Source organism: Papaver somniferum, unplaced genomic scaffold (assembly GCF_003573695.1).
Source record: "Papaver somniferum cultivar HN1 unplaced genomic scaffold, ASM357369v1 unplaced-scaffold_10, whole genome shotgun sequence".
Taxonomy (NCBI): domain Eukaryota; kingdom Viridiplantae; phylum Streptophyta; class Magnoliopsida; order Ranunculales; family Papaveraceae; genus Papaver; species Papaver somniferum.
The window spans coordinates 10,803,904-10,875,992 of record NW_020618825.1 but is presented as its reverse complement, the minus strand read 5'-3'; the positions used below and the strand labels follow the sequence as shown (position 1 = coordinate 10,875,992).

The following is a 72,089-nucleotide window of genomic DNA, read 5'->3' as shown; positions in this document are numbered from 1 at the left end:
AAATTCACCATACACTAACAATCTAAAGAGTTGAGGATCAACCCAAAAGACAAAGTGTAGAGGTTTCAACAGCTTCACACAATAATAATATGATAGGCATGCAAGTGAAGCTGTGAAACAAAATGAGCTACCCCCAAACCTGGATTTTTCAACAGATAAAATTTTGGATACAAAATCTCGCAGTTTTTGGGGTTCATCATGCACAAGGTCTAATTCGAAATGAACTTTGCTAGGGACGGGTACACATGCTAATTCCAACTGTGGTTCCTCAAAGATATTATACTTAGATGCAAAATAGTCCAAAAGGACTTGGGAAGCACACAGTTCCAAACCTAGATTAGGGACTCTCAGAAAAATTGGTTTGACAATATGGGTACAAACCAACTCTAGGTTGGGTGGAAGGCTATCAGATTGTGACTTAGGCAAGAAAGTGACATCTAAGCGTCTCACATGCATGAGATCAAGAGTATCAATATTATCAGTCACATCAGCATTATCTAAGTCACACTCAAGATGTGTAGCATGCTCATCATCACAAAAAATTTGCACAAGTCCTAATTCAGAATCATGGTTATCCGATATATTCAAATTATCATCAACAGAAGCAATATATTGTGGCTAAAGTATGGAATCAGACACATCAACTATGTTTTCATGCATAGGATCATTAGTGTCAACAGAAGATTTACCTAAGTCATGCTCTTCACAGGATAATTGCACAATATCTAAATCAGTATCAACATCACATGCATATGGAATACTAGAAGAAATATCATTCATGAAGGTCGGGGCAGAAAAGCCTAATGTATTTGAAACCAAAGGTTCCACAACATTTTCAGCATAGACATGTTCTTCTAACATAACATTATCATCATCATCATCATAGTAATATGCATACTTGTCCCTATTAGCAGTTGTGGTGTCATTAGTCAACTCATGTTCCTCTAGATTAGGTTCATATTCAATATCATACACATGGGAAGGACTAAACATTCTATTTTCAAAGTTCAATTCATTATCACCTATATCATGTGACAGTGTCTCAGTTTCCCTAATGGATTCCCATTGACGGGTTTTCTCTGTAATCTCAGCTAAAAATTTCTATGCATCGTCCACAGTTTTATCAAGAAATTCACCATTACACATACACTCAACCATGACTCGAGATTTAAATTCTAGTCCCTCATAGAGGATAGCGACAAGTCTCCACTTCTCAAATCCATGGTGTGGACATTCGCTCAACAAATCATTAAAACGTTCAAAATAGTCAAAAACAGTTTCCTCATCCAATTGGACAAAACAATTGATACTTTGACGAATAGCGATGGTCCTATGATGTGGAAAGAATTTTTTGAAAAATAGATCTGTGAGTTGGTCCCAAGTGTTGATTGATTGTGGTCTCAAACCGTAAAACCATGTTTTGGCCTTTTCCTTTAAAGAAAAAGTAAACAAACGCAATTTCAGAGAGTCTTCGGACATATGATCAGGTTGCATAGTCTGACAAATTTGTTCAAACTCTCTTACATGAGTATAGGGGTTCTCAGAATCGAACCCTCGAAATATAGGAAGTATTTGTATCATGCTTGCATTTATTTTAAAAGGGTTATTGGTTTGAGGTAATACAATACATGATAATGGAATTTTTATTGTCGGATACATGTATTCATGGAGAGCACGAGGTTGGCCCATATTGAAAAGACACAAAGCCCACTATTTGGTTTTAATGGGTTTGGATTTTTGGGAAAAATTTGGTTTTGATGGGAATGAAAAACATTTGGTTTTTGATGGGAGACATTTGGTTTTTATGGGTTTTGAAAACTTTGGTTTTTATGGGATTAAAAATTTGGTTCTTATTGGGATAAGCCCACTGTTTTGGTTGTGCTTTGGTGAGGCAATGGGTTTTGGGAACTGTTGTGAAACAGAGCCCAACTTTCGGCCTAGAGTTTGGGTACACGGCCCACTAACGACTTCAGCAAGCCCAGAAACTAACGAAGCCCAGCTGAGTTGGTAGGTTCAGTTAAACTTGTTTAGGTTGTTTGTTGGGTTTTTGAAACCCAAAATTTTGATAGGGACAATCCCACAGTTAAGCTCAAATACAAACCCAAAAGTTAACTTAAATTACAAGCCCAACAAAAAAATGGAAAAAATTATTACAAGCCCACAAATTAAAAATGGAAGCCCACAGGTTGGGTTCTCTTAATGGGTTTAGGCTTACTTGCTTAAGCACAGCCCAGCTGCTCTGTTTTTAGTTGCACAGCCCAGTTGGGCTTTGGATCATCCTTAGCTCTTGTTGAAGCCCAGTTGGGTCACAACTTCTACTCCAACAGCACCAACCCAGCCCAGCTCAACAGATCAGCAAGGCAGGTTCAGGCTTCAGCAACAGGCCCAGCAGGCTTCAAGCAGCAGTTCTGGCACCAGCAGTGTTTTGTTTAACTCAAGCCCACAGAACTGACTGTGTAGCAACTTCAACAGCTGCAGTCTTTGGTTCTCAGTGCTGCTAGCAACAGCTTCTCAAGTACCCCTTGATTGCATTTGCACAAACCAGTTGCTTTTTGCCTTTGCAGCTCCTCTCCTCTCCTTTGCAACACCACAATGGCTTCACAAGGACAATTTTCAGCTCTTTTCTCTTTGCACCAGCTACCAGAACACTCAAATTATGAGTTCAGTTCTAGTTCAGTAAGCAGGTTAAGTGGCAGGGGAAATGGTAGAACAAAAGTGCTGGTTACAGCTACAGATGTGCAGTGCAGTTGGCAATCAAAGTGAGAAGGCAGTTGCAGTTTCAGGTTAATATGCAGAATGAAAAGAAGCTAAGAAAGCAGATGACTATTGAACAATGCAGAATTGCAGAGTGCAGAATGCAGCTAAACTAAGATGCAGACTAAACTACAGAATGCAAATATGAACAGATGCAATATGTCAAGAAAAAAAATTGGTTGGTATGCAGTTTATGCCAATGCAAAGACCAAATGCAAGATGTAACTAATATTTACAAGGTTACAATGATGCAAACTAAGCTAAGATGAAGATGCGAACAGCAAGAATGCAATGTAAACAACAAATGATGCAAGGAAAGAAAAACAACATATGCGCCGTCACCGAGTCCCCGACAGCGGCGCCAAAAACTTGGTAGCTGGGCAAAGAGTACCTAAAACTACAACCTATGTTTTACCTACAAGTATACAGGGTCTTGATGAAGCTAGTGTGCAAGTAGGGGAAAGTCCACAGGGACAAGGAGGGTGATATGTTGTTTTCTAAGTGATTTCCTAAAGAATTCTAAATGGCAGTGATATGGGAGGGACTAGGATCTTGAATCCACCCTTTTCCTAAACTAAGTCCTCCTAGTTCTAAGAGAGTCTTGTTCCTTGTATAGATATTAGTGAAGTTCTAGCCTCATCTAACTATCTAGATGGCAGTTGAGGTTCTATGCCTGCTGCTTATCAAAGGATGGTCTTAGGAGAATGGTTCAGTGTCTCTAAGATGATCCTAATCCTAGTTCTAGATGCCTTCTCACAAAGCAACTAACTATGGATTAACCTCTTAGATAGCTAAACAATCCTGAAGGATATTCTAATCGCAACTAAGGTGTTCCTACAAAGTACTAACTGTTTGATTAAAGTACAATTAGTCAAAGATATGAACAACAATCTTTTAAGCATGAGTTGCAACACATTCAACATAGAAATAACCTGACTACAATGGATACAAGGCAACATTGTGAAAGTAAAATGCTAACATGTTTAGATTATATTTATCCACAACATTATATCACAACAAGAACACTGTCTAGAATATGAACAACTTAACATCAGAATTGGTGTTTCATCTAAACCCTAGACATGAAATCAGAACATAACAAACATTGTGAAAAACAATTGAAAATAACACAGTTGAGGCACTGGCTAGTCCAGTCCTCTTGGGTGAAGCTCTGGCTAGCCCAGGCATAGTTACAACACACACCCACAACCCATATTTATACCCAAATTAATCAATTAGGGTTTACACAGAAAATCCCCAAATCCTCAAATTAAACAGTTCAAATTAGGGTTTTTACAAAAAGCAAAATTGACATACCTAACTCTCTGAAATCACTCAATCTTCTTCGACCCATGCCTTTATTCCTTCTCATGCGTCTACCCATGCTCTAATTACAACTCTATTTCAACCTATTCTACGAATTTCACATCTAGGGTTCATGAGATTGGTGAGGCGTGAAATTGGTGGAATAGAAGTCTATAGAGTTGGTGAAAGTGGTAGTGATGATGGGTTTTAGGGTTGGTGTGTTATGATGAAGGATGGTGGTGGTTGAGAGGCTGCAGACGGAGTTGGTGGTGTTGGCAGCGACGGCATGGGAGGGAATGGGTGAAGAAGATGGAAGAAGAAAGTTTGGATCGATAGTTTTAGGGTTAAGGCATGTTTGGCTGATGGGTATAGAATTGGGTATTAGGGTGTTGAGCGGTTTCATCAAGTCTCGATGATTCGCGAAGCTGAGCCGTGGGATGCGGAAATGATAGATTGATCTAACGGCTACAAGTGAAGAGACTGGTATCGACCGTCGGATTTCTAATACAACGAAACTGATGGCTCAAGATGGAGTTAGGTGATGTAGTGTTAGACAGGAGCTTCAGACTTTGATGTACTGACGATGCTGCGACCATAGGATGCTGAGATGATCCAATCTGACGGCTAGAAAGGGAAACGGGTATGGATATAGGAAATGGATTTGGGTGAGGGTTTTGGGCCTTGGGTATGCCAAGCCCATATCTTCTTTAAGAACAATTCTTCCTCTTCAAGCCCAGTTCTAGCCTTCTGGTCTTGCGCACAACATTCTTCGCGGCTTCCTTGTGTGATTCCTCTTGGCTTCCACCACTTTTCTGCTCTTTTCCGCTCCGCAATTCATCCAAACTTTATTTGGTACCTAAAAATGCAAAATTAATTAAGAAAAGTATTTATTCTTGAAAACAATGAAAATACAGAATATGGGTTAAAATGGAGAATTAGAACACAAAAGATGAGTTAATTGCCAAGAAAAATATATAAAAATATGCACTTTTTAGCACTCATCAGCAACCAATCAGACACTTAACCTTAATCCATAGGTAATCAACCAATCCAGACTTTTAAAACAAAAAAAAAAAGATGCACATGTAATTGTTTGAGAAGAAAATTTAGTTACCATAATCTTTCATTCTTTCATCTTGTTCAAATTTCTCTCTCCGAATACATGCATCTCTTATAATTTGATTTAGTGTTTCACTCATGGTTGTCTCTTTTTGGATGATTAGAATTGAACCCTAATTTTCTCATTCATCATGAGAGTCCAAGAGCAAAAAGTATTCTCTTTAATCATGAGGTTTAGCAATTGAAAACTAAATTCCTTTGAGCAATTTCATCAATCAGTTAACATGCATGTTAAGTTTCACAAAATCTCATATATTTGGGAACTAGGATTTGATTTCATAGTACAAAGATCAAAAGCATGAAAGTGGGTTGATGATTCAGACTAGTCCTCTTTCCTTTCTAAAATCAAACACGCAGTGTATGAAATTAGAAAATAGATCAGAGTTACTGGTACATCGAAAAAAATCAAAATTACCTGTTTTAATTCCTCTTTAGATGGAGATGCAGGTAAAAAGGGTATCGATAAAAATCCAGTTGAATGAGCTTTCCACTTCTTCTGCTAGATTTGGTGATTTGGTCTGAGTTTGATGTGGGAAGTCTTGGTCTTAGGAGAAGAAGAAGAAGGAAGAGAAAAAACAGGTTCACTTTTTACCCCTGATATCTTCAGAGACGCGTGTTGAGAATATGAGATAGAGGTCGGATATTTTGCCGACAATCTTGTGACACGATTTCTTTTCTTCACCAGGTGGGGTATTTTGATGTACGGGTGGTAGTGTGAATTTATTTATTTTTTTTCCTTGTTTTCGTGGGATATTTTAATAACTATATTTAGGCGAATTTTTTTACCTCCAAACAAAAAACTTCCCTCCCATTTGTTTGGATAAATCCTATTTCGTTCCTTTTCCGGTATTACTTGATATTTTACCTTGGTCGTCTACTTTGTATCCTTATATTCTTTAGAATATTCAGAAACTTAATTTCTTTGATATGTTGCGATTGCATCAAATTGAATGATTAAAATCAAAATTTGGTACTTCCTAGCAATAATTTTGAAAGCAATATAGAAATTTGCAAAAAAAAATCAACTGAATTTGATGAAATTAAAAAAAATAAAATTGGATGTTGGTCATGGAATACTTTTTAGTCGACATACAAGATGATAGCACTTTCACAGTGATGGATAGAAGAAGAACCCAAGATGTGGTCAAGTAAATGTAGTTATATGGTGCATTGGATGTATTTATGGCGAAACAGACTATCAATGCAAGGGATAAACTAAGAACCCTAATTGGACAAATCAATAGTATGCAGTGAGATTGGACGTTTATGGTGAAATTGCTGGATAAGAAAAAATGATATCACATTTTAACGAGTTTGAGTAAAAATTAAAGAAATTAGAAATTCAGTCCTTTTAAGTTGTTGTGATTGCATCAAATTGAATAACTGCAACTAGAATTTGATACTTAAATAAGAATAAGTTGAAAGCAGCTTTAATTTTAAAGAGAAATAAATCGAGTGTGATTAAATAGACAAACAAATGCTTTAAAGGCGTTAGTACATGGATTTTAGTAATAGTAATCGTATTAGATTACCGCTTTCGAGGTGGGTGACAGACGAAGAACCTAGATTGGAGAAATCAATGTCGTTATGTAGTGAGATTGGACGTCTACTGTGAAATTGTATGATTAAGAATACCTGATATCAAATTTGAACAAATTCGAGTAAAAAAAAGAAAAAACCGAGTAAAACTGAAGAAATTGGAAGTTAACTTTGAATATGCAAGTGTCTACCCGATAAATTTGTAACTAGTTTTGCCTTGTTTTCTTTAATTAGTATATTTTTTCTTCGAAAAAAAAAAAGACTCAACCCATCTCACTGTCCCTCATTTTTCAAATTGATTTTTGTTTATTAAAAATGAAACATATGTGTTTGATTACAATCACTTAATTTGATGCAATCGCCTTAACTCACTCATTTGTGCTTGTCTTTGAAGCTTGACATATAATAATAGGACAAAAACCCTAGTAAAGGAAGTCATTGTTCCTGGGGCACTGGCTCTCCTATGAACATTGTTATCTTTTAAAAGACTTTTTAGAAAACATTTTCTTCTGTTCTACCTAACCAAATACCTGGGGGCAGTTGCCCTAACATAATTTTGGATATAGATAGATGATTAATATTAGTACACTTATGAATTGACTAAAATATCTTATCTAACAAAATTACATCTACAACAGACAGAACGAAGCGAAAGTCACAAACAAAGTCGTAAGCAAATAACGGACACACGGACAGACGAACACATTTATTACCCGACTAAAACACCTTACCTAACAAAATTACATCAATAACAGACATAATGACACGAAAGCTCAGAATGTTACGGAACGGAAACATGGAAGGACGAACACGAATAGGGTTGAGTGGGGTATGGTTCTGCAAATAAAGTGACACCGAAGCCACAGACATGAGTGGCATTCGCACACTATACGCAAATCAAAATCATGGAGACATAGACGGACAAATACATATAGCATTGAGCGGAGTCTGGGTCTGACTCTGATAGTGATAGAAATCCACGGACCTAACTAACCTCAAAAACCGACCTACAAACATAAAATTGTCTGAGGTTTATTAACCATCCAAGCTAAGCTATATTGGCCAAGTCACTGTGGGATGATTGAACAAGAGGCAGGTGCCCTTACGTAATTTTAGATGCAACCACAAGGTATGCATTAAGTTTAGGGTTGTCAATGGATGCTAACGTAACGGAAATAGGCTCTGTCGCTGCCGTTGCCATTAAAAGTTAGCGGATATCTGTTATCCGTTCAGGTGAAGAAAAATGGCTACATCGAAATATGTTGCTGGGGCCAAATCTGAACAACTCTTGTTTACAAGTATATTTGGGACTTACCGGATAACGGAACTAAATCTAACAGAAATACACGGTTCCACTACCGTTACGTTAATAATGGATTATCCGTTAGCTTATCGGTATCGGATATTCGTTTACCACTAACGGATGCAATCAAGATCGCATGTCGGATATTCGTTTACCATTGAAAGACAAATCAAGATCGCATTGTGAGCGCATATTTTTTCAGGTCTCTTTACGATTTAAGTTTCCCTGTAGTTTCTTTCTTGTCGAACAGAGCTAAGTATCTGTCATAGTGGAGATCTATACCGGCTTTGCAGTTAACCGTACTTTCTTCCCATATGGACAAGGGGCACAGATTTTTGTACACCTGAGTGTGGATTTGTTCAGGATCGACAGATTTTTCAGAGAGTTTGGCATTTCTATTGGACCTTTCCAGTAATGTTCTTCCTCTTCTTCTGGTGCTTCCTTGGTTGTGTAATATCATGTTACTAATAGTGCTCCATTTGATTCCAGACTACAGGACATAACTGGATATGGAATTGGAATTGCGACTGTTAAAGTGTTAGCCTCTGCCTTCGGAGATTGAATGCTCAAAGAGTCCATTAAATGATATTGTAATGAAGTACGAGAGAAATGATACAGAGGAAAATCATGTATTTTTTTTTAATCTGAAGATTTTGACAATTACTCGGTGTTACCTTTCTATTATGCCCTAGCTTCTATAACCAATGCCTGTGATGCTTATTCGGCTTCGTACAAAGATTTTGATGTTTCAGGTAAACTAAATGGTAAAGGGAAGCAGGCAAAACCCCGATCCAACCGTACTTCCAATCATTGAGAAGTCTAGAAAGCTTGCTAATATTGTACCTGGTGGAAAGGTTTTACTCATTGTCTTAGTCATTCTTAACTTAATATCTTCTTCACTTGCATATATCAATATAAATTCATGCCTAGGTTGAATAATCAGCTCACTCATGCTGGGAAAATTCCAATTGTGCGAAAAATCAGAACCATGATAATGTTTCCTGTAGTGATATGGAATTTTTGTTCCATATATTTGGGAGTTCATCTACTAAACAGTTAAAATAATTGCTAGAGATATTGAATTTTGATGGATTATCTGCACAAACAGGTAATGACACTGATTGCTTATGTGATGGAGTTCGAAGGAAACTATGGATCACATCTCATTACTGTATCTAATGTTGTTTCGGTTAATTGTTGGATTCCCCCCACCCAAGACCCAAGATGTCTAAAAGGTCAGGTACTTGTTTTCATATTCTGAAAATTATTATGTTGATTTTTTTTTTCCCCAAAAGTGCTAATTAGTAAAGATGAGATGAATTTTTTAAGTCAAAGATGAGCCCTCATACTGCACTTTGTTAGATATGCACTAAATATTTAGCTATATTTAGATTGCGTTTAATGATTTTATTTTTACTTACTAAATATTGGGCATAAAATCTTTTAATTGTGGAAGAAGTCTTTTACTAGTCCGGCAAAGAAAAAAGACCCGCCAATATTTTCATGATATTTCAAAAAGTCCGCCATAATTTTAATTTAGTCAAGATTGTGGCCATAATCTTCGGATAACTGATCACGTTTCTCCTTTATACTCTGAAACAAAACCTCTTTTCATGTACAGCAAAAAAAACTCAAGTACAAAACCCTAAATCTGAACTTGAAAGAGGTAACCGTCTTAATCTTTGATTTTGATCTTCAATTATTTCTCTTCATCTTAATTATTGCAAGTGCAAATCAGTGTCTCTAATCTCTCATCCTAACTATCAGTATTCCTAGTCTCTCCTACCAAAACAGAGATCTGTTTTGGGTTTGTGATCAGTGACTCATAACTGGTATTGGGGGGAGTTTTTTGTGCTGAAAACTTGAGAAAAAAATCTTGTGGTGATTTATCAAAGTTTCTCTTTAAACTTATTTCTTCAATTTTTTATTTTTAGTCTCTGGTTTTCTTTTTTGTTATTTTTGGTTCTTTTATTAATTTGGTTTTTGAGTGTCTACTGTTCCTTCTTGTTAACCTTGATGCTTTTGGTTTATTTTCCTTACAGTTTCTTGATCATCTACTTTTGGTGTTTCATTATCAGGAGTACTACCAATTTTAATCAAGGGATAATGGCACCAGGTGGAGTTAGACCCCCTCGCACATCACACGCAGCCTCTCAATTGTCACGCACTGGTAATTGAGTTAATCGCATACCTACAAATTATTTTCTCGGAATTAGTATGTTTATTTTCGGCAAACACAGTATTATCTAACTCCCATATCTCTTGAAAAATAGATCTGGCAAAGATTAACAAAGGAGGCAGAGGAGATGCTCTTAATGCAAAGCTTAATGATCACATAAGGAAAAAGAACGAAAAGCCTACAATAACTATCAAACCAGGTAAAAATATTCCAACTGGGGATTGGGCCACTGAGTTCCAAACTGAAATAGGAATCATAGTGTGAAAGTTTGCACCGTGGTCGACTCGCCCCAAATGGAAGTCAATTGGAAAATCAGATCTGAAGAAATTTTATGATCTCATAATGGTAATTATACACTTATTTTTGTATCATTTTAGTGTCCTTACTACTCTGTTCTTCTAATGTCCCTACTGTTATGTTCTTCTTGCACAGACTATGGTAGAACTCTCTTTGCGTAGTTTCTTTGTTGCTGGTGCTAACAGAAATTTGTTTGGTGATTGTGAACTTAGGAAAAATTCACTATTGATCTACATGTAGTACGCATTCAGAAGGCGGTCAACACAATGCTAGCAAATGAGTACAGACAGTTTAGATGCACACTTCACAAACACTACCTGCAGTACAAACAAGATGGAACAGAACGGGAAAACCCGCATCATCAGGTTAAGGAGGAGGATTGGGAGAAACTATGCACTTGGTTTGAGTCTGATGAGTTTCAGGTGATATTGGTGTTCGATCCTTGTTGTATTTATAAGATTTATTTGTGGTAGTCATATTGGTGGTATTCAGACTTCAGTACTAGTCATATTTATGATATCTATGTAGTATTTATCTGCATTGAATCGTCTTCTTTGGATTTGAATGCAGACAAGTAGCACTCAAGGTAAAAAAAGTCGAGAAGCGAATACAACCATTCATTGTACGGGGTCAAAACCTTTTGCCCGCTATAGAGAGGAAATGGTAATTGTGTTGTCTCTGTTATATAAATTTATGGTTAATACTGTATCTAATTTTTTTTTGTGGGGAAACCTGCAGTGTGATCCAGAAACAGGTGCAGTTGTTGGACAAATTGAATTCTACAAGTTAACCCACTGCAAAAATGATGTTTGGACCTGGCATACGGCGGAGGAAAACTATGTAATACAAGGATTTTCGTTGTGATTTTCTTTTTAATTTTTTGTCTGAGACTTGCTATTTAGTTTTAGCATATGTTCTACTATTTATTTTTAATTATTGTGTAGGGTAAAATGCTAGAACTCCGAGCTGCGCCTACACCTGAAGGTTCAACACCCTTGACCGATGCTCAAATATGTGAGGAAGTGCTAGGTGTCAGATCCGGTTATGTCAAGGGTCTTGGTCATGGGTATGAAAAACCTAGCTCGTCTAGCATCGAATATAACGCGGAGTTAGGCGAAGCTCTTAGGAGGGCAGATGAAGCAGAGAAGAGAAATAAGGAACTTGAAGAAAGAGTTGATGAGCAAAATCGCACAATACAGGGGCTGGTAACTGACACAATGGATATAAGAAGAATGTTGCTTGAAATGCAGGGAAACCGTCAAAGCACTCCTGAGAACCATCAAAGCACCTATTGAGATGATCGTTGAGGGACCAACAGTTGAGATGTGCATCTCTGTTTCTTTTTTTAGGTGTATGTTTCAACAAGTGGTATCGTTTTTTTCTTCAGTTTAGAATTAGCTTTATGTTTCACTTTTGAAATTTGTAGTGGTATCGTTTCTTTTCTTCAGTTTAGAATGTTAAGTTTCTTAATTAGTGGTGTCATTTAATGAACAATGTAGATCTTTTCTATTAATGATTTGCTTCGACAAAATTTAGTAGTCTAACTTTGATGAATCACAATTTCTAAGTAAATATGAAAAATATGAAACCTACTTTTATAAATTTGTAATACGACGGATAATTCCTTTCCACTGTAACATCACCAAAAGCATTGCAAATGAGACCCTTACATGACAGAAAAAACTACAAATGAGACTCTTATTACATGACAGAAAAAAATTGAAGCCCATATTATATTTGTATTTATAAAAATTACACGTGGCAAATATAATTCTTTATATGACATAATAATACGTAGCGTATAATTATTATTCACGATATTATTATGTGTTGAAAATAATACATATTAATGACGGGTGTATCCGCAGTTTATGCGTTAATTTTATAACGCATTAATGCGTTGAGAATAAGGATTGTTTGTGACATCTTTAACCGTTATATATAAGATTTATTACCGACGGGTGTATCTGCTGCGTATGCGACAATTTTATAACGTATTAATACGTTGAAAATAAGGATTGTTTGTGACATCTTCAACCGTTATACATAAGATTTATTACCGACGGGTGTATTCGCTGCGTATGTGCCAATTTTATAACGCATTAATGCGTTGAAAATAAGGATTGTTTGTGGCATCTTCAATCGTTATAAATACAAATTTTTTGTTACATAAACGAATGTCACATAAAGGATTTTTCAGTATAAATGAAAAAACAGTATTTGTGACGCATAAGCTATTTGTGACGAAGAAACATATTTGTTACACAAAAAACTACTGAAAAGAACCTTCGGCATAAGTGACGCTTTTAGCGTCGGTTGGATTATTTGCAACACCTGTTTTTATAACGCACTTCCCGACAGCAAAAAAACATCAGAAAAATATATTTGTGACATAAAATCAAATATTTGTGACGATATTTTTCATTGAAAAAACCATGTTTTGTTGTAGTAGATAAAATATCTAAGCATCAATTTTTAGAAGCTGAGACAAGCCGCTATACATACATAACTGAAGGATCATAACATGATCAACAAAATATAAACAGATATATCCAGGGTATAAGAGTCCATCGCCACTAACTTAGATTTAGAACTACAACTGACATCTTTTTCAACTATACACATCCAAAAAACAGGGACCAACATGCTGGCCAGGAATTATACTACAAGATCATATGATTACAGGTTACTATTCACCACTTGTGCCATTCACCTCTATAAATTGTTTCTTGAATAGCTGCACCGCAAGTTCGCATCGATAACGAGTAGCGAAAGCAGGTTCGACTTCACAAACAGGAATCTTCCTGACCATATGCTCGATAAACTTGAAAGCAAACACCCCACAAGAGTTACTGCATAAATAGTATATGGATCAATTCTCCAAATATAAGGTTAAAAATTCAAGGTTAAAAATAGATTTCAAGTAAGACTCACGTATCATTTTTCTTAGGGGTTTTTAAGTCATATCTACACCACCATGGACCGCGGTTGTATGCTTTCTCCAAATAATCACGAATTTGACCGACTTCCGGGTGAATTTTGCTTGAGCGATTATTACGATTCGGTCTAAGAGAATCATAAATTATAATTTTCTTGTCCTTTATTTGAATGGAGACTGCGACCCAGTGAATATTTTCAATACAAACTACACCATATACGACATCAACCTTATCCCAAGAGGGTAAATGCTCACTAGGTGGTGAACCACGGCGTCCTGCTAACCCTAGTCTGAATGTGTCAACTTGGAAAAATCACCATTCGCTGCTGTTTCACGAGCAAGGCAGCTCAGTCACAATGTATTCATGCAATAATATAAATAAGTAGAAAATATCCAATCTATTCTGCACAAAAACTTATCGGAAAGTGACTTTCAAAGTATGACCAGGTACCAGTGGATTTGTTAGAAGGATAAGACTTGTGCAAAAGCACCAATGCACTGTCAATAATCTGCAGGAAGACCAATAAACATAAAACTTCTGACAACCCAAATGATGTTCTCATTATTAGATTTAATCGTCAATATCAAATGATGCAATATGACTCACATTACCGCATAACCAACCAGTTGAACGTAGTAGTAGTTTATACTCAGAGCAAGACAATAATGATGTACCATCACCATTATAGTTATCGTCATGTTCCTTGATACTGTGGTAAATTAAGATCCATTATAAGGCAACACCATGATTGTTAGTTTTCACATATACAACAACACAGAGAAACAAAAAGGTATACTAGGGAGGAGAAACAACAAGACACAGAAACAAAAGGGTATATTAGGGATGAGGCTAACCCGAGGGTTATGAATCTGTTCACATCATCTATATCCTGCTTCGTTATTTGCTGATCCAATGTGTCTTCTTCAAAATAATTCATAATAACAGGCTCTTTGCTTGTCGGAACCTTTTTTGCGTTCTTTTTCGCCACTTTCCCTGTAGGAGTATACGGGGGCAACAAGGAAGGTGCAGGGTTTATTTTCCTCCTAGCCCTTCCCTGACCTTTTGTAACATCATCAGAAAGAACGATAATGGATGCAGAAGGGCCAGTGCAGGGTTTATTTTTCTGACGCTTTCTTTTTTTCCCCGTTGAGCTGTTACAAATGTTTTTTACCTGCATATCCGACACAGTCAAAAAGTCATACCACGATAGTTTTGTGAAAAAAGTATAAAATATATACGTGCTAATGTAGCAACAAAACTAGAGATGCAACAAATACTTACAAAATCTCGACTCACATCAACTTCCTTATTTGGAGGATTGTACGGATATGGTGGATTTAATTCAATACTGTTGGATCCATTGCCAGGAGTCACATCTGGCTTCTGCATTGCCGCATCATCAAAATCTCCTTCTTCGTTATGTCCTCCAGGTGGAGTCCCCTGTTCAAAAAACATAAATATCAGTTCAATAAAACTTTAATATCAGAATAGATGTGACATTCTATCTATCTTAATACAATGAAATTTCCAATTAACTCACCGTTTTTGTCTTTGACAATGCATTGTACGTCTTGGTTCCACCAATCTTATCCTTTATTGATTTGATCTCGGCAGTTAAACACTCCACATGATTCGACATTGTTTTATGGCTATTACTTACCTGGACACTTAACTCCTCCAACTGACCCTTCACTGCATTTTTAAATACCTCCATTTCACCAATCACCGTCATTTTCAAATCCTCCGTATGACCAATCATTGCATTTTTCACAAAAGACTCGAAAGAAGCAATGACTGAAGTTGATGTCCTAGAACAAAGAACATCAAGTTGGGAGCGAGGATGTGCCACACGTGCTTCTTCCTCATCCTTCTCAAACAGATCTTTTTCCTCCACCACATTTTCATTCCCTAACAGATCTTCTTCGTCCTCTTCATCATCCATGCTGCTCTCCTCTGGAACCTGTTCATCCACAAAAACATTTTCAGACTCTAACATATTTTCTTCCTCACCCTCTCAAAGATCTTCGTTCTCCACCACATTTTCATTCTTTAACGAAACTTCTTCTTCGTCATCTACCAAGGGACCTTCACATAACCCCAACATTACCAAACGCTTTGCATCTTCTTTATGCCACATAATGTCATCACACACTTCACCCTGTAATTTTATAAAGTCACTCGACCAAATTAACAATGTAGCAAACAAAAAAATAAAGTAACTAAGGTAGTTATTACTTCATACCTTTGACTCCTCCAAAATCGTAAGTAGAGGCTCATGGTGTATTACTAAATCGCATGTAACACTATGCATATGGGGGCGCCAATTTGCAAAAATAGTCTTGCTTCCAAACTTATCAAGCACTTTCGGCAACACTTCCAGACCCCAAACCTTGGTGAAAAAAGGAAAACCTTTAAAACAACAATCACAAAAAATTAGACAACTAGAAAATATCAACCCAACTGATTCTTACCACCAGGACATGGGCCATTCCTTGACTCTTGTAAGTCACCTCACTTCCAACAGGCTTGTTAGCGTTAATCTGATAATCTAAGGCAGAATTGCTATTATCAATAGTTCTGCTGAACGCTATTTCAGCCCAAGGATAAGAGTTGAAGTCGACGAGGTTATCCACCAGGTACCAGTGATCATGCTCAACTACTTTGTCATCTCCCTTTCCCAGGACATACCTGTGGACAACATATAGTAACGACAATTTCACCTTGTCATCAGATTCCAGTGGGACTTTGACAATTTCACATTCAGCATTAGAGTTGCTTGATTGGTGACATTCACGCGATATTTTTTCCTCCTCCTCCTTTTTGCTTGATCGGTGACATTTCCTCGATTTTTTTTGTCCTCCTTTTTGCTACATTTCTTCGATTTTTTTTCGTCGTCGTCGTCCTCCTCCTCCACTTTGCCAAAAAGTAATAATTTCAAACGTTTTCCAGTTACTGGTTTTCCTTCGGGGGAAATGCTTCATCTTAAGGCAGGGCTTCGTGGCGGGACGAGAAAAATTATGGTCCGACTTCCTAAAACTAAGCCCCGAAATCAATGCGAACTCTTTCTTTCCGAAGGAGAGTTCCTTTCCACAAACCATTACGCGCATTTCTTCACGGTTACCCTTATCACCTTCATCACCCGTGGAGATTGACTAGCCAATAAAAAATGAAAAAGGCACTAGACCACGTTTGCATTGGCAGGTGCAGTAAGGGGCCAATTGTAGTTGACATAAATTTCTCTTGCTCGGCAGGAGACAGCAGGTTACGCACCCACTTCAAAACCTTCGGGCTCGAGTATGTTGTTACCTTGCACGTATAAGCCCGGTACCTGGCAGGGTGAACAAACATCCTACAACATAGAAATAAATAGTTACACCAATTACAACATACAAGTTCTTAGAATTAAGTATTTGAGAGCGGAAAGCAGCAACATTGAAAAAAGATAAATAGTCGTACATTCCAACTAATCCAATAACCACCTGTATTCAAGTTGTAAAAGTGACTCAACGAATGACCGGTCTAGTTTCCGTTTACAAGTGGCTTATACCAAATACACTAGAAAGAACAATGCACAACATGGAAAAAATAGGATTCGCATAGAGGCATCTAACTTTCTTTTATATATAAATAACTAAACTATTGTTATTGCTCAAATTTAACTTCTTAAAATAGTGAGCAGATAGGCAGTAGCTTGGGTTTTAGGCTATTAATGCATAAATTTCAGCATTTGACAGGGAATGCTCAACGGTGGCACGATTACACTATACCATACAATCATCTATTAGAAGAAGTAGATTCAAAACTATATCTAAAAGTAAGTATTCAGCTCTTCGATCTTTACTGATTATTATACTCAGGAAATATCTTATGTGAATCTCCAGCAATAAAAAAGAAGTGACCAGACACAGCACATAAAATGAATGGTTAGCCTTAACAGGCTAAATGTCACCTATCTACCTTTCAACACAATCTGTAGATACCACTCTTTTGTCCTCAACAGTGGCATCCAACACTGTTTCATCCACATGAATGTTCTATCTTAATTATATGTTGATTGGGTTAATATATTTTGTAATTTAAGCCAAGAAATGTCCATATTTAGAGCTAGCAGTGGTTAAATAGTTATTCATACAACATGTTACAACCATCCACAAATTCATGATTTAGAGCTATTGTTGAATCTAAAACAATGAAGCTTTTGGTGGCCATGACAAAGCATAGGAAAACAAGGAAGAGTACTAATTATGTAATGAATGACAAGAGTTTTTTACCTGCACTTAAACTTAGGTGGACCACGTCAATGCTCTGAACTAGGATTCAAGTAACAACTCCAACTATCTCTGAGCATAAGATCCACAAGTATTACAAAATCTTTAGTATCCGATAAACAAGAATTAGAGAGAAACCCAACATAATACACCCAATTTTAAAACAAATAAATAAAAATTTCTCATTCACAACAAGCTACAGTGATGAAAGTATGAACCCTAATTTAACAAAAAAAAAACAAAAAAAAAAATCTATTCTGAAAAACCTAAGAAATCAAAATCAAAACTGAAGCAAAATACTAATTTCCACGGAATAAATCGCAAAAATTTTCATTTGTCTCAGTTCCAAATACTCTAACGACATGAACAGAAAAAATGAGATTTTAAAACCTAAATCATACCTTATCTTTTTGTGCTCAGTTACCCTAAATCGTAAGTGAAGTTGATGAAAATACCTATTTCATAATCTAGAAAACATCAAAATTTCCCAATCCATTGCTCTGCTCTTCTTTTTTCTTCTACAAACCGCACTAAGTTCCTATCTACCTAAAATAACGAAATCGATTAAACTTTCATTTCATACATACCCAAAATTGAATCCTCAATTCAAATTGATGACAGATAATTCTAAACCCTAAATCATACCTCTTTTTTTCTTCTTTTTTCAATCCATATTCAGATATATATATATATATATATATATATATATATATATATATTAGTTCTTCGCGAAATGGGTATGCAGCGGATTGAATCTGAGACGAAATTGAAAAACTGAGAAATCTCTGAAGATGTTGATGGAAAGAAGAAGTCGATGGAACTTTGAAAATTGAGAAAGAAGGAAATAAGAGAGACGGAGATCACGAAGTGAAAAAAAATTTGACGGAAAAAACAAGAAGACGGGGATAAATATCTCTGCTGAGTTGGTAGGTGACTCTGCCAGATTTAATTGCTGAGGTGGTAGCTGACTCAATCAATATGGTCTGGACCTTTTCTAAATAAGGGTATAAATGTCTATAAAACCCCAAAAGGGTGTTATCCGTATATTTCAATTAAGGGTGGCAGTTTTGGAAGCCTGTTTCCGGAGGGGGCTATTTTTACACATTAAAGTCATAAACTAGGTTAGTGAGTCACTAAATCATTGAGTGATGACTCAATGATATGAGATTCTATCTCTCTGTTTCCGCCTCTTTTTCTTTGTCTTTGGCTTAAGGGATGAACAGATTTTAATGGCAGGGCTTCTTAAATATCGTTATCAAAATAGTGTGATGGTAATATGATGAGACTCAAGTAAACAGTTATTCTCTGTATATGTATGTTCACCAAATCATAGATCTCGTGAAGCTGGTAATGATCTATGGAAGAGTTGCTTGTTTCTTAGAGCAACTGCAGTGGTGCGACCAAAACCAAAGACCAAAGACTAAAAAAAAAGATCAAATTTGGGTTTAGTCCGTCGTGTGGCGTAGAGGGAGAAGAGTAAATTTGGTCGCGCGTTGATATAAAGTTCGCCTGGACATCGAGCGTTGGTAAAGTTTACGCCTGGAATCAGGCGTTGGTAAAGATAACGCCTGAAATGGGGCGTTTGTAAAGATTACGCCTGAAATCAGGCGTTAATAAAGATTACGCTCGGGGGAATTCAAACAAAAATAAAAAAAAAAAAAAAAAAAATGGGGCGGAGGTATAAAGCCCGCCCCATGTGATGTATCTCAAATTAGATCATTTTGGTCCAAAGTATATCAACGCCTGGTAGAGGATCAAAGAATATCAACGCCCAACTAAGGGGCGTTAACTTTATGTACGCCCCATCCAGGCGGACATTATACCAACGCTCCATCCAGGCGTAAGGTATACCAACGCCCTGCATCAGGCGTTAACTTTACGAACGCGCGGCTACTAGCGGACATTATACCTACGCCCGTTGGGTAGGCGGACATTATATAAACGCCCGACTATATTTGGGTTTGGTCTTGATCGCCGACCAAATTTGATCTGGGTGTTACTCTTTGATCAAATTTTGATCGATGGTCCGTTCCACTACACCTATCCACTGGACCAAATATTTGAGTTTAGTCATCCATTGTGGACGCTCTTAGACTTATTAAATCCAAATTGTTTCTTATATATAAGTGTGGTGGAGAGTTCTTATGTATTTTGTTAATGGTCAAGTGGTGTATAGTTAGCTTTTGGAAGAGGTGCAGCTTCCCAAAGATCTTAAACTGGTCCTAATCAAAAAACCTTCGTAATGATCAATCAAATGATAAACATGTGTATACATGCTAATGTTATATTCCATATCTTTGGAAATATTCTTTGATAAAACTTGCATTATATACCAAATTAAATATATTATCCTACTTTCTTTTTCTCTTCAAAAGAAAAACTTAAAGCAATCGGCTCTTGGGTCATCATCTAACTTAAGAAATCATGATTTTTGTGATACCAATGAAAAACTGCAGACAAGAATCACACTGACTTCGTTAAATAAGAAAGGAAAAGAAGTAGCACTAAACTAATCAAACGAAACCAAATAGAATAATCTGATTTTTCAATAAAAATTTATGGTTTATTTTTGTTAGAGGAAGGAAAAATTAAGGTTTATTTTTGTTTAAAACAGTTGCTCAGTGTCGATCCGACTCGACTAAGTACTAACTAGTCCTAAAACCCATATAAACTCAATCATGTATTTTGGAGGCTATGATTTGGGCTTTGGTTAATAAATTGAATTTTTTTGGTGGGTTATAAATAATATGGGTTATGGTTAATAATAGTGTGTTATATTTAAGAAAAGCCAACAAAAATACTGGTGATTGTTTATGCACCCTTTGTCGAAAGCTTGTCTGGGATTGTTTCTGATCAGTTATAACTGCTCTCAGATTGTAGCCATATTGTTCATATTTAATCTCGGTCAGAATCTTGGCCAGACAGTTTAGGGACATCAGCATTCTGGTTTTGTCCAAGCATGTTCACCGTCATGAGATTAGACTCGTGGAGCATGGGACGAGACTAAGCGTTATCTTGCTATATAATCTATATTGATCTAGGTGCTATGGTATCAGCGGTTTCTTAACATGCCAACTGCCAATTTCACTAAGGATGATTTTGAATCCTTGATTAAGTAGCAGATTTTTGTTATGTTTGGTTGTGTAGAGCTTTTTATCAATTTTGTGGCGTTTAAGCATGACAGATAAACTTCTCTCAACCATAAAATGGAACTTATTGAAATTTACACGAGTAATATGAATAAGCTCAAGCATGACAACCACTTTTTGCTACTTACTTTCCTCTGATCTTTCTAGATGGGAAGTTCACTCTAGAAGGCTGTATTTCGCTAGCATGAACAAGTAGGATTGATCAGCTGGGTGTAAAAAGCAAAGAAGAGAGGTTTGAGAGCAACAAATATAAATGGTTCAAGGTGGTTACACAGGCAGATATCCGGACTGATGTATTATTTCAGTTTAGGTTACATTTCGATATTAATATCTATTTCGATTATCATATTCGCTTACTTTAGATGCTTTTTAAAAGCTGGTGAAACCAGCTGTAACAATGCTGCTAATTTCATGTAATTGCAACATATTTTAACTTCCTTTTTTGTGTTTCAGGAGCATTATAGTGTAATGGAGAAGTGATAAGCATGTATATGCTACATTTTATACCCATATTTATATTAGCTATGATACAACATTTTAGTTACTAATACTATTTTAGTGCTTTTGTAGAAAGTACAAGTGAATTCGATCATCCAGCGAATAAACAACAAAATGTGAGACTTAATGGTGTTTGCTACGAAAATGGAAAAATGTGATTGGTCTGGTACTTCCATATATCAGCAACCACAATGATGCAATGTGGTTGGCCTGGTATTTCCATGTATCAGCAACCACAATGATCAATTATGTTGGCCTGATATTTCTATATATCAGCAGCACTTAATATGCTGGCCTCGTATTTCCATGTATCAGCAGCCAGGTTGGCCTGGTATTTCCATGTATCAGCAACCAAAATTATGAAATGGGGTTTGCCTGGTATTTCCATATATCAGCAACCACAATGATAAAATGAGGTTGGCCTGGTATTTCCATATATCAGCAACCACAATGAAAAAAATGACAAAATGTAGCTGGCCTGGTATCTCCATATATCAGCAGCATAAAATTGTTTCATAGGCGAGGCACAAGCGCAGCAAATGAATTAAAATCAAAATGGGGTTGGCACATTCAAACTGGAAATAAGAGTATTTTATCTTTCTTACTTTATTACAAATATATTCCACCGGGAAAGATAATTTATTTGCCATGTGAAGAATTAATTGAGGAATATTTACACGTGAGATTATTTTGGAAATAAAGTAAATTATTCTTCATTTGGGAGTTTTTGGAAATAAGGAGAGATTATTATTTCACTGGAAGAACGAGGTGGAAATACTATTTGGGGGAAAGATACTGATGACGACATCAACTTGCATGCAAGTTATTTTCATAGAATAATTTATTTTGATTCTTTGATTAATGAAATAAAAGAAAGGGAAGGTTATAAGAAGGGGTGTCGACTATTTGAGAGGGAGAGCCCGGCCAGAGGGCCGTAAGTAGAGAAGGGTTTTGAAGTTTTGTTTTCGATTCTTCATTTTTCATTAGCTAGAGTTTGATTTTAATATGTTTATGGCTTTTGAGAAAGCCATGTCTAGCTAGAGTCATGTTAGGGTTTAGGTAGAAACCAATTTAATTGTGTAAACTCTACATTTATATGCTCAATAATGATTTGAATGACTAGTAGTTTTTCTTCATATGGCTTGGTATTTTATTCTTCATGTGATTTTCTTGATTATTTATGCTTTTCAATTGATATGGCGTGCGTGCTTTGGTTAAGTTCTTTGACGTGATATGCTTTAGGATTGATAGGTGATGCTTTAGAATCACTACCCATTAAGCGAAGAAAATTACAGCGGAGAAACAATATTTGAAAATGCATGGAATATATTTTTAATGACTAGTAGAATTTGCATAATTAATTGGTGGAAACCGAAAATCCTAATAACCCGCTCTCATTTTGTTTATTTTTATAATTATTTGTTCTCTCACTTCGTTTCAAATTTCTGAAAATTGTTTAAACATTCTTCTTATTGATTGGTTGTTTTTTGGTATTAGTTGGTAGAGTATTTCACACTCCTCGTGGGAACGACCTGTACTTGCCATTGTTCTACTAGTTAGACACTATGCACTTGTAGTATTTTATTGTAGGTTTCCCAACCTACCAAGTTTTTGGCGCCGTTGCCGGGGAGTGGTTGCAAAATACTCTCTAGTTGATATCATTGTATATAGTTTATTTTTAGTTTTTGTACATAATTTATTTTTCTTTTTCTTTTATATTTTCCTTAGTTTCTTTTTACGCAGTTTGTTTGATTTTTTTTTAGGTACCTTAGTCCGAAGTGCTGCGGGCGAAAAGCAAGTATGTACTCGGCAAGCTTTTGCAAGAGCCACTTGGAAGATCCAGTTGATTTTCTTTGAATACTGAAATATAGTTCTTCTGATTTTAGCAATTGGGTAAAGACATCGCAAGGCTATTCGACCTGAAACTTCATACTGATGTTCAAGCAGTTGAGCGTATTGATTTTGATAGTCTGGTAAACAACCAACTTCTTAAGTTTTATGATTATTGGTTAACTTATCTTTGCTTAACATTGGCTTTTTGCTTGAGTTTCTGTTTTGTACACTTGTAACAAGGTCTTGTGGTTATAAGAACTGATTCTCACTGGACATTTCTAGGTTGCTGAGGAGTTCAGGATTTTTGTTTTTTCTTTAACTTTCCAACTTAAGTGCGAACTGAATCCTTTTTTATATAACTTTTTTTCGCTCAGGTGCACCAGTATGAAGTGATGGGTTAGTTCACTTTACCGCAGGTGTATAAGTATGTGGGTCAGTTCAACACCAGGCAGTTTATCATTTTGCTGGTTTGCACTTTTCTTTAAGACACTTTGAACTTACTGGTAGTTCCTCTATTCTTTAAGAAACCTTGAACTTATTAGGATTTCTATTGGTGTGAATTCTGAATCTGAATCCTTTTTTGTATCATTTTGAGTCTAAGTGTAAATTGAATTCAGCTATAAATTATGTAATGAAAACAATTAACGATTAATGGAAAGGTCATTTTGAATTTATGAGTACAGGCTTCATTTCAGTTTCATTGAATTTGATTTTTGTTTTGATTTTGATTTGGTTTTAATTCTCATTCTAGTTTTATTTGGTTTTCATTTGAGATGTAGTCAGATTCAGTCAGGCCAAACGGATTCAGTCAGCCATCTGAATTTATTTTTTTATATATGTTAAAATCTATATCTACGACTGATATAGGACAATCCTAATTCGTTGACCGTTAAAGTCGGTCGTTGATATAAGATTTTCAGCGACTCACATAGCCACGTCATAGATGGAAAAGACGCTCAAACAACGACCCTTTCGTTGACCGCCAAAGCAAGTCATTTAACTCGTATATATGACTTTCTTTGACGGTCACGAAACTGCTATTTTCCACTAGTGAAGGGTGTTTATGGGTAACAATAATACCTGTAAAGTTGAAGGGATTGGGAAGATCTGTTTAAATATGAATGATGGCGTCGTTTAAGAACTTGAAGATGTTCATTATGTACCAGAATTGAAGAAAAATATGATCTCAGTAGGTGAACTTGACTCCCGAGGGTTCGAGATGACATTGAAGGGTGGAGTTTTGAAGGTATATTCCAATGGGCTAGTTTTTATGAAAGGTTTGAAACATGGAAACTTGTATTTTCTGCAAGGAAACACAAGTGTGGATGAAGTAATTACAGCAGTATCGGATAGTGTTGAGTCGGACACTACCAAACTATGGCAGATGCGTTTAGGGCATAGCGGATAAAAGTCTTTGCAAAAGTTGACTTCACAAGGCTTGTTGAAAGGCACAAAATTATGCAGCAAGTTGGGATTTTTTGAACATTGTGTGAAGGGGAAAATAACTAGAACGAAGTTTATGACCGACAAAAGCACCACCAAGAGAGTTCTAGGCTATGTTCACACAGATGTATGGGGACCTTCAAGGACTGCATCCTGGAGAGGTAGAAGATATTTTGTCTCCTTTATAGATGACTTCACCATAAGAGTATGGATGTACACCATGAATAGAAAGGATGAAGTTTGGGGAATATTTTTGCAGTGGAAGAAGAAGGTCGAGATGAAGACCGGCTGGAAAGTGAAGGCCTTAAGATCGTACAATAGATGTGAATATAAGTCTGATCCATTCCTGCGAATCTGTGAAGAGAAGTCCTTGAGCATCATTTCACAATAAGGGAGACTCCGCAACAGAACGGGGTGGAGGAGCGCATGAACCGTACATTACTGGAGAAAGTACGATGTATGTTGTCTAATGCTGGATTAGGCAAGAAGTTTTGGGTTGCAGCTATAGAATATGCGTGTCACCTAGTGAATCGGTTGCCAACGGCGGCACTAGAAGGTAAAACTTCGATGAAAGTATGGTATGGTAAACCAGTTTCAGATTACGATATGTTACATGTATTTGGTTGTCCCGCTTATTACTATGTGAGGGAAGTAAAACTTGATCCTAGAGCCAAGAAATCCATTTTCGTGGGTTTCCAATCAGGGGTAAAAGGATACAAGTTATGGTGTTCCGAGCCAAGGAAGGTCGTGATAAGTAGGGACATTACCTTTAATGAGACTACAATGTGGAAGAATGAATCATCTGAAATGAATGAAGTAAGTCGGCAAATGGAGGTGTTTGAACCTAATGAGAAATCAGTAAAGTCTGCCCACATAGACGAGAATTTAGTACATGAAGGTTATGATGAAGACTTAAAGTTGGGACCAATTGATGGTTCAACCAAAGAACCAGGTCCATAATTACAAGAAGAAGTAACACAGCCTGAATTACTATAAGAAGCTACATATTATGATAGTATTGCTCATAGGAAAGAACCAAGAAATACTCACAAAACATAATGGTTTGGAGATATAGTTGCATATGCATTACCGATTGTAGAAGAAGAAATTCCTACCACTTATATACAGGCCGTCAAGACAGTTGAAAAGGTGGAGTGGGATAAAGCCATGAGTGAAGAGATGGAATCTCTTGACAAAAATGGAACTTGGGAGATAGTGGAGCTACCTAAAGGAGAAAAAACATTTGGATGCAAGTGGGTATATACAAAGAAGGAAGAATATCCAATTACAAGCAACATAAGATACAACACAAGGTTGGTATCTAAGGGCTACGCGTAAAGGGAAGGGATTGACTATAACGAAGTTTTTTCTCCAGTGGTAAAGCATACTTCCATTAGAATTTTACTTGCTTTGGTGGCGCAGTTTGATCTTGAGCTTGTACACTAGATGTGAAAACTTCTTTCTTACACGGTGACTTGAATGAGACGATTTACATGAAGCAACATGAGGGGTTTGAAGTAGCGGGTAAAGAAGATTGGGTATGTAACTTGAAGAGAATGTTGTATGGCTTGAAGGAGTCTACAAGGCAGTGGTAAAAACGATTCGACAAGTTTATGGAGACACAAAAGTACACAAGCAGCAACTATGACTCTTGTGTGTCCTTCAAACAGCTCCAAGATGGATACTTTATCTACTTAATTTTATACCTAGATGACATGCTTATTGCTTCTAAGAGTGAGGTGGAGATTCAACGATTGAAAAATCAGTTGAGTAGTGAATTTGAGATGAAAGATTTGGTGAAGCAAGGAAAATTTTGGACATGGAAATTGAGAGAGTTAGGAAATTTGGCACTATTAGTCTTTCTCAAAAGTCTTATTTGAAAAATTTATTGAAGTGTTTTGTCTTACATGATAATTCTAAACCAGTAACACAACCTCTAGCTTGACACTTTAAGTTGAATGCTGAACAGTCACCAAAAACAGTGAAGGAGCAGAGTTTAATGGCTGAAATACCATATGCAAGTGCTGTTGGAAGACTTATGTATGCTATGGTATGCACTAGGCCTGATATTTCACAAGCGGTTAGTGTGGTTAGTAAATATATGCATAATCCAGGGAACGAACATTGGCAGGTTGTGAAATGGATTCTGCGATATATTCAATGTACCATAGATGTTGGATTGAAGTTCTCACAGAATGAGAGAACTGGTTGCAAAGTAATAGGATATTGTGATTCCGATTACGCAGGTGATTTGGAAAAGTTTCGGTCCACTATTGGGTATGTCTTTATAGTAGCGAGTGGACCGATAAGTTGGAGGTCAACCTTACAACCTACAATAGCGTTATCGACAACCGAAGATGAATATATGGATGTTGTAGAAGGTACAAGGGAAGCCGTTTGGATGAAAGGTTTTTTTGAGGAGTTGGGGATTCAGCAAGAGCAAGTAAGAGTGTATTGTGACAATCGAAGTGCGATACACCTAGCTAAGAACCAATTTTATCACGCTCGAACAAAACACATCAATGTACGATATCACAAAGTACGGGAAATTATTGAAGAAGGTGAATTTTTGCTGGAAAAGATTGGAACGGTTAAAAATCCAGCAGATATGCTCATCAAAGTGGTGACAGGTGAAAATTTTAGACATTGTCTAAACTTGATCAGCATTGTGCATATTTGAAGACACCTTAGGGTGTAGTGGTGTTGTCAAGCACATGTGAAGCCCAAAAGTGGAGTGAAGCATCTTTATGGTGATTGAAGAAGTGAAGCATCTTCGTATGAGTGAAAGCAGCAAAAGTTTGAAGGAAATGGAATGTCAAATTTCATACCAAGGTGAAGAAATTAGAGAGTAGTGAAGTTGTCCTAGAAATCTTTCCAAGGTGGAGAATTGTTAGTTATTGGCTCTGTTAGAGCATTGCTCGGTTGAACCCACCAAGCGTTGGTATGTCAAGTTTGGTTGTCATATTTTAGTGAATCAAAACTCATTTAAAAAGTCACTTGATTAATTACTAGAGTCAACTTTGTATAGGTTAGCTTGAAAGTATTAGGATTCGAGACTTACAAGTATTACATGAAGACTTGAAGATGGTGAAGAAGTATGGAGATACAACGACAACAATCATCCTTCCTCTTGAAGTTAGTAATATTTGACTTGAATTTTTTCATTCCCTAACGTATCTTTCAAGTCGTGCATATTGAAAACGAAACCGCGAAGCTGTGTATGAAATCTAGATAGACATAGTATTAAGGAATACAATACGAGGTTTGTTTCTTAACCATTAAACTTTGTATATAAGACATCAACATAATCGTTTAAATGCTATTGTGATTATGTATGGGTGTGCGTGAAGATTTCATCCTAGGAAACAATGTTTTTACATTCGTTTAAAGGAAGTAAGTTCGCAAACTCGTTTGTGGATCGAAAGGGAAATCGCTAGGATTATTGGTATTTTTATTCATTGCAAATTTATTTTAAATTACCAATATGCGTGATGTGTAGAACCGATCATAAACTTGTTTATGTGCTTGGTATTACTATTCACGAATGCCTGACTTAAGTTATTGGTCTAACTTTTATTAGTAAAACCGATCTTAAGTAATCACTCAAGATGGTATGATCGATACCTTGTAAATACCAACTTTTATTAGTGAAAGGGGAACCGATCCTAGTAAGAGGTGCAAGGAAATTTGCAAGAGGGTAATCGATACTTGTAAGAGGTGCCACAAGTTTTTAGTGTGAGGGGAACCGATCCTATGAACATGTGAAACAAGTTCTTAGTAGTGAGGGGAACCGATCCTATGTATATGAGCACCAAATTACAGGTAGTTACCATAAGTATGTGGGGAACCGATCCTAGTACCTAGTCAACCGAGTTTTGGTAACTAGTGTGACTATGCACGGTACTCACATGGAGGTAGAATCGAAACTTGTTTTGGTAGAACCGTGATACCCATGATTAGTGATTTGATAGGATAATCAATCCCATGGTTCTTGGAAATCGAATGTGTTTCGTTTCCAAGATTGTAAGTATGAAAGAGGACTTACAAAGTAAGGATGTCGTCATTCTTTGAACACGGGTTGTAACTCTTATCATTAATTGTTCAAAGATATTCCTTGATAGCTAAGCAGAATCCCTGGATCAAAATTAATTGAGAATATTTTTATTAAAGGTTTCTTGGTTTTTATATGGTATTTAATTTCCAGTAATTAAATAAGTATCTTTAGAAAATAATAATTAGTAATGTGCATTTACTAATTATAGATTTTTCTACTGAATTTCGGTCAATATTTGGAAAAAGCATTTCCAGGAATTATGAAAACCGATTCTGTGTTTATTGCATATCTTTGAGAATATTCGGTTTTGGAAATTCCTTGGTGTCCAAACTTCCTTGTCTATAAATACTGAAGTTTGCTTCTCTTGCAAACTAATCCTCAGAGCCAGCAAAACTACCTCAGTCGTGTTGTTACTGGTGGAGCCGCCTATCGGAGAGGAGAGTACCCTAATTAGGAGAAATCTCTTACGGCAGCTCGGTTTAAAGACTTCTTTGGGATTGAGAAGCTCTATTATTACCGTTGGTGGGAAACTAGATAATTGAGGTTTATTATTAGTTTTCGATTGATTTGATTGATTAACGGTGGTTTAGCTTTGATTGCACCTAGTTTGTTTATGCTTGAGAATCTTCTGTTCTGATATAAGATTCACTCAAACTAGATCGAAGTTTCGACGGGGATCTTTAGACTGTTTGTAGATCTAAAGACGTCTTGTGATAATCCAACGTTAACAGACTCCGTTCTGTGTATGATTTATCACGATAGATTCAAGTTGATTGTGTGCAGGTGTTTATTGAAGATCAAAGAAGATTTGATGACAAGAAGACTTTTTGGGTTCATAATCTTTGGTGTGACCAATACTTGTTTCGGCTGGAAAGGGATCCGACTAATCCGATTTATCTTTTTGATAATCATTGATTAGATAGTTGTGTAAATCGGCATCAATACGCTTCTTTGTGATTAAAAGTGTTGATTGATTAAGGCTTACAATCACTGTGGTGATTGGTAAGAAAGAGATCTAAGGACCCGACAAAGGTGTTTATGTGTTAAACGAGAGAGCCTTTGTCATACTCATATCACTTGGTTGAAAAGAGTTGTTACCGAGCAAATTTTTTGTTCCTTTATTGTTTGGAATACTAACCAAAGGAATTGTTCCAAGTGCGTGATTTATACAAGTTGGAGGCGCAGGGATACTGAGGAAACTAAGTGAACTATAAGTTTAGTTGCTTGGTCTCAACTACACGAAGTTGGTTTAGATTTTGTATAGCGGCTTAATTCTGAGAGTATTCAATCTGGACTAGGTCCCGGGGTTTTTCTGCATTTACAGTTTCCTCGTTAACAAAATCTTGCTGTGTCTTTTACTTTTCTATTTCCGCAATTATAATTGTTTATTATAATTAGAAGTAAAATACACAAACGTTAATTCTTATTTACTTGATAATTTATCCCTTAGAGTTTGGTTAAATCCGAACCTAATATCAAGTAAACACACTTCGTTGATTGTCTTGTCTCGATCTCGTATCCATAGAAGATCACTCGAAGTGTGATACCAATTTGTTGTATTGTCTCGACTCAGTCCATAGAAATAACTTTCGGAGAAATGACTTATAGGTGGAAAAGTTCTAGATAGAGGTATATTTGGGTACACTCGTCTTTTCAGGCTCGATTTAGGAAACATCTTACATTAGGAAAGACCAAACTTATTTCCTAAATCAGTTTGCAACTTATTTTAGGAATCTGTTTTGTACTCGGAATTAGTTCTCTATTTAGGACTTATATTTCTAGGTGGATTCTAGATTATTCCTAGCCCTATAAGTAGAGGTGATAACCCTTTGGCTATTGTATCCTCGTCTGAATTGTTAGAGGTGTGTGAAAAAACAATTTTTTTCTATTCTCTAAGTTTCAATGAGAAGTTTATTTGCTGCAGTGGAGTAGGCACATTGCCGAACCACTATAATTCTTTGTGTTCTTGTTTAAATTTCGCATAGTTTTTCTGTTTTCTGTGTGAAGATCTTGGGGTGTTTAGGAAGTAGCTAATCTTAAGCACAACAAATTACCCCTTTCTCTCAATTTGCTGATGATGTAGTTTTGAAATAGTGGTAAAAGTGGTTCGATTCTCAGACTTGTGAAGGATATTAATTAGACTTAAATTTTAATATTAAAATAGAAAACTCACTAAAAATTATAGCAAACTCAATCAAAGATGATATCGATACTAAAAGAAACACTGAGGCTAAGATTCCACTATTTTCCAAGTTCAAAGTGATTAAACCAATACTTATATTTATGCAATTTTCTTGTTTAATTTGATTCTAAAATATTGCAACAAGTAGATTTTCAAAAGTAATAATTGTAAATACCAAGTATGAAGCATCAAAAGTCTTAAAACTAAGCATACTCCATCAAAATAGATCACAATCACTCAAATAAAAATCATATTCAATAATAGTTCAAGGCAAATAATCATATAATTATTGCAAATAAAAAGATAAAATAGAATGTACCACTTTTTGTTGGAAAAATAGCTTCCTCTATCGTCTCAGCAATGGGGTTTAGCTCCTAATATTAATCATGATCTCAAAATATGTGTTTGTTGCTCAAAAGATGATTAAAAGAGTGAAAAGTAATAACACAGACTGTTTGCAACAGTGTATTGGTGTTGCAAAACAGCTGTTACAATGGATCTGTTACAGAAAAAATGTTGCTTTGTCGCTGATTTTAAGACCCTAGAATACGACTGCCCTGCACAACTTAATGTTCTTCAGCTGTTAAACACACTATTCTGCGACTGTTTCTCGTGCGTCAATGTTCTTCGCGTTCTTCCTCTTCAGTAGCAACAACAACAGAAACAGAGTTTGGTAAAGCTCTGATTTCTTCTTCTCTGGCTCTCCTTAGGTTCCCAAACTCTCGAAACCTCTTCTATATGACCCAAGACATCTATTTATATCAAAAATCTCTTTCCTTCTCTTCACGGCCAAGTTGCGGCAATTTCTTGTTTTAGAATTTTTACGCGTTTCTGAGCTTTCCTTTTTATTCTAAACTCTTCCTTAGATAGATACAAATCTTTGGGAAGGTTTACAACACTTTAATCTCTCTAAAATTCCCTAAAACAGGTCACAAAAGTGACTTTCCATATTTTCTGTTGTAATAAAAATCCGTCGATTGAGCCCAGTCTAATCGATTTAAACACCCATATTAGATTCATAGACCCATAAGGAGTCTATCCTATGAAAATTGTTCTTCACTGCACCTATTTTCCCGCCAAAACACCCATATCAAATCATGATTGCCAAAAATGTTCTTCACTGCACCTATTTTCCCGCCAAAACCTGGTTTTGAAACCGTAAAGAAGATGGTGTGCCCCTTATCCTATGATGGGGTGCGATTAGCAGATGCCTGGAAATGGGATGCTCCTTAGTAATTAGGTTACCCCTATCCAAAGTGAGGGTCCGAATAGAAAATTTCCTCCTATGAACGCAAAAAACACTTTTCAAGCCAATTTCGCCGCAAAATCTTATTTTTCCAAAAACACCTACAAAGACATAAAAAGCCAAAATAAATACAAAATCGAGCACTAACAATATATACAATTGAGATTATATCAGACACAAAAATTTGTCTATCAATTATCCCCAAACCTATTATTTGCTAGTCCTCGAGCAAAAATAAAATAGAAATAAAATCCTAACTCACTGTCGCAGGCATCGTCAATAAGCCTTTAAACCCCTAGGTGTCCCTAGTGGCGGAGTGTTGTCTCCGGAGGGCTTACCATAGGTATACCCACAAAACCTTTATACTCCAGACCCTAGCTATCTACACAGAACCTTGGAAGCCACTAAAGAATCTCCTTGGTTGGCATACTTATTGACTGTAGGAGGAAGTACCCTGATGCGAAATTCCAATTGATGTACACGAGTTCGTACTCAAGCATACTAAAATTCATATGAAGTGACAGAGCTCTACTCAGATAGTCACACTATGGACATCAATATCCGGAGTCAAAACTAATCACATGGATAGATCAAGAAGATGGATATAGAAAAAACATAGATGGTTTTGATGTTTACTAGGTGAACGGTGTTTCTCATATCTGTCTGAAGGCCTCCGCCAAAATGAACCTATCCTAATGAACTGAGATACTAGTCTGACTAATATCAACACACTAGCATATACAAGGGAACCAGTGATTGATAATCCTAACTCTAGGTCAACACACTGGCATATACAAGGGTTCCAGTGGTTGACTTTATTGAATTCATTCCAGTTGGTATGATGGTCTAGTCTCAATTTCTCTTCTTTTTTTTTTCTTTTCTTTTTCAACTCTTTTTTTTTTTTTGTATCTCAATCACTCTAATTCACCCTAGCATTGGTAACAACTTGACCTAATCACTTAGAGAAACATAGTTTAAAAACAAAACAAAATAAAAACAGAAGTGAAAATGACTCAATGAGATATGGTGAAACTATCATGTTATTTCTAACACCTGAGCTTTGTGCTTTTATGAATAGACTCTTTAGATGTTGCCATCTAGTCAGATTGGTTCCTCAAGTCCTACAACCAAAATGCTTCCATCCACTTAGATTGGTTAGTGCCATCCTTAATAGGGATAAATTTCTAGGCTATGGAGTGTATTTATTGCAACGAAAAGGTAACAAAAAGTTCTACCCCACCCCCAAACTTAAATCTAACATTGTCCTCAATGTTTCTAATCAAAGAAAAGTACCAAAAATATAAGTAACATGAGGAAATAGTAAAGAGAGAAGTCGGAAAGATAGTACCTGGGTGAAGTGTAACCAAAAACCTACAAAAATATTATACAACATACAAAATTGCCTCGATGGTCAATCAAGGTAAACAGGGTCCTCCAGAGGGACCTCCTCAATATCACCTGTAGGAAAAGGCTCTAAAAAGGGCTTCAATCGCTGACCGTTAACCTTCGAAGAACAAATACCATCTGGTGTCTCAATCTCAACAGCGCCATGAGGAAAAACAGTACGGACCACAAAAGGACCGATCCACCGAGAGCGCAAATTCCCGGGGAATAGATGCAAACGAGTGTCATACAGAAGAACTTTTTTACCTGGAGAAAATGACTTTCGTAAAATATTCCTACCATGCACAAGTTTCATTTTTTTCTTACACTCCTTAGCACTATCGTATGCATCTCTACGAATCTCGTCCAACTCATTGAGCTGGAGATTTCTTTGATCTCCTTCCTTGTCAAGTGAAAAGTTTAAGTTCTTAATAGCCCAATAGGCTCTATGCTCTAACTCAACGGGAAGGTGACATGCCTTGCCAAATACTAAACGATAAGGTAACATTCCAATGGGTGTCTTAAACGCAGTACGGTAAGCCCATAAGGCATCAGTAAGTCTCGACGACCAGTCTTTCCTATTTGGATTAACTGTTTTCTCTAGAATACGTTTAATTTCCCCATTGGAAACCTCTACCTGACCACTAGTCTGAGGGTGATATGGGGTCGCTACTTTATGGGTAATACCATATTGTTTCATTAAAAGAGCAAACGGTATATTACAAAAGTGTGAACCTCCATCACTAATTATAGATCGCGGCGTACCAAAACGTGTAAGTATATTCTCTTTCAAAAACTGGACTACGACCCTGCGTTCATTCTTTTTACACAGAACCGCCTCAACCCACTTAGACACATAGTTTACAGCGACAAGTATGTAAAGATAACCAAACGAAATAGAAAATGGACCCATAAAATCAATGCCCCACATATCAAAGACCTCAATCACTAAAATAGGGTTCAACGACATCATATTTCTACGGGAAATGGTTCTTAACTTCTGGCAACGCTCACAAGAAACACAGTGACTATGGGAATCTTTAAACAACGAAGACCAGTAAAATCCACACTGCAAAATCTTAGCAGCAGTATTCTTAGCACTAAAATGACCCCCACATGCATGTTCATGACAAAAGCAGATAATACTAGACTGGTCACTCTCAGGTACACATCGCCTAATGATCTGGTCTGGACAGTACTTAAACAAATAAGGATCGTCCCAAAAGAAATGTTTAATCTCGGCTAAAAACCTATAACGATCTTGTTCACCCCAATGTTGAGGGGTTTGACCAGTAACAAGATAATTCACTATATTTTCATACCAAGGTGATTGGGAAACAAAGAACAATTGTTCATCAGGAAAGCTATCCCTTATAGGAAGGGAATTACTAGGGGAACTTACAACTAGCCTAGACAAGTGGTATGCTACTACATTTTCTCTACCCTTTTTGTCTCTAATGTCTGGACAAAATTCTTGTAACAAAAGGATCCATCTAATCAATCTAGGTTTGGTATCCTTCTTAGACAAAAGGTATTTCAAAGAAGCATGATCAGTATAGATTACGATCTTAGAAACTTATAAATAGGATCTAAACTTATCCAAGGTAAACACGATTGCTAGCAATTCCTTCTCGGTAGTTGTATAATTCATTTGGGCATCTTTCAGAGTTTTGCTAGCATAGTAAATCACATGGAGTAGTTTGTTTTCTCGCTGACCTAGCACAACACCTATAGCATAATCTGAAGCATCACACATAATTTCAAAGGGTAGGTTCCAGTTAGGTGCATGGACTATCGGGGCAGTAGTGATTAAAGTCTTAAGATTCTCAAAAGCCTCTAAACAAGCATCATCAAAGACAAACTTAACATCTTTAGCAAGCAAATTGCAAAGAGGTCTAGAAATCAAGCTAAAATCCTTAATGAATCGACGGTAAAAGCCTGCATGCCCTAGGAATGACCTAATATCTTTTACGATTTTTGGAACCTGTAAAGTCTTAATAAGGTCAACTTTGGCTTTGTCTACCTCTATACCCTTTGAAGAGACGATGTGCCCTAACACAATTCCTGATTTAACCATGAAATGGCATTTTTCCCAATTAAGGAGCAACTGGGATTCTCTCCTCAGTCAAAGGACGTTCAAAAACAGACTCTTCAAAAGTCGGACTTTCTAGATTGAGGTAATCGAGACGCTTCGAACTACTAAGTTTCTCATTAACAAATCTACCTAGTGCGTCTCTTTTACGTTCAGGCATACAATAGAATTTTCTAAATTAGAAGAGTAAGCAAACACAGATCAAGGCCGACTCAACCAAATCAAACCTATTGATTTCTAACAAACAAAAAGCATGATGGCTCCACTTAGATTGTTTCTAGACCAGCTTCTAATCCTTCGATCGGGAATTCGTTACAATTTAAGCAAACCCCTCTGGAATCAATCCGAGTTAATGTAAGTTGAATAGAGGCAAGGGAAGCTCGGTGGAGCTTTGACACCCAAGGCCTCACCCGTATTACAAGGCGGCGCAGTCACGCATTCAACTTACAGAAACCGTCAAGAACTTCGAAGTATGCTTAAAAGAGTAACCAATATTTTTCGAATGACTTTCCTGTTAAGCTCGTTACCCTATCGGTCTCGTTCTAGTCAAAATTTTAGGCTTAGGTTCGCGTAGGTTACGTGTTCCTAAAGCGGGCAAGAAGAGAACGGTGATGAAATCCGAACCGTTATCTTGTATGGCGAGGCCTTGCCCTTTACTAGAAAAATAAATGTTCGTATTCAGTTCTCAACATATATGCATACGAAGGAGTCCGGTAACTCGCTGACAGGGGATTCGCGAGTGTTTAAAATCTTACCTACTGTTCCAGACGGGGGATGAATCGGTTGTAGTCAACTCGGGCCACTGACTCCGATGTCTAGTGTACGAACCCAAGGTGCAGAGACAATATCGTAATTGTCCTCCTTCTCTGCAAACAGTTTATATTTAAAGTACCCTTCCGTAGGGTAATAAAAAAATAATGTCCCAAAGTCCAAAAGTCCAAAAAAAATAAAGAAAAATTACAAAAATAATAAACCGTAATACAGTTTTTTTTTTTTTTTTTTTTTTAATAAAACAAAAAACCCTAAAATAAAATTGTCTTCTTTTCTGTTCTTTTTGCTTTAATCTTTAGCTCCAAGTCTTTTTGAAATCACCAAACTCCTTGGCTCAATTTTCTTTATGATCCAGAACCTGTAGTCACAAGATAAATACCCAAAAACATAAAAAAGGACAAAAATAATAAAAATAAATAAATAAAAATAAATCTAAAACCTTAAAAACAAGTCCGCGTCGGCGGCGCCAAAAATTGATGTAGTTTTGAAATAGTGGTAAAAGTGGTTCGATTCTCAGACTTGTGAAGGATATTAATTAGACTTAAATTCTAATATTAAAATAGAAAACTCACTAAAAATTATAGAAAACTCAATCAAAGATGATATCAATACTAAAAGAAACACTGAGGCTAAGATTCCACTTTTTGTTGGAAAAATAGCTTCCTCTATCGCCTCATCAATGGGGTTTAGCTCCTCATATTAATCATGATCTCAAAATATGTGTTTGTTGCTCAAAAGATGATTAAAATAGTGAAAAGTAATAACACAGACTGTTTGCAACAGTGTATTGGTGTTGCAAAACAGCTGTTACAATGGAACTGTTACAGAAAAACTGTTGCTTTGTCGCTGATTTTAAGACCCTAGAATACGACTTCCCTGCACAGCTTAATGTTCTTCAGCTGTTAAACACACTATTCTGCGACTGTTTCCCGTGCGTCAATGTTCTTCGCGTTCTTCCTCTTTAGCAGCAGCAGCAGCAGAAACATAGTTTGGTAAAGCTCTGATTTCTTCTTCTCTGGCTCTCCTTAGGTTCCCAAACTCTTGACACCTCTTCTATATGACCCAAGACATCTATTTATATCAAAAATACCGATTAAATCTCTCCCAAATCTTCCAAAATCTCTTTCCTTCTCTTCACGGCCAAGTTGCGGCAATTTCTTGTTTTAGAATTTCTACGCGTTTCTGAGCTTTCCTTTTTATTATAAACTCTTCCTTAGATATATACAAATCTTTGGGAAGGTTTACAACACTTTAATCTCTCTAAAATTCCCTAAAACAGGTCACACACGTGACTTTCCATATTTTCTGTTGTGATAAAAATCCGTCGATTGAGCCGAGTCTAATCGATTTAAACACCCATATCAGATTCCTAGACCCATAAGGAGTCTATCCTATGAAAATCAGAGGTTTAATCGACCTCAAACTCCTCCAAATCACGATTGCCAAAACTGTTTTTCACTGCACCTATTTTCCCGCCAAAACCTGGTTTTGAAACCGTAAAGAAGATGGTGTGCCCCTTATCCTCTGATGGGGTGCGATTAGCAGATGCCTGGAAATGGGATGCCCCTTAGTAATTAGGTTACCCCTTATCCAAAGTGAGGGTCTGAATAGCAAATGTCCTCCCATGAACGCAAAAAACACTTTTCGAGCCAATTTCGCCGCAAAATCTTATTTTTCCAAAAACACCTACAAAGACATAAAAAGCCAAAATAAATACAAAATCGAGCACTAACAATATATACAATTGAGATTATATCAGACACAAAAATGTGTCTATCAGCTGACATTACCAACCAAAAATTCTTACCACCAACATTGATTGGGACTAAAAAAAACGAACTTTAGACACATCTCCTATAATCTGTTAACACATCAATCATCGATATCAATTCTAAACGCAGTTTTAAACAGAATCATCCGCTTCATGAATTTGACTTAAACCTATTCGTTGCCTTGTTCTTCTCACAAACACCAGTTGCTTCCATTTCTTCCTTCTCCATTATCAATCACCATGGGCAATAACAACAGGTGTTCTTCCTTGAATTAATTTCTCCAATCTATCTCACTAAAATCGTTTCGTACTCAAAACCAAGTTGAACACATTCTTTTAAACCCTAAAATTCTTCTCAATCTGTTTCATCAGTAGCAAATCTCAATTCCATTAAAGATCAACACCACCAAACCCTACTTTTTTCTATCATTCTTCACAATTAACAACAACAAGATTCATTTATTCTTCTCTAATTAGAAATCTATCTCAATTTCGACTCTTTCTCATTCTCATGAATCTCTCCATCTTCAATCCTTTGTTATTCTTCATCTCCATTGAACCAAACCCATCTTCTATTTCATCAATTAGAACTCAAAATGAGCATCGATCTTCTTTTGTGCTATTGGGTAACAAGAACCACCATTATTTGTTCACTGGTTCTAACCTCTCTTGTTTTCGAAAACGGCTGGTGAAGAACAGAGATGGGAAGAAGAACATATATGGAAGAGAGAAACTGAATGAAGGGATCTTAGGGTAATGATGTATATTGGATATCATTGTCGTTCAAAAATCTTCGAGATTGCCTGATCTTGGATTAGGGGTTCAGGTCAAGACACGTGGGAGACAACAACTACGCTACCGACACACCTACGAAGAGGGTATTTTAGTAATCTCAGCTAGTTCACAAGATCTATCAATACGATATTTTGGAGAGATATTGACCAGTCAGCATGAGATATTACTTGAGATAACGGATTTGTATGGAATCAGTTTGATTGGCATAGATTTGTAAGAAATAAAAAAACTGGCCTAGATTTGAAAAGCAAGTCCCAAAACAGACCTATTTTTGTATATGATGTTTTTTATAAAATGTTTGTAACTAGAAGCAGAAATCTTTTTCAATGTTAGAAATCGAAAAATAACTTCTTAAACGATGTCAATTTATTAAGTGGTATCGAAAAACAACTTCTTAAACTACTTCTAACTTAATTTCTGGCTTTTTAATCGTGAAGATGTATTCAATCATCTCTTAAATTACTGGGTTAAACTGAAAATATATTACAAAATAAATTTTAAAAAAAAGTTCGTAGATAAATACTAAATATATTATAAATCGGCAGTGCTATACACCTCCCCCTTCACCTCCCTGGTGAGGTGTTTTTCCATGTGGCGCCTAATAAATAAAACTAAAAAAACACGTCACTACACCTAAAACAACTTCATCTCTTTCACTTTCTTTTCCAGTCTCATCTAGTCATCTTCTTCTTTCTCTGTGTAGAAACTTAAAGAAAATTCTAAACAGGAAGGACAAAACTTTATACTCTAAAGTCATTGGAATATCTTGTTGTAGATCGAAGACTCTAGGTCATCTGCTACATACCTTTAAAGTTCTGCTTCATCTCAACAAAAATAAAAAGTAGATCTAAACATCCAAATTGATTAATCCATTGGAAAACTTAGTTTTTCTGATTTTATTTTACTGGAATGATTACAGAATATCGATAAGGGCTTTGGAATCGATCTAAAGAAGGTAACAACAACAACAAGTTTGATTAAAAATCATGATGATGAAAATTAAAAATCAAGATCCGAAATGGGTTTAAGATAAGAATTTGGTTCATTAGTTCATATTGATTATACTTTTGAACAAATGGGTCATATGCAATTTGATTAATAATCTGATTTTTTATGGTGTGGTGAGTGTGATGTAGTAATGATAGTAATGGGAGTGACCGGTGAGATTCTTAGAAGTTGTAAAGAGTTTTAATTGTTGATTGACAATTGAATCAATGGTGCTCAAGAAAATCAGAGAGGGAATTGATTTGGTGGTTGATGTTTGTCATTGTATTGATGGTGCTCTTCGATGGGAATTTGGGTTTAGTGATGCCATGATTTGAAGAAGATGCAGATGATGCTGCAGTGGTGGTTGTAGCCGGAAATTATAAAGAAGACCTGGAGATGCTATTGATTTTGTGATTCATGGATGTAATCGATTAGGGTTATGTGGTGGTTGCATGATTCAGGTATTGAATAAGCTGAATGGAGGTGCTAGGATGGTTTAAGAAGTTAATAGAAAGGATGGGTTTGTAGCGGTGAATGATTGCAACAATAACGGAGATATTTACGATCAGAGATTGAGAAAAAGGAGAAGAAGAACAAGAGAAGAACAGAAGAAGTAGTGCACTCAACTCACACGTAGAGAGAAAGAGTTGTAATTTTTTCTCCACTCAGCTCACCACATCAGATAGGGAGGAGAAAGGGAAGGGGAATAGCATTTTCGATTATAAATGCTTCATACACATTATAAAAAGTTTAGAGATGCGTGTGAAGAAGAGGATGATGATGATTGTCACCCGCATACACATTCCTCGGTTATTCAGGTAAAGTTGAGAAAAGTGACACTTAAAAATTACAATTCGACATCCTTATGGGCAAATAAATTTTGCTACATTTATTTTGCACCGAGCTCATTTAGATTTGATACTAATTCATCTAAATTCTTAAAAGAACTTCCACCTTCTTTTACTGCTTCTAACCCCATTTTACCCATCTCCATGGCTCGAATCATTTGTGATCGACTCTTACCCTCCTTACCTTGAGGTATGGATTCGGCAATGACTCTAGCTAACTCAGTCGAATTCGGTACTGTATCAGCACCTTCACAAATCTTTACTGCCAAGCCTAAATCAGTCTCCAACAGTTTTGCAGTCATGAAATGGTCATTTATCATAGGCCACAGTAATTGTTGAACCCCTTCTACAAGTCCTTCTAGCACCGAGTTCCATCCACAATGAGTCAGGAATGTGTTCACAGCTCCATGACTTAGTATAGCCACTTGTGGTGCCCAGCCTTTGATCACGAGTCCTTGGCCAGCCACTCGATCTTCGAACCCAGTTGGTAGTACAGGTTTCTCGATATCCTCCTCATCACCCGTTGTTGATAACGGTGATATTATTTCTTTAACACGCCAAATGAATTTAACTCGGCTCTGCTCTAGTCCCATAGCGAGTGCCTCGATTTGTTTCCTGTTTAACACAATCTGGCTTCCAAAACAAACATAAAGAACCGATTGATGACTCGTTGCACACGAGTCAAGCCAAGACATTACCTGTTCTGTGCAAATTGAGCTGGGTCCGCCTCTGTTCCTTGCTGCTACCGACGAGTTTTTCTGATGATGATCTATAGGAGGAAGTAAAGGCCCTACACCCCAGACCCGGCCGTGATCACCATAATTTTTCCTCAAGTGATTCAAAAATGGTTCTTCCAACTCGGCAAATGAATTCAGAATAATACCCCAACTCGCTTTGTTCAGCGAGTTATTATGTTGCATGATCTTCCAAAGTGGGTTGTCATCTGCATATAGATGATGCAACATGTGTATCTGATAAATCGGAAAGACAGGTGAAGTCGGAACACCTGATGCCGAGAACAGATGATTAGGATCTTTGCAATCTTCTCTTGGTGGCAAGTTACTGACGAAATATTCAAAGATTGATAAATTGTGTGCCGACATAGGAAAAAAAGCGACGCGGACAATGTCAAGACGAACAGCGAGATTTTGGGTCCAACCAAGAAACAGATCTGATAGGATCGCCGTTGGAGGAGAAGAAGAAATTTGTATCTGCAATTGAAAACACTCTAGTAGAGATTCTTGAAGTTGACCCATTGCGTGTATCATAGCCGGAATGTAACTCGTCGGGAGATCTTTCAAGTTTTCGATTCCAGGAGGTAAACACGAACCAGAAGAAGAAGATGATGATGCAGTTGCTGTTGGGAAAGGCAAGACCAGTGTTCTGATGCTAGTTGAATGCCTAGCAAGTAAAGGTTGAACGGAGGGGAGGTTCTTCGGAGTGACGAGTACAGTGATGATTAAACCACGGAGAGAATTGGTGAGCGAGATCGAGTAGTGGTAAGTTGTGTCCCGGTGCGGGGAAAGGGAAAACTAATACGTGTTTTTCCATACTAGTTTTGCTAGAATTATCAGACATGATCATGAGTCAGATTCTCGATATTTTGACAATGTTTCTTAATTTTGATCTATAGACATGATCAGCAGTGACTTAGCTAGCTCCTCTAATAGAATGATTTATGATTTCTCAACCCGCTGTTGATGAACCAGGTAGGTGATTTCCGGATAGTTAGAGGTGACGGGTGGCATGTGCGGGTTACGTTGGTACTTGGTACGTCTGAAAAATACATAAAGAAGTAGTAGTAATGTGTACCTCGATGCAATTATTATAGATTAAATTGATAATACTCATAAGATCTTGCCAACAAGAAAATTTTAAAAGAATATTGTTGATAATGTTGGTTAAGTATAGTTTTACACTTTTACTAATTAAAATTTTTAAATGATAAAGAAAAATACTGAATCAAGGACTCGATAATAGAATCACAAATCTTGGTCGATTAATGGATATTTTCGTTCGTTTTTATTAGTAACATCTTTCAGCAATTAATTAGAGGCTACCTAGCAACAGAAAATGACGACGGTGTTAATACTTTGGCGTTGCAACCTGATTTTACGGAGATCTGAATATTGATGTTCGCGTTACAACATCCACAGCAAGTTCCTGGTGAGGGTGGGGATAGACATGGAGGTGGTGGTGGTGGTGGTGATGGAGATGGTGGAGTTGGCGATGGAGATGGAGGTGGAGGTGATGGTGGTGGCGGAGGAGATGGAGAAGGTGGTGGCGGTGGGGATGGAGATGGTGTAGGTGGAGATGGGGGTGGTGGTGGTGGTGGAGATGGAGGTGGTGGGGATGGAGGTGGTGGAGGAGGGGTTCGGCAGCAACACTGCTCGATCCAAGTGTATGCTTCTTCACTAGATATTAAGCTTCCCACACACTGTGACCCTGCACTTAACAGACCTCTTTCCTGACATTTGTTCTCACATTGAGGACTGAGAACACAATCTGTGCCTTTTGCATGGTTAATCGGTAGATACTTTTGATCAGGTGCAAAAGTACATATATCCGTAATATCTCCGTCGGTAAATTGGCCAACGGTTGAAGGAGTTGCAGGAAGTTGTGGTGAAGTGGATGGTCGTTTGCTGCAGCAACACTGGCAATTCACAGGATTAGTTCGTGAAGTGTAGTTGCACGGATTTTTTAGTATCGAAGTCCCAAAGCTCGAACATTGACCCATGCAAAAGACTATGCAGTTGTCGCAAGACCCAGGAGCTGCATAGTCTCTCTCTATGTATGTATCCCCAAGGGTACAAATATCTTGCCACCTTGTCGCTGATGCCATATCTACAAACATACACAGATGCGAAATTTACATATAACACAATTTGTAAGGTTGTAAAACATTTTTCCAGTGTGATCTATACAGAATTGTATTCAAAAAAAATGATCGAAGGAAAATCAAACTTGGAACATGTTACTTGGAGCAAAATGTACTAAAACCAGGTTGCAACATTACTTTTCATTTTTTTAAATAAAAACAAAACGTACGAAAAATTTAAAGGAAATCAACAAACTAGTTAAAAAATGAAAATGAAATTTACCTGTACAGACATATATGGAAATTATCAACACCAGGAAGAGATTAGAACCAGCAAGAGATCTTCTCCTAGTTATTCCCATCTTCACCATAGAAAACGAACTACTTACTGCACTACTACTAGCTTACCACTTTTTCTCCTGAAAGAAAATTTGCAGTTGTTGTTTTCCATGTTGAGTTATTTATAGAGTTGAAGGTTTCCAACGCAATAATATGCATATTTTATTCTTTCTAGGCCATGGGCATTTTTTTTCCAAATTCCAAAGTATGACAATTTAATGGAAAATTTAAAAAATTGGCACAACAGATCTAGAGAAGAAGATACTGAAACTAGAAAGTCATTCCTGGCAATTGCCATTAAATTACTAGCACTAGCGATGGATCATGCACGTTAACTACCCACGTGACAATGAACTCGACATTTGTAAAATAACTCTATTATTGGGGCTTAAACGGGTGGGACTTTGGGGCTTGAAAGACTATGTGGAAACTAGGTGGTATAGGGAAATATCAGATTTATGTAAAAGTTCAAAAACACCCTCAATCATTTTTATTTATGGCACTTTTACCCTTCCATTAACTGATTAATCAAAAAAAGCAAAAAAAATTGAAAATCATTAAATGAAAAAAAACTGAAAATCAAAATCATTAACAGAAAAAAAAATTCGTCCCACCACTTTTCTTTCCTTCTTCTTCTTCCCTTACTCCCCCTTTCTCTTTTCCTTCTTCATCTATCATTCTTCTTTTGAAACGATTAATCGTCGATTCAAAAAAAAAATCGTCGTGGATTAAACTCATTATATAAAATCATGAAAGAAAAGGAAAAATTAGTTCATTCTTCGTCGAATCAACCTCCTCTTGAAACAGAGAAACCAACTTCAACAAATGAAGTAGGAAGTGAAGTGAAGAGGAATTGAATGAAGGAGATGCACCAGCCTTCCAGACTCCTGAGATGACAGCAATAAGGTATGAATCGAAATACCCACTCTTTAGTTAAGCTTTTTATCGATCTTTCATTAAGTTTCGAAGATTTTAGGTCTGAAGAAAGATTTTCAGAAACTGTTTACGACTGGGAGTTCTTTGTTTCCCAGCCGTAAATAAGTATCACGGTTAGGATATGTTTGTTTCCCAGCCGTTTATATGTATCACGGTTGGGAGATCTAAGAACTCCCATCCGTTTATATTCGCACGGTTGGGAAATCTAAGAACTCCCATGCGTAATTTAGTCGATCCGTATGAGATAGAATAATCTCATCCGCAACAACTTAATCACGGCTGGGACTTTCCTAGCCTTATATATCTCTGTGTTCGAATTCATGTTTCAGCGGTAGTGGTTACGTCTAGGTTTTCCTATCCGTAATATGAGTAAGCAATGAGAAAAGAAAACTTCCCAGCCGTTATTATTTTTACGGCTTGGTCGATAAATCAAAATCCCATGCGTTATTTCTGTTGCGGCTGGGACTTTTCACTTTTCCTAGACGTTTTTTGATTACGTCTTGGTCGTTTGATAACTAACCCACCCGTAACTGTATTTTCGTCTGGAACTTTGCATGCATCCTAGCCATTTTTCTGCTATCGGCTGGGTTTTGTCAAGATTTCCCAGCCATTGTGACTTATCTTCTTTTGCATTCTTGTCTGTTTTGTCTTTGAACAGAAACGAAAAGAGGAAGGAAAGATCAATAGAAGTAACACCTTTTAGTGAGCCCACTTCACAACCTCGTCACGGAAAACCATTGAGTGCAAATGCAAGGAATACAAGTGAAGTTGGAGTTGGTGGAATAAGTGAATTTGTGCTTGCTGTTAGTGGAGGAAATGAAGGTGGAGTTTCAGGAGGAAATGATGGTCTTGCTGTTACTGGAGGAAATGAAGGTGAAGTTGTTGTAGGAAATCAAGGTGAAGTTGTTTTAGGAAATCAAGGTGGAGTTGCTGTAGGAAATCAAGGTGTAGATGTTGTAGTGCTGCTCTTGATCAAGGTGTAGTTGTTACTGAAGTTGGTAGTTCTAGTGGTGCTGCTCTTGATAAAGGTAAAGCAGTGGTTGAGGAGGACAAGAAGGATGGAAAGAAGAAGTATCCACCAAAGGATAATGCAAGAGACATCATTGATGTTATGGAGTTTTTACCTAAAAAGAAGAATGGGAGACCTTGGGGTTTGCCAAAAGATCGTTCCGTCTTGATTGGTTACGAGTCATCATGGGCTGCTAGAGTTTGTGCCACAAAGGTAATAAATCAAATTTAATATATGTTGTTTTCATTTTATTAACCTGACACAAGGATAAAGAGAATGAAATGGTCGAAATGAGGAGAAAATTGGATGCTTTGACAATTAATGATGTGGTGTTTCATCCATATTTGAAACTTGATGAGGATGGAGATGAGGAAGTTGGTGATAGAGTATTTTCTATGTGGCGACCTATACGGGACTTTTGTTTCATTCAACCGGGTTCTTCATTTTGGATCCTCGTAGAACACTCCGCCAAATTGGTATTGTCCAGAAAATTGTACCTCAAGAATCTCGTTTTCCACTGAGCGTAGCCAAATCCATGTTTAAGGAAAAAGATGTCAAATTGAACTATGCAACAACAATAGCTCCGTCGGTCGAAGATTGGAATGTTCGTTCCCAACAAGCAAACCAAATGAGTAAAAGAGGGATTGAAGCTGCTCATGGGATTTCCGAACCGGATGCTAATTACATGGGATGGTATCAAGAGTGGTATCATCCTTATATGGAAAATTTGGATCCCGAGGCGTGGAAATATTTTAAGAAGGCGGCGAAAGAGAGTTCAAAATCAGCGGAAGAGATGAATTGACAAAATGAATGGGAGAAGATGGTGGTACGTATACTACTAATTATGTTTATAAATGTTTTTTTTTATTAGCTATGAATAAGTGTATTTGATATGAAAAATAGGTTGAACGAGTTAATTAGGTGTCCAAGGACATCACCCGTATGATTGATTCGGGAGAGAAGTTAACCGTCCCTGAACTAAGATTACTTCGGAATTGAGTCCAAGGCATAATACTCCCTAAGAAAGTAGGTTTATATACTCAAGAAGATGACCGATCAAGAAGAAATAAGAGGTCTAGGTATCCTTCTTCTAGTGACGACTCGGATACTCTCCCCCGTGAGCAAGCTCCATCAAAGCAAGGAAAAGGCGGCAAAAAAGGAGGCCGTGCTTGAACAAGTGCTCGAGGTGGAAAAAAAGAAGGCCGCGGTGGAACAAGTGATGGTCGAGGTGGACGTGGTGGAGGTAAAAATACACACACTCAAGCTGGTAGGGGAAAAGGACGTAAAAAGTCTAGGAGTTGTAGAACCAGATGTTGAACGGGACCAAGAGGACGATTTGGATGCGTTTTTACAAGAGTATTCTGGGGAGGAATCAAGTGAATCAAATGAATGGAAATCTAATCTCTTTTTAGTATTTTACTTCATGAATATTTTGTTATCTAAGCCTTTGACATTTTACTGTTTTTGGTTTTTGGTTAAGGATTGAGATGGATGTATTTTTATAACTTTGCATTTATGAATTAATGTTAGTTTTTCAATGTGTTTAATCTAAGAAAAATGAGGAGAAAAACAACATCATTGTTTTTTTCAGGCATTTTCGTCTAGGTCGTTGCTTCACAAAACCTAGCCGAAAATGCCTATAAATGTTGAAAAATAAACTTTCACAGCCGTAAAATTGAAAACGGTTAGAAACTGCAAGCCGTAAAATTTACCACGGTTAGGAAACCCGTTTGTGGCATGTTCACGTTTGGGAAAAACCTAGTCGTGTTAAACTCACGGTTTGGTTTTATATCCGTAAATATATTTACGTCGTGGTCGACCTAGATACTTCCTAGCCGTTATGTGGGAAACGGTTCGGAAACCCATCCGTCACAGTTTACGGTTGGGACATTCCTAGCCGTATAGTACTCTGATAAACCAAAAAACAAGGGCTCCTAGAAATGGCTACATATCCAAGCCGTAATTTCCAGCACGGCAGGAATCCCATCCATTTTTCTGGCTAAAAGTAAAAAATCAGGATTACGGTCAGGAATCCAAACCGTAACTCTGACATACCACCAACTCTGCAGGTCATACATAATTACGACTTGGTATGTCTAGCATTTCCCAGCCGTAATGCTCTATAATTTCACTTGTACCACTTCAAATCGGCTAGTTTTTTTAATTTTGAAAAATATATTCGTTTGAAGACTAATCTATAGATGGTTCTAGTTGTTCAATCACCTATTTAAACTTGTAATAACTTGTTCTCCATATAACCACCCATTTCAAATCAAAACCACACCTACAAGCTCTAGTAAAACTCCTAATAACTCAATGCAATGTACTCAAAGGATAAACCCGACTTTAATTTGGATGAAGACTTATCTCTTTTTCAAAATTTTGTGTTATGCTATCCAAAAAAGGAGAAGAACGAAGGAATGGTGGTGTACCAAGTCAATCTTATTGGAAGAAGAATTTTGAAAATATTTGTAGTGAAACAGGTAACCCTAACAACTGCGATGGGATTGAATTGTATCTTCGATTCTCAAACATACGCAAAAAAGTAGAAGAGCGTATGGCTTTACTTCGTATGTGCAGGCAACTTCGACTTAGAGGTGAGACTGATGAAGAAGTCATAGCTCAAGCTAACAATGAATGGAGGAAATGGAAAGGTTATAGTTTCAACTTCGAAGCTCAAATGACCATCATCAAGTATTTCTTGATACATCGGAAGGGATGTTATTAAAACCAACTTTGTAATAGGGATATATTAAGCATGTAATGAGTTTTATTGTGGTCTAGTTAATGAAAGTATTAGTAATTTTCAATCGTATTTAGAATTCATGTTGAACCAAAAAAATTCTCAACTTTCAAATCTAATTACGGCTGGAAATGTTTTGTAAACCCAGCCGTTTTACAGACTCAGGTTATTCAGGGAAGAATAACGGCCATAAGTTCGTAAATTCCTGTCCGTTTTCTATAATCACGGCTGGGAGTTCCTGATTTCCCAACCATTTTGTGTTGTTACGTCTGAGAATTTCTAATATCCCAACCGTTTTGTTGATTTTCGGCCGAGTCGACAAGTTTACCCAGCCGTTACTGCAGAAAATTCCATATTTTTTTTCTTCAGATTTTCGACGGATTTGAACTGATAAAATTGATGTTGGGAGTTGATTATAAGGTTATCTTGAGTTTTGTGATGAAGGGTTTCGTCATTTTTCTTCAAAATTTGTCAAAAAAATTTCACCAAAATCGTCATTTTTCCTTCTTCAAAACTCAAAGTTTAGATTTACAAAAAATTAATGTTTGGATTAGTCTAATCGATTCACTAAGACTGATTAGTTAGCTTAATTAATTTAATTAGCATTAATCAAATTAAGGGTAGATTAGACATTAGAGAAAAATATAGATAACGGATCATATAGGTTGTTATTTCATGACCCCAAAAAACCCCAAAAATCCACCCTTTTTAAGCCCCAATAATAGAATTATTAAAAATATATACTAGTAGATATCTACAACGGAAGCCGTATGTCTCCGACATTGTTGCACGTATTTGGGTCGCTATCATCGCATTAAACTTATATGTAGTGTGGTTATATTTTAAGTCCAACAAAATGTCCAAATTTGGGGACGAATCTATCATCTTTCCATGTTAGCTGATGGGTTCTAATTAGAATGCAAATTCAGTGGAAGATCGAGCCAGGATTCCAAGCCAGAGGTGGCCAAACAAAGGGTAAAAGTAGCGAGTTAAAACTTAAAAGACAGTATACCCGAAACCTTTCTTTTGAACTATAATTTTGGGCATACCAAAATCTTCCAAGGCATACTGAATGAAGACAAAAAAGGTTGTGAAATAGCAAAATCAGATAACCCCTTAACCCAAAAAATTTAAATGGCAAATCTGCCCTTTACGTATTAGTGTTAATAATCTTGATTAGTGATTAAATATTTTGTTTAGTGATTAAAATAATTTTCAGAATTATAAGAGTTGTTTAGATGAAAAATTTGAGGAAAAAAAAATCAAAGTTTTGGTTTGGTTAAGAAGGAGAGAAAGAGAAGGAGAAAGTGAGAAAATTCTAATTCTTGATTCAATGGAGGATGAGGAGGGTCATCATTCATCTAAAAAGCCTAGGAAAATACATATCAACTACAACAATGATCCAGAAATGGCTGATTTCTTAGATTATGAGAATGATTTTACACCCACTCAAACTCAAGCTCAAACTCAAACACAAACTCAAGATGATGATTTTTATGAGCCAAATCCTGATGATGAAGACATTGATGAGGAACCCGATGCTTCTAATACACAGGTACACTTATATCCTATACTTAATCTCACTTCTATAGCTCTCAATTATCAAAAGTTAGGTTTTTTGAATCATGGTTCGGCGAAACAGGTTGAGGTTCGGCTCATAGATTCTACCAATTGATGAACGGTTCGGCTTACTGAATCTGTTTACTGCATGTGCCGAACTGTTTGCTAGACACTAGTTCGTCTTATATGAAAGTTTCATAGTAAGCCGAACAACATCCTGAATAGCTCAGAAAAAAAATAATTACCGGTTCGGCTTATATTTCGAAAATCGTATGAGCCGAACATCAATTTGTTATTTTTTGGGTTAAAATATTGTTATTGGTTCGACACATATTGAGAATATCGTAATAGCCGAACCTCGTTAATGTGCTAGGTTCGACACATATTATGATTATCGAATACGCCGAACCCCTATGCATCTCTATCTGTGACTAGGTTCGGCTTGAAATTTCATGAAATTTCATGCCGAACTGTTCATATACACTTACAGGAAGCTTTTGTGAAGAACAGTTCGGCTAAAAACGCAACTCAATTTTGAGCCGAACCCAACACTGTAACCGTCATTTAACCGATGAAAAACAGCAAATAGGAGATTGGGTTTGTAAAACTTGCTTTCTTATCCTCATTTCCGGAGTTGGAGATGCAGTTGGTTCAATTTCTGGTTCAATTGGTGGTTGATTTTCAGTTTCTACACCTTCATCTTCAATTGGTTCTTCTTCTTCAATTGATGGATTAGAAGACGATTTGGTTTGCCTAGTCCCTGCTTTTCTTTGTACGAGTCATTATGTGGTTGAGTTTAATCGACGATCAAATTTTTACGAATCGACAATTAATCACGATGATGAATTTTTTTTTCGCAGGAGGGGGAAGAGTTCGGCTAGAGGAGGAGGAGGAAGAAGAGATGGTAAGGGAAACTGATTTTGATTTTTTAGAAAACTGATTTTAGATTTTTGTATTAAGGGTATATAGGTAATTGAACTACCCATAAGGTACCCCTTATAAGATCATCCAAAATGTGACTATTGTTTTGTATGTTTAGAAAGATTTTCCAATGCCCAAAATCAGGGTTCTTTCTTTTTCATATGTTCACCAAATTTTAACTTCACACGTACTGATTTATTTGACAGCAGGTGCATTGCACGTCATGTGTTTATACTTTTTCTTGTGGATAATTAAATGGACTAGCAATTACAACAAGATAGGCACACATAAATTACAACAAGATAGGCACACAAATAAAACTTCCACGCACGCAAATAAAACTCCCACGTTGAACGGTAAAGAAATTCTCGTTTCTTATTGATCGAAATAGGTCTTTTTTGAACTTAGTGAAACGAGCGTTTTGGTGAGGACACTTGACAACGTACGATTAGTTTAAATTTAAAAGGAATAGGAAAAAGATTAAAAAGAGGAAACCAAATTCAATTTGGAATTCATAACATGGCAATATTTAAGTGAGGACACTTGACAACGTATGATTAATTTAAAAATTACAAATTTAAAAGGAAAACCTAACTTACTGTGTTATCAAATTTTTTGGAAGACCAAATTCAATTTGGAAATCGAGTAACTATTATATTAGGACTCTTTTTTCCAAATTAATTAATATATAAAGGGGCAAAAGCCAAAAATACATATATATTCTGCGAAAATAAAAGGAAAAAATTAATAAAATATGCACATATTCTCCACTTATTTAATGTATTTTCTCCACCACACCAAATAGAAAATACATCGCCACGGGACGGAGCGAAGCCCCACACACACCAAATAAAAAATGCATCTCCACGGGTGGGTGAAGCCCAGTGCACATCAAATCAAAAATGAACTGCCACGGGGAGAGCGAAGCCCCGCGCACTCCAAGTTAGAAGGAAAAAAAAATTGCACATATTCTCCACCTATTTAATATATTTGCTCCGCCATATCATATCTAAAATACATCGTCGCTGGGCGCGGCGAAACCCCACGCTCACCAAATCTAAAATACATCGATACGGGGCGGGACGAAGCCCCGCACACACCAAATCAAAAATGTATTCGCCCCGCACATACCAAATCAAAAATGTATTGCCACGGGACGGGACGAATCCCCGCACACACCAAGTTAAAAGAAAAATATGCCAGGTGCATAGCACAAGCTCAAATCCAGTATTACTTAAACCAACTAAAATGGATTGCTGCTAATTCTACTTATTTAGATTCAAATTGATGTTTTTTTTTTTCATCTTAACGTATAGCTAGCAAATAGATAAACATGTCCGTCTGACTACTAGTGGTAGTGGGATATTAGAGGCTAGCAGACGGTGTTGATAATTCGACATTTCCACCAGATTTTACCGAGATCTATATGTCGATGTTCGTGTTAGGACAACCTCAGTTACGTAACATTCTAGAAATTCTTAAATTTAGAATGTTTTGTATTCTACGAAAGTTAAACTTAGTAAATACTTGTGTTACAAATATTTACGTATTTAGGATTCTAAAGAGTCTGTACATATATACCTGGTCGATGTTTTGTAAACTGTATAAGAAAATATACATTGAATAACAGAGAATAATTCTTCTAAACCTTCTTCTTCTCTTTACTTTACCATAATATACATACTCTCGACTTGGTATCATCCTTATTCAATCCTCCATGTCTTCCGCATCTTCAACAACTTCTACAGTCTCTACGGTTCTAAATTCTGCTCAATCTATGATGATTGCATCTGTTTTCTCTCAACCACATCATATTATTACTGTCAAGCTTGAAGAAACCAATTATTCACTCTGGGGTGCTCAATTTTTACCATATCTTTAAGGTTATGAACTTTATGGCTTTGTTAATGGTGAGAAACCTTGTCCTCCTGCTGCTCTTGAAAACACATCAACCCCTAATCTAGAATATGCTTCTTGGAAGAAACAAGACAAAATTCTTCTTGGATGGATCTTTTCTTCTCTAACTCCTGCTGTTCTAAGGCATGTACATCGTCTCAATACATCACAAGAGGTTTAGTCTTCCCTTGAATCGCTATTTTCTTCTAAGTCTGATGCCCATATACATCATCTTCAATGTGATCTTCGTGCCATAAAGAAAGGTTCCCTGTCTATGAGAGCTTACATAGACCGTGCTCGTGACATCGTTGATAGTTTTGCTGCTGCCGATACTACTGTCACCAATACAGAGTTACGCCACTGCATACTAGCTGGGTTGGATTCATCTTATGACTCCATCATCACATCTCTTACAACTTCTATGGGAACTATGAAGCTTGAGGATTTTATTACTTACCTTCTTACCTTTGAGTTACGGATGGAACAACAACACAATCCTTTAATCTCTCAACCTGTCGCCAATAGCACTTCTTCTATAAGGTATCCTGCGTCAAACCTTAATTCTTCCCAACGAAATAATACTGGATAAACACAGAATAGTGGTTCTCGTCAGATGGAAGTTTGTCAACTCTGTGATAAGCCTGGACACCTTGCACCTCTATGCTGGAAGCGGTTTGATCGTACGTTGCGACCACAACCACCTCGTCGCTCACCATCATCTACTGGACAACCTTCTTCTGCTCCTCGTGCTTATGCTGCTCAATTGTCAAGTTATCCTTCCAGTGCTCCTTGGGTTCCAGATAATGGAGCTACCGACCATATAACTAATGATCTTTCTAGACTACATATTCATTCAGAATATAGCGTCCCTGATCAAATCAAATTGGGTAATGGTGATTCTATTCCAATCTCTTATGTTGGTTCATCAATTTTAGGCACACCTGATCGTAAGTTACACCTCTCCAACACGTTTTATACTCCTCATATTTCTCATAACTTGTTTTCTATTGCTCGACTTACAAGTGATAACAATGTGTTATTTGAATTTCACCCTGACTATTGTCTTGTAAAGGATCGGTGTATAGGTAAGGTTCTTACACGCGGCCGTAGGGAGGGTGGTCTCTATGAACTAGATGCTTCGCCGGTTTCTCCAAAAGCTTGTGTTGGTGAAAGATCCAGTTTACATAACTGGCACTCTAGACTAGGACATCCTATGATGCGAACTGTGCGTCATATTATTTCAAAATTTTCTCTTCCAGTTTCCAGTAAAACTATAACTTTTTGCTCTTCTTGTCATGAGCATAGAAGTTATAAGTTACCCTATTCTTCTAGTACAAATAAATATTTCCATCCTTTAGACTTGATTGTTTCAGATGTCTGGGGTCCTTCTCATGTTTTGTCTAGTGAAGGTTATCGATACTATATTAGTTTTATTGATGCAAACAGTCGTTTCACTTGGATGTTTCCTTTATCTCACAAATCCGATGTCTATTCCATCTTTCTTGTGTTTCAGAAACATGTTGAAAACCTCTTTAATCGAAAAATCAAAAAATTTCAGTCAGACAATACTGGTGAATATCGTAAACTCACCCCTTATCTTCAACAAAATGGTATTTTTCATAGGTTTTCTTGTCCACATACCTCTGAACAAAATGGTTTAGTTGAGCGCAGACATCGTCACATACATGAAACTGGTCTTACTTTACTATTTATGGATTCCATCCCTTCATCCTATTGGTATGATGCATTCTTTACGGCATGTTACCTAATGAACTGTGTTCCATCTTCAGCACTTGCACAAACATCTCCTTATGAGACTCTATTTGGTGTGTTACCTGACTATACTTCTTTACGTGTTTTTGGTTGTCTATGCTATCCTCATCTTTGCCCATACAGATCTCATAAGATGGAACCATTATCTTCTCCTTGTGTTTTCATAGGATACAGTCCCATGCATAAAGGTTACAAGTGTCTCCATATTCCTACTGGTCGAATTTATATCAGTCGTCATGTTGTATTCAATGAGACTACTTTTTCCTTTGCTGCGTCGTCGATATCTCTCCCACCTACTGATTAGGTAATCTATGCCTCTATGAATGATATACCGGTTTTCGTGAGTTCATCACATAATATCATGCAACATCCCCCATCTTCTAATGATGGTGCGGTACTTACGTCACCAACAGTTGACGTCTTATCTCCAGATAAGCCATCGCTCATTACTGCATTAGCTGAAAGTCTACTATCTTCATCGGCGACATTAGGCTCGGGGTATGTACAACCAACTACTACACAGTCTTCGTCTGAAATTGCACAGTCTTCGTCGGCATTGTTAAATTTGGAGACCGTACTGCCTCCTTCATCTGATGCTTGTTTGTCTATTCAAGAGGATTCTACACAGTATACGTCAACTACTTATGTTACTACTGGTCATCCATGGTTACTCGAGCTAAAGGTGGGATTTTAAAACCAAATACTTCCAAATATGCACTTGTTTCTGATTCTCAACTTGAAACAACCTGCTATTCACAAGATCAGGCAATTACAGAATCTAATGCATTACTTCAAAACGGTACGTGGACTCTAGTACCCTATCATCCTTCTATGAATCTCATTGGTTTTAAAGAAAAGCATATGGTACTATTGAACGTCGTAAAGCTCGTTTAGTGGCTAAAGTATATAACCAACAGGAAGGTGTTGATTATGGTGAAACTTATAGTCCATTTGTAAAACCTTGTACTATAAGAGTTATTCATACACTAACTCTTTCTCATAATTGGTCTATTAATCAGTTTTACGTTCAAAATGCCTTTTTACATGGAAATATTGAAGAGGAAGTTTACATGAAACAACCACCGGGATATGTTGATCCTAATTTTCCTACATATGTCTGTAAACTTCATCGATTTCTTTATGGATTGAAACAAGCTCTGCGTGCCTGGTACCATCGACTGAGTACTTTCTTGTTGCAGAATGGATTTGTTACTTATAAATGTGACTCTTCACTCTTTATTCGGCGTGATGATACTGGAATTATTTTCTTGCTAGTTTATGTTGATGATATTATTCTTACCGGTTCAAGTTCATCGGGGTTGCAATCTATTCGTACTTCTTTACAAACTGAGTTTAAGATTAAAGATCTTGGTTCTTTATCTTATTTTCTTGGAATTGAATCAAAGCGTGCGTCTTCCGGGTTATTTCTTACACAAAGGAGGTATGTTCAATATATTCTCATTCGAGAAAAAATGGATGGTGTCAAACCAATTCAAACTCCACTCAGCACAACTGGAGATATGTCATCTGATCGTAGCACTTTAATGACTGATGCTACAGAATATAGAAGTATTGTTGGTGCATTGCAATACTTAACATTCACTCGTCCTAATTTGGCATATGCAGTTAATAAAGTTTATCAGTTCATGCATTCTCCAACAGAATATCATTGGAGTTTAGTTAAACGTATCTTACGTTATCGGAAGGTTACTTCTACGTTTGGAATATTTCTTAAACCTGCCAACACTTTGCAATTATCTTTCACTGCTTATACGGATTCGGATTGGGCTGGTTCTTTGGAAGATCGTCGTTCTACCATTGGCTATTGTATATTTTTGGGAGGTAATATTATTTCTTGGAGTGCTCGTAAACAAAAAACAGTATCTCGTTCCAGCATTGAAGCTAAATATCGTGGTCTTGCTATTGCGACTGCTGAAATCATGTGGATTCAATCTCTTCTTTCGGAATTACAAGTATCGACTAAGTCTCCACCTGTTTTATGGTGTGATAATCTTGGAGCAACATATCTTACAGTTAATCCACTAGTACAAACCTTCACATAGGCCACGTTTTTTGGTTTACAGCCTAGCCACGTTTTGGGTTATTTATGTGGCTACTGGTCATCATTATAACTATAGCCACGTTTTGTGTTACCATGTATCCATAGTGCACCATTTGGTCATGGGTTTAAACCTAAACCTATCAACTGTATCCATAGGCACCTTTTGGTCATGGGTCTAGGTCTAAACCCATCACCCGTAGCCATAGATGAGTATATGGCCACATTAACCAATTGGGTATGTGTCTAATATGTAGGGTGGCATTAGACACACCTATTTAGACGAGGCGATAAGCGAATTTATTTAGCCACACTTTAATTTTTTTATGTGTCCAAAATGTAGGGTTCATCAGACATGTCGAGAAGATGTTGTTTACATTCCAAAGCATTGATTGCACCGGTTCAATATACAGATTTGTATACCCACGTGAGTATTGTTTGCGCTACCAGTATCTTGAGTAGTTTATTATTTTATTCTTTAACATCTGATACGCTATAATGTAAATTTTCCTTACCAGTTTCGGAATCGGGATGTTAATCAGTTTATCTTGTCATGTAATGGTCATATTTAATGAAAACAATGTTAGTCACTGAGCAAAAACTATGCACCATTTAGGCTGTGGTGACTGAATCGTGTGATGATGCCACATCACGTGCTAAAGCATTAACAATACTCTTTGTAAGAGAAACTTCATTAAGATCAATGTCTTTTCCAAAACTATCTTTGCAGAAAGTAAACTAACATCTCCGCAGAACAAATTAAACGACAAAAAATTAATAAAATTCTTTGAACTAAGATTGACTAAGATAACTAAAGCCAAGTCCGCAGAAATATGAAATGAATAAGATTGCAATGAAAAATCCAATAATACAAAAAAGTAAATAAATCCACTATAGTCGACTTCCTCGATCTTAGGTTCAGCACCACCAGCTCATGCTGCAAGATCGTTAGCATCCATCCCTACCAGCAGGTCAAAATAAATCATGACCAAAGATTGTCATAAGATACACTCAGAAATTATCTTATGGTAGTCCTCTGCATATTTAAGAGTCCTGTAGTAAAAAAAGAACCAAGAAAGGTATACTGATACTGAACAAAAATATTTAACAACACTATTACTAATTTAGAGAAAGAAGGCGTATACCTATTGGATATTTGAATTGCTAAGTAAAATATGTATTACTTATATCGCCAACAAAGAAAACATGAATCTCTTTACAAGGATTTATGTAATATGTCTGGGAGTCTGAGCAAGCCCGTGAACAGGTGAATCCTTGGATGTTGTACATGATAGAAGTTATTCGTGAAGCTTCCTTTTTATGGATATTGGTGGAAATCCCATACTGAGATGATTCAATAGCCCCAGTTATTGCAAAATTGGCATCTACGTGCTGCATGTATAAATAAGGTATTACTATAATTACTATGATCCTCAAGGAAGAAAGCAAGTCTCTCTTCAATACCAGCGTAGTTATTGCAGTCCATGCATTTATAGTTCTCAGAACAGAGAATGTTGGCTTGGAAACATTTGCAGTATTTCTTAAGACATCCTGATTTCTTGCAATGGCATCCCTTATTGTGCTTTTCGATTATTGAAATGTCACCATTTTCCTCCTAATATGGGTTTAGAAAGTTCATATTTTGTCAGCAACATAAAGTGAGAATTTAGAAAATGGGATTATGTGTATAGCAATTTTTAAGTGTGAAGTTCTTCACTTTAATATTTGATTTGATATTAGTCAATTTCATTTCTCATGCAGTCTTTCTTACATGTTAAATAGTCAAACATAACCTAGCAGAAGAAACAAACATGGAACCATGGGAAGTTTGGGTTTATATTTACACATATGGTTGTCAATCAGAGACCTATTTTTAAGTAACCACATATTAGGTCATATTGTAATATACAACAAATAATGGATCCATGTCAAAATTTACCATCGAAAACATAAGTTAGATGACAACGTAGATTTATTAATTTGTGTTCAGGGGAAGATTTAACAGTAGCAATCCCATGCTCAAAAATATCCCTAAAGTAATTACTCAAGTTTTCCTTCAACAGATCACAATGATACACCAAAAATAAAAAGGAAACAAGATAGTCGGTCTAACACAGTTTTCATCGAGTGGTAATTACATATTATAGATGGTTAGAAAACTCATAGACACGTTTTTTAGAAAATCAATGAGTTAGACCACATACCTTAGTGTCACGAACCCCATGAGGACCACTAGCAATCTTTGGCCGGATGTATTCAGATTATGTTGTAAAGTAGCTTCCGCAGCCTCTTTCCTACATGTCTCGTTCTCAATATTGTTAGAACAATATGTGCAGTTGCATCCATCACAGTTAACTCCTGAAGCAAAGCACTCATTAAATCAAATTAGATAACTTAGAAAACCCACAAATAATAAAAAGAAAAAAAATTAGTACAGCCCCAAGATCAATGTGTGAATTTCACGGACAAGGTAAATTGATATACCTTCTAATTCTTCATCTTAAAAACCAATGTACTTCTCCTTCACCTGTTTTCCCGACGAGCTTTGCCAGTCCAAAATCTGAAATCTAAAATGCCAAAAATGGATACAAATAATGGTACCAACAAGTGATTCTCAGGTAGTCAAAGAACTTCTGAACTGAGATTCTCAATGATCACCACAATCACATAAAATTTTGAGTATCAATTTTCTTTTTGTTGTTGTTAATGACGGAGTTTCCCTAATTTCATTGAAAATTGAATGGAACGAGAGTCTGAGACACCAAGCAAAAATCGGTTAGCTAGAGTCAAAACTGTTTTTAACTCATGACCACAAACAAAAAACTCCAAATTGAAACATCCAAGGGCCTAAAAATAATGGTTTTTTGCCTAAAAATCAATACACGGTATAATCTCAGCACCCATGGATTGCCATTGGCTTTTTTGCATCCAACCATAACTTTTCTTTTTTCTCAGGATCTCAGTGATACAAAAAGTTTTCTCGGGATCCAAGGGCCTAAAAATATCGAACCTGCAATAGATATAGAAAGTCACATAAAATTGTTGAAGGAAGTTGTTAAATTAAGCAAAAGTTGAGCTGATCTTATACGAAAATTCATATCGAATTACATTATTTCACAATCCGCAGCTTAGGCTTTCTATAGTTTTGACTGGTATATGACATGATTTTGCTTGCAAAAATAGGAGGTGGTGAGAAGCTCGAATACTAATACAAATCTCATATCCTGCAGTGAAGATATATACCAGATTTGCTACTTCGCTAAATTTTCATACAAGATGGCCTAGAGGTTTGTTCTGCGCAAGGGTATGTTAGGATTTAAAGAGAGCTGAAAATAAATGCTAACCTCAACCGTATCACGAGCGAACACAGTGAAACTACGGGTAAGTGCTTTCGAAGCAAAATCTTCCCTAGGAAGACTCTGACACGGCGAGCTAATTTCCTTCTCGATGGCCTTCACATCTACACCACCTCCAGAAATTAAACCTGACTGTCAGGACCATGCTATGCCTGAGACCACCAAAAACAATGTAACTAGAAGATCAAACAACACTGAGTGGCCCAGTAGAAATAGAATACGTCGATGAACAGGAAATGTTTGTGCAGGACATAGAAGATACTAAATAGTTCAATTATTTTACGTGAAGTTCTTAATACAAACTAAATGAGAAATTCAGAAGTAAATGTATCTATGAACACCTGAGACGGTAAATAACAGTAACCAGAATTTCAGATGGCTGCAAGCATGTGTACTGAAACCATCGGTTCATTGTTCTGCATCGCAAAAAAAATAAGAACGGACGGAGGTCAAAGCTTCAAGCAATATTAAGAACTTAATATAAATTCTGAAAATTTAACATGTGAAGACAAATAACTTGGGTATAAAAGAACTGGAAATGGTAATGGAAGTTATAGTGCTTAAGTATAACGAATCTTAAAATTACCTGAAGAATCATTTCAACAACAAATTTTCTCCATCTATAATAAGATAAAAGTGACCATCGCGTCAAGCTTTTTCCTAAAAAAAATTCCTTACAAATAAATGAAAATGCTGGAGAACTTCAGCACCTTAGGACATATAAAGCCCCCCACGTCATGGCTGAAATGGCCTGCATGGGTGGAAAAAAATGATATTAGTGTTTCCGTCCGAAACTGTATGTCTACGCGATGTGGTGCTAATAGAGGTTGCGGTAAGATGACTACTTAAGGTAATATGAAAACTCCAATCATCAAGGAACCAAAGCTGAATATATTGTCTCTCCTGGACCTTGATACTTATTCAGGAGATGTGTACCTATTTATAAAACCAAGCAAATTTTAGTTAATCATTTCCACAAACACATAAAGGACATCAAGTTATCCAAGTTAGTTGATTTGCAATTAAACTCCTAAGCCTGTTCATTATGGTCAAGCCATTTTTTTCTTCTTCTTCGCAGAAAAGAAATTGCAAAACAGCACCAGTGAAGAAGGAAGTTAAATTACAAGAAGCCAAGGGGCATGGACCGATGAGAAAACCCAAACATAAAAGTACATAAAAATATATTTGAACCAATAGTCAAATCAAAATTTAGAAATCCACAGACAACAATAAAGAATTTCAATTAACACATATCTTCATACCCAAAATCAATGTACGATTACAAGGAGCAAGATAAATCGATATATCTTCCTTTTCTCCATCTTCGAAATCCCTGAAAAATCACGAGAAAAAATCTAAATAAAACTGATGGGTTTTGGGTTAGGGTTGATTGACCACTTAGAGAGGTGTCGTTTTGTGATTTGGTTGGAGTAAACACTCTGCTAATTGTTTATTGATATTTTTGATGGTGAACAATCGAAGTCTGTTCATGGGTTCTGTTGAAGGGTTTCAAGCTTGGAAAGAAAAAGAAGAAAACGCCAAGAACAACAAATATGGCAAGATGCGGTCAGGGTTTTCATATAGAAAGAAGTTTTAGTGAAATTTTGGGAAAATAATGCGCCAAAACTTGGGTCGCTCCCGCCAATCAAGATTGCAATTTTCCCTCCTGTAGGTGGGTAATCTATGTCACTTTTTGTGTTTTCATTTATACTCGTTGGATTAGAGATTCTATTTTCTATTGGTGGGATAAACACGATACGGATAATACTTGTTCTACTGTGTTGGTTATGTTTTCTTTTGTGTTGGTGATGTTTATTTCAACATGGGGCTGAGAGCAAGGTATTGAGAGCGTGAAGGGTTTTTCATTTTTATGAAGCGATGTGTATGTCGAAGTGTGAAGCGTCGCTTTATGGTTGATGTTTGAAACGAATGATTTCTTATAAATAAATTAGTCGTAACTAGTAATTATAAATTTATTAGGAAGATAATATCTATACAAATTTTATATAAGTCTAATTTTTATCAAAAACAAAGCATGTGTAAACCAGTTAAACCTACTCCATACAAGTGGGAGGCGGGGTGTTCAATTCCCCCTTAAACACATGAGCTTCACATGACCGCTTCAGAGCGAAATGCTGAAATTTGAAGCGAAGCGTACGCTCTGAAGCTTGAAGCGTACGCTTTATGAAAGATGCGCTTCACATGACCACTTCGAAGCGAAGTGATGAAATTTGAAGCGAAGCGTACGCTCCGAAACGTGAAGCGTACGCTTTTAAAAACCATGGCTGAGAGTATTACATTGAATATTAGAGCGTGCATCCTCTGGAATGTTTGGAAAGAAAGAAACAATTTTAGTTTCAGCAACACCACCATTACAGTTCAATAATGCATGTTCAGAGACCTACATATCCAGATGAGACTTTAAATATTTGACCTGCACTACGCACTGAATTTTGACTCAAATGCGAGTATTACTCATCTCGACAGTGAGATATGGAATCGTCCCTCCCCTGGTTATAAAGATAAATGTAGATGCAGCTTTCTCCTCTATTGTAGCGGAAGCACGAGCTTATAGCTTTGGGGTTCAGCTGGCTAACATGCTACAAGTTACAAAGTTCATAGTGGAAAGTGATGTTGCAGATATCCCTAAGGCTATTAAAGGAAGTACAAATGATATATTGTGGTGTATCCGCTCTATGATTCTATCAATTCGATATCCGTTCAATCCATTTCTACTCAATTTTATCTTAATATCACTTGATAATACTCAGATTCAGTTTTATTCAATTTTCTCTTAATATCACTTGATATACTCACATTCACTAATTATATACGAATTGAATTCAATTTTACCTAATTTCACTATTATTTATAAAACTCATTGTATCATATTCATACTCGATATCACTACATCAGAGTCAATGTGACCGATTATCCACCTAGTTCCTCTAGTTCAATCAGATTGTACTAAACTTTCTCTCAATATCACTAGATCACACTTTTCTAATCATCCACAGAGGGATCCAGTTTTGCTTAATTTTACTTCATTTATCAAAATCACAAGATAATATTTGACTAATTATTTACGTAATTCGATCTAATCCAATCCAATTACACTAACTTTTCACTCGATATCACTAGATAATACTCACATCGGTAATTATCTGCGAAAGAAATCCAAGTTTTTCCAATTTCACTCAATTCAGTCAAAATTACTAAATATCAACAAAGATTCATCCAAGTTTAAGTTTCTCGATTATATTGGGCACGCTAAAAGATTTATAAAAATTGATTCCTAGATAACATTATAATATCTGTGCCAAGATAAAAAAAGGAATTTCCACAAATTGAATCCAATTTTACTCTTTTTCATCACGTTCAATCAAAATCTCTAAAATTCATTCGATCACATTGAATCTAAATAGGAACTTACATGGATCCAAAAAGTATTAGTCTGATTTTAGGTTTCCTTTGCTTGTATTGGATGGCGAAACATAAATCAAGTCCAAGATAAATTTATCCGTCTCTAGAATTTGTTCATCTCAGTAGATACAATTAGAAATTTGTAATAGATAACTCCAAGAAAAAATGCATCACGAATGAAACTGAATGACTTCAAGGGTTATTCAGCTGATTTAATGGGTAACGTGTGAAATTGGGTAAAGTTGAGTATTTTGATTAGATTTTAGGGTGTGACCTACGGTCCGGAATAAAAAAGATTTTATCGAAAATTAGAAGGTCGATGTCTTCATGAAAACTTGACGGATAAAGCTTCGACACCATTTATTTTTTTGGGTGAACTTGGAAGTTTCAGTCAAAGTGAGATTCATCGTGGAGAAAATGTTTTTTTTTTTTTTTTTTGATAACAAGGAGTAAATGTATAAATCATGCTTTTACAATACTATGTAAGTTAAATCAAAATTACCACGAACTAAAAGTACGCCGTAGATGGATATTTAATTGTGAACCAAAAATAACAATTGTACTAACATGTAAGATATCCAAGGACAAATAGTGTCATATCCATCCACATTGCATAGTTCTCATGCTCTCTCCCACCACGAAATAGGAATTCGAACCCAGTAATTTTCAAAGCCTAATAAATAGAAAATCACTAGATCATAGTCGTTATGACTCAATATACTCGTTATGGATGGTTTATCCATGATCTATTTCAATCTAATTGCCCACAATCTTCCAAGAAGATTAATCGACCATACTTGTTATGACGAATTCTCAACAAATTTGATCCAACTATTCAAGATTTTGCATAAATCGAATCACTAGATCATAGTCGTTATGACTCAATATACTCGTTATGGCTGGTTTATCCACATGATCTACTTTAATCAAATTTCCCATAATCTTCCAATAAGATTACTCGACCATACTTGCTATGACCAATTCTCAACAAATTTGATCCAACTATTCACAATTTTACATAAATCGATCATAGTCATTATGACTGAATATATTCACTATGTTTGATCTATCCATTTATTTCCATCCACTTCAATCGAACTATCCATAATTTTGGTTAGTATTACTAGATCATACTCGTCAGGAATGATTATCAACAAATTCATTCCAACTGTGCTCAATCTTTCGTTATTCCATTGAACCACTAGATCATTGTCGAAATTATCAGATAGGGCTCGGTATAACTGATTACACGCCTGATTATATGTATTCCAATTTTCCTCGATTTTCCCCCAACATTATTAGATTGACACTTATTTTCCTAATTATCCATAAAATCCAATGCAATTTAAATCAAATTTACTTTGTTCCAACAAAATGTCTTGATCAAATTTAATTTTTTTAGATCACATGGTTTAACCCACCAGTCCAACCCAGTCCAGTCCATTATGGTTTAAGGTTTTACTTATGTTATTTCCACATAACATCGAATAGGATGTCCTTAGTAGATCTAACGGTGGATAATAGTTATCATTAGCCCAACCAATAGTTAGATCAATAGACAAGAACCTCTTATCTTACGCTCTGTAACACCTCAAATTTCTTTTTTATTTTTCCTCCTCAACCAAAGTTACAGAGTGGAGAGAACTGGAGATAACTAAGCCGAAGGGGATAAAGTTCTTGGCTGAAAATCAGGGAAAGTTTGAGATTTGTTAGAGAAAGGGTTCTCAATTTTGGAAATATTTTTAGCTCTACCGTAGGATCAAAATCAAATGGTTTTCTTAGGAGATTTTTCCCGAAAGAAGAAATCGTAGATGAAACTCAATATTTTTTTCAGTTCACCCTAAATAATTTTGAGCGGGATGAAAATCAAATGCAAAATCTTTTGGGCGGATTATTCAATCTGTTCGACGATATAAAGAGCCCTAAGATGATGAGGAATTGCATCCGATTTCAGCTAAATCTAACAAAGGTAGATCTTGTTCTCAATTTTTCCTTCGTCTAGAAAACTTAGTTATTCAAACCCTAATTGATTCAAACCTTAATTTTTGATTCAGACCCAATTGATTCAAAGGTTAAGTTTTGACACAAACCCTAGTTCTTAATTTTTGATTCAAAGGTTAATTTTTGACTCAAACAAAACCCTAATTGATTTTAGTTTCTGTGTTTTTCTTTTTTCTTTTTTTTATTAGTATGAGTAATTGGTACTTCTGATGTTGCTCTACAATCTTGTTTTAATTATTAGTTTCTAAAGGGAATATATGGGGATACTGAGATTTTATAAAAGTCGGTCAATTTTTAGTGTTTAGTCATGCATCTGATTTTGAACATAAATCAAGGTGTGTAAGAAGAGCAATAAAATTGATGGATTATTTTCATATTTGATTCAATTTTAGTGTTTAGTTATGCATCTGATTTCTGAACATAAATCAAGGTGTGTAAGAAGAGCAATAAAATTGATAGATTATTTTCATATTTGATTCATTGGCAGCAGGGTTTATGCACCTATTTATGTCTTATTAAGAAGAAGACTGGTGTTCTCTTGGGAACTTCTGGATGAATCTATTACCCATTGTTCTAGTGTTTAGTCTAGATACATATATGCATGTTTAAGCTTTTCCTCTGTTATGCTTAGGATCTTTATGCATAATTTATTTATTTTAATGAGTATCAATCAATACATGAATTTCCAGAGTATTTATATTTCATGACTGTGCATACACAGAGTGTTCTACACATAGTTGTTGTTTGATTTATTAAGTTACAACTAATTTGTATTTACAACTTTTTTTCTTTTGATATTCTGAGACCGCATCCTGCTCTTGCATCTAATCATACTATTACTTCTGTTAACTGTTATGCTAGCAGTATGAAAGGAGATTTCAATATGTGCTTTCATTTTTCTTTGTTATAGAATAGTTGTAGTTTTTTCCCAAAATACTATCATCAGGAGGAGCATTCATCCAAGTTAGTACTGACATAATCAAGACCATTTTAATTAACTGTTATATTGAATACCAGACCTGTTCATCATCTCAAATGTTATGACATAATATCATGTTTTATAATCAAATCATCATTATGCTCGATTTTTGGATCGAGTATACAAGAATTAAATATATGCAAGCTTATTAACTTTTGATTTTGATTGAAAAGAATTCAGACCATATTTAATTGAATCATATATATGTATATGCAGTTTCTGATATGCCTATATACGAGAATTCCAGTTGGGAGACAGAGTATGATGATGAGTATGCTGATAATGAGACTGCTGCCCTGGAGGTTCAAGCCTTGCAGAATGTAGAGAGTCAGAGGATGAAGGCGAAGATAGCGATGGTAGTGGCACCAGTTCCGATTCCGATGGTGATAGCTCCAGTTCTGATGATGAATCTACTGAAAGTCCTGAACATCCTGGTAAATGTTTGATCTGTTATACTAGCTTGTTTGTTTTGGACTTAAGTAGAATGTGTATACTCTTACACAATGTTTACTCTTATTTTGGGTTTTTAAACTATAAAAGACACAGGGGCTCCAAACAATACATCAGAGTCTGAGGAGATTACTGTTAGAGGTTTAACTAGACTTAAGAAGCTGAAGAAAAAATTTAAAGGAAAGAAACACGTGATAGAATTTGATAAATTGGTCGATTTAAGGGGGAGTATAAATCTGAAATTGCTAGTTATGGGTGTATTGGTACGTCGAGACGTTGGTCTCAGGCACTTGAAGTGGAAGGAAGTGAAGTCAGTGCTGAGGGATAAGTTATGGCACGAACTATTGGTATGTATATGCTGATCTATATTCAATTTTAATTATATTTTTGTTGGGTTACCCGCCATTAATATTCGATTCATATTGTGGCAGCGGTTTTATGAAATTGAGGAGACTAGGAGAAGACAAATTATGAAATATTTTGGTGAACATTTGCGCAACTTCAGAAGAAAGTTGTATGTAAAGTTTATAGTGCCCAATTTGGGTAAACCTGGTAAACTAAATACTATTCCTAAACCATATCGTTGTATTGTGAACCAAGAACAATGGGACGAGTTCGTAAAGTGGAGGCTGTCTGATAAATGCAAGGTTGTATATCACACGTTTTAGTATTATTATTGATATTAATTTCATTAATTAGTCTAACTTTTTTATGAATGAAATTCTTTAAATTTGTATGCTCAGGAGTTGTCCATTAGGGGAGCTAAGGCGCGTGAGAACCACAAATATAACCACAGGACGGGAAGAGCAGGGTATGCAGGGGTTTGGAAAAATTAGTAAGTCCAGTTTCTTATCAAAAATTAGTATTATTTCCAGTTTAAATTATAGTATTATCTATCTAATATTTGGCTTGTGTATTTTATAATTACTAGATTAATGAGAAAGAGATCCTTGAAGATGAAAATCCTTCACGGTCTTTACTATGGAGGAAGGCACATCAAAAAAAAATGGAGAATACGATGACGATGATGTTAGGGAAAAAGCAGCTCAGCTTGTAAGACGACTGAAACTATCTAGCTATTTGTTTTGTGCTTGAGTAAATGTGAAAATAATTTTGCTTTAATTGATTATCACTTCTAATCCCTTAATTCTTTTTTGTGCAGGATTTTGATAAGCAGCTGGAAGATGGAACTTTGACAAAACAACCAGGCAATGATTCTATCACCCTTGTGTTTGGGGAAGAACATGCTGGGCGTGTAAGATGTATAGGCAAGGGAGTGACTCCAACAACGTACTGGCACCTGCCACGGAAAGGAGCATCCAAGGAGCACATTGAACTGAAGAAACAACTGGAAGATGAAAGACGCGCGAACCAAATGGAGAGAGATAGGAAGGATGCAGAAATGAAGGAAATGAAGGCAGCAATGAAGGCACAAGAATAAATGATGAGCAGCTTAATGTCTCAGCTAAAATCTCAAGGCATATTGAAAAAGAAAATTAAAAGCAAAAAGGCACGGGTATGTTTAACATCATCCAAGTAATTTTGATTAAGTATGTATTTCCTAATAATTCTGCTGTATCTAATATGTCAACTGCACTATATAGAAATCTCCTATTAGAGAGAAGTCTCTTATGCTTGAATCCCCTGTTACAAGCATTTCTCCGACTGAAAGGAATGAATCTAATACAAATAGAAATGACCCTGAATCTGAACATGTATCTCAGTCTACGGGATCGAAAGATAGTTCTGAACTCCAAATGGTATGTTTCTTTTGCAAGTATTTAAAATATATAGTGCTTTGAGAGTTCCATTTTTTGTTGATGTTAATATAGCGTATCTTTTTGTAGTCTGGAAAATAAAAACAAAAGTCTCCTGCATCTGAGCATCTACCCCTTAGTTCACCAGACAACTCTCAATCGAAAGACAAAACTGAACTTTCAACGGTATGTCCTTTTCACAGGTATTTAAACATTTTGAGATTTGAATCTGTTGATGTCAATATAACATTTATGTTTTGCAGATTGGTAAATGCAAACTGGCTCATGCTTCAGTGAGAAATATCATTGCATGGGGTTCGGTTCTTCCATCAGTGCCAGGTCAGAAGGTTCATGGAGATCCACTCTGGGATGATTGTGTCAGAGTGACGGTTGAAAAATCGATATTAAAGAATCATTGTTTTCCAGTCCCATCTACTCATCTCAAAACAGTAGAGGATGCTGAAAAATCTATAATAGCTTGGCCTAAAGAGTTTGTGATCTCTTGCTCTAGTGTAAGTTTCTTTATTATACATGTTTATTACCTTCTGCATCCTGACCATATAACTGTTAACATGGTTTTTCCCTTAATTATACATCCACTGGCTTGCTGCAGGGCCATCCACTTTCAGACCCCGGTGAACATGATTCTGACCCAAACGATGAATATGATTCTGACCCAAACACTAAGAAGACAAAGAAGAAGAAACCTTCATATATGAAGAGCGGGGAACTAAAGTCTCGGAGATCCAGCAAGAGACTCAAGACTGCATCCTAATTATTAATAGAAATAGTCGTGAACTATAGGATTTGGATGTTTAAACTTTTAAGTCTCTCTTTAAAAGTTTGTTTTCTCAAGGTTACTGCACAATTATCAGATTGAGATGTTTATTATATTGTGAAATGAAATTATTTTGGTACAATTCTAATTGTAGTTTTCATTAATTTTTTATGGATGGTTATTTAGGTGATTTTTGAATAGCTACATTGAAAACACTTGATGTGTCCAAAAGGTGAACAATAGCTACATTCAAAAAACTTGATGTGTCCAAAAGGTGAACAATAGCTACATTGAAAACACTTGATGTGTACAAAAGGTGAACAATAGCTACATTGAAAAAACTTGATGTGTCCAAAAGGTGAACAATAGCTACATTGAAAACACTTGATGTGTCCAAAAGGTGAACAATAGCTACATTCAAAACACTTGATGTGTCTTTCGGAAAAATTTAGCCACGGTGCTACAAATTTTTAGTAGCCATAACTTATTAATTGGCCATGTAAAATGTTTATCATGTGTCCAAAAATATGGATGGCCATGGTACCATAGATTAAACGTGACTACAAATCATGTATTAGCCATGTTAAACTATTTTTCGTGTGTCCAAATGATAGAGATGGCCATGATAAAATGAATTTTGCGTGTCCAATTGATGACAAAGGCCACGGCTATAATAAAATTTACGTGACTTTAAGGTAAACTTTAGCCACATATAATTAAATTGTGTGTCTATAAGGATCCTATGGCCACGGTGATAGTGAAAATGCTTAACTACCAAAAAAATATTGAGTACCATATAGACACGGTTTTAGAGTTATGGCCATGGTTAATCATATTTTATAGCCACTCAAAGTTTATGTAGCCATAGGGATTCCTTTTTGTCTCGGCACCTGATGCCACATTTTTGGAGTGAAAAAAATCCATGACCAAAAGCCTATGGACACAGTGATTAAGTGTGGCCAATGTGAAGATTTGTACTAGTGATCCTATTTTTCATGCCCGTACAAAACACATTGAAATAGATTATCATTTTGTTCGTGATCGAGTTGTTTCTAACAACTGGATGTTCGATTTATTTCTTCAAAGGATCAAGTGGAAGATATATTTACAAAACCTCTTGCTAAGGACAGATTTGCATCTCTAAGACTCAAACTGACGGTTCAAGATGACCCGTTGCGCTTGCGGGAGGGTGTTAGGACAACCTCAGTTACGTAACATTCTAGAAATTCTTAAACTTAGAATGTCTTGTATTCTAGGAAAGTTAAACTTAGGAAATACTTGTGTTACAAGTATTTACGTGTTTAGGATTCTAAAGAGTCTGTACATATATATACCTGGTCGATGCTTTGTAAACTGTACAAGAAAATATACATTGAATAACATAGAATAATTCTTCTAAACCTTGTTCTTCCCTTCTCTTTACTTTACCCTAATATACATAAACTCGACTGTTCGAGTTACAACATCCACAGCAAGTGCCTGGTGAGGGTGGTGGTGGGGATGGAGGTGGTGGAGGTGGAGGTGGGAATGCAAGTGGTGTTGGTGATGGAGATGGTGGTGGTGGGGATGGAGTTGGTGGGGATGAAGGTGGTGGTGGTGGGGTTCGGCAGCAACACTGCTCGATCCAAGTGTATGGACCAATTACTGGGGCTTCACGATAACTTAAGGTGCCTACACACTGTGACCCTGCACTTAAAAGACCTCTTTCCTGGCATTTGTTCTCACATTTAGGAGTGAGAACACAATCTGTGCCTTGTGCATGGTTGATCATTAGATACGTTTGACCAGGTGCAAAAGTACATATACACCCAATATCTCCGTTGGTAAATTGGCCAACAGTTGAAGGAGTTGGAGGAAGTTGTGGTGATGTGGATGGTCGTTTGCTGCAGCAACACTGACAATGCACCAGATGAGAAAATGAAGTAAAGTTACATGGATATTTGAGTGTCGAAGTTCCAAAGCTCGAACATTCATATCTGCACCAGGCTATGCAGTTGTCGCAAGACGAAGGAGCTGAAAAAGACCTCTCTGTATAGGTATCTCCTAGGGTACACACATCTTGCCACCTTGTTGCTGATGCCATATCTGCAAATATACAAACGCATGAATGTCAAATAAAAACACAATTTGCAGGTAGCAAAATTATAAGCGTTCCAGAAGGATCAACTGTATTGATCAGCAATTACCACAGGGGCAGTTACCACATGTATTAATCTGATAACGATCTTTTTTTTATTGAATCACGAAATTACCACAGGGGAAACTGCCACATGTATCTTAGCTTTTTGGGAGAACAGACGAAAATTTAAAGAGATTCAACAACAAACAAGTTAATAGGATAATTTATTGATAAAATAAAAGCAAAACAGAAAGCCGGAGAAAGACAAAAAGCCAAAACCCTCCTGAAGAAAGCAGGAGGGGTAATCCGAGAACGATCTAAGGAGAAAACTTGTAAAAAAATCTTATACAGCCGGTGTCACTGTAATACGGTGGTAAAGTTATTGGGTGATGACACCAATGATTTGAGTTCAAAACT

The 72,089-nt window shown here is 36.4% G+C and overlaps 2 protein-coding genes and 1 pseudogene across 2 annotated transcripts; 1 reads left to right on the top strand and 2 right to left on the bottom strand.

The window, feature by feature from the left end:
• Positions 1-10,467: 10,467 nt before the first annotated feature.
• On the top strand, positions 10,468-12,002 carry LOC113325955. The gene is made up of 5 exons (XM_026573781.1): positions 10,468-10,544; positions 10,709-10,918; positions 11,067-11,159; positions 11,235-11,336; positions 11,441-12,002. The coding sequence occupies exons 1-5, from the start codon at positions 10,542-10,544 to the stop codon at positions 11,789-11,791; spliced, it is 759 nt and encodes a 252-aa protein (XP_026429566.1). The 5' UTR covers positions 10,468-10,541; the 3' UTR covers positions 11,792-12,002.
• A 27,602-nt stretch (positions 12,003-39,604) lies between these two features.
• On the bottom strand, positions 39,605-42,502 carry LOC113326680 (annotated as a pseudogene).
• A 251-nt stretch (positions 42,503-42,753) lies between these two features.
• LOC113326681 (formin-like protein 6) lies at positions 42,754-43,990 on the bottom strand. Its single transcript, XM_026574369.1, has 2 exons — positions 43,857-43,990; positions 42,754-43,599 (listed from the first exon to the last, which is right to left on the bottom strand). Exons 1-2 carry the CDS (start codon positions 43,942-43,944, stop codon positions 42,812-42,814), a joined length of 876 nt encoding a protein of 291 aa, XP_026430154.1. The 5' UTR covers positions 43,945-43,990; the 3' UTR covers positions 42,754-42,811.
• Between the last annotated feature and the right edge of the window lie 28,099 nt (positions 43,991-72,089).

What these genes read in the sequence shown, in the direction of transcription:
- LOC113325955 (XM_026573781.1), top strand. An exon ending in TTGAGTCTGATGAGTTTCAG is followed by an intron (nt 10,919 to 11,066) that starts GTGATATTGGTG and finishes ATTTGAATGCAG; the next exon opens with ACAAGTAGCACTCAAGGTAA. An exon ending in CCCGCTATAGAGAGGAAATG is followed by an intron (nt 11,160 to 11,234) that starts GTAATTGTGTTG and finishes GGAAACCTGCAG; the next exon opens with TGTGATCCAGAAACAGGTGC.
- LOC113326681 (XM_026574369.1), bottom strand. Translation starts at nt 43,944, where the DNA reads ATGGTGAAGATGGGAATAACTAGGAGAAGATCTCTTGCTGGTTCTAAT. An exon ending in TTCCATATATGTCTGTACAG is followed by an intron (nt 43,600 to 43,856) that starts GTAAATTTCATT and finishes GTATGTTTGTAG; the next exon opens with ATATGGCATCAGCGACAAGG.